We start from the raw sequence: 72,089 nt of genomic DNA on the forward strand, positions 1-72,089 counted from the left end.
TCCCCTATTGGGCCCCGCCCCTCAGGCCCCTTGGGGGTCAGAGTCACTATTTATGCAAAATCTGTTCCCCTTCCGCCAAGGATGTTTCTGACCAAATTTGGTCAAAATCCATTCATAACTTTATGACTAGTAGCGATTTAAAAGAATTGCCTCAATTTCTCCTATTGGGCCCCGTCTCCCAGGCCCCTTGGGGGTCAGAGTCACTATTTATGCAAAATCTGTTTCCCTTCCCCCAAGAATGTTTCTGACCAATTTGGGTTCAAATCCATTCATAACTTTATGACTAGAAGCGATTTGAAGGAATTACCTCTATTTCCCTATTAGGCCCCGCCCCTTTGGCCCCTTGGGGGTCAGAGTCACCATTTATGCAAAATCTATTCCCCTTCCCCTAATGATGTTTCTGACCAAATTGGGTTCAAATCCATTCATAACTTTATGACTAGTAGCGATTTAAAGGAGTTACCTCTATTTCCCCTATGGGGCCCCGTCCCTTTGGCCCCTTGGGGTCAGAGTCACCATTTATGCAAAATCTGTTCCCCTTCTCCAAAGGATGTTTCTGACTTAATTAGGTTCAAATCCTTTCATAACTTTATGACTAGTAGCGATTTAAAGGAATTACCTCTATTTCCCCTATTGGGGCCCCGCCCATTCGGCCCCTTGTGGGTCAGAGTCACCATTTATGCAAAATCTGTTCCCCTTCACCCAAGAATGTTTCTGACCGAATTTGGTTCAAATCCATTCATAACTTTATGACTAGTAGCGATTTAAAGGAATTACCTCTATTTCCCTATTAGGCCCCGCCCCTTTGGCGCCTTGGGGGTCAGAGTCACCATTTATGCAAAATCTGTTCCCCTTCCCCAAAGGATGTTTCTGACTAAATTGGGTTCAAATCCAATAATAACTTTTTGACTAGTAGCGATTTGAAGCAAATGTTGACGGACGACGGACGGACGACGGATGCTGCACCATGGCATAAGCTCACCTGGACCTTTGGTCCAGGTGAGCTAATAAACTGACCCAAACTTTCTTTCAAGGTCACATGGATCAAATCTGTTAAAACCATTAAACAATGACTTTTCACTGACCAAGAGGCAAAGGGTCATGCTATTGGGCTACCAACATGCTGGTATGAAGGGCTTGACTTGCTTTCAAGATCACATTGGGGGGCCGCAGTGACCGAGTGGTTAAGGTGTCCCAATACTTTATCACTAGCCCTCCACCTCTGGGTTGCGAGTTCAAAACCTACGTGGGGCAGTTGCTAGCTACTTACTGTAGGCCGGCGGTTTTTTTCCGGGTACTCCGGCTTTCCTCCACCTCCAAACCTGGCATGTCCTTAAGTGACCCTGGCTATTATATGTAATAGGTCGTTAAACAAAAACAAACCAAAAGATCATAATGGTCTTAATATGATTAAAACTTTAAACAACTTCTTCTAGATAGCCTTGCGTAATATTTGGTCAGTAACATTCTGGGATTAATCAATTTAACTTATATTCATGGTCAAGGGGGGTCATCAATTTGTAAAACTGGCCAGTTATATGCTAGGACGAAGGGCTACATAATCAGTTAAATTGATTAACCTCAACTTTTAATCAAGGTCACAGGGGTTTACCATGTTAAAATCTTTCAGGCTCTTTAAGAGGCTTATGGTGTTGATATTCAGTTCAAATGAATGCCTTTGTCCAAGGACACAGAGGTAAAACATGTTAATAGCAAAGGTGCTTAAGGCGATATTTGGTCAATAACATGCTAGAAGTGATACAGCCCATTGGGCCTCTTGTGCAAAAACTATGAAGCAACAGGAAAAATAGCTGTTTTGTTCCATGTGACCATGAATATGGGTCGAACATTGTAATTTCTTCTTTTTTCAAAACATCAATCTATATACTGGAAATGGAAAGCCACTTTGTCACAGATAACTTATTACTAAATAGTGTGACCCTTACACAAAAAAGGCTCAAAAGAAAAGGACAAATGCCTATCCTGATTGTTTCACTTTGTCCTTTAGACAGGTGAGCTAAATACCTTGGTTCTTTAGACAGGCGAGCTAAATACCTTGGTCCTTTAGACAGGTGAGCTAAATACCTTAGTCCTTTGGACAGGTGAGCTAAATACCTTAGTCCTTTGGACAGGTGAGCTAAATACCTTGGTCCTTTAGACAGGTGAGCTAAATACCTTGGTCCTTTAGACAGGTGAGCTAAATACCTTGGTCCTTTAGACAGGTGAGCTAAATACCTTGGTCCTTTGGACAGGTGAGCTAAATACCTTGGTCCTTTGGACAGGTGAGCTAAATACCTTGGTCCTTTGGACAGGTGAGCTAAATACCTTGGTCCTTTAGACAAGTGAGCTTAATACCTTGGTCCTTTGGACAGGTGAGCTAAATACCTTGGTCCTTTAGACAGGTGAGCTAAATACCTTGGTCCTTTGGACAGGTGAGCTAAATACCTTGGTCCTTTAGACAGGTGAGCTAAATACCTTGGCACTTTAGACAAGTGAGCTTAATACCCAGACCTAACCAGGTATAGTTAATCTATTCAGGGCATCAACAGAATCTTAAGATGAGACCAGCAAGAAAAAAAGAAAACATTTTGAAAACAAAAATGTTTATTTCCATCCATCATGCAACTTTGTACACAAAAGTGAAATACATATTCATCAAAAAGCACTTTTTATCGCGAAAATAAAAAATATCCCTTAAATGCTTGTTGCTTAATTTTCTACATGTAAAATTAAGTGTTTTACCCACAAGATAATTAATCTAGGTGGATCTTTTGTTTGAATTGAAAAAAATCTATGATTTAATATCAAGCTTCTTTACATCAAAATTCTACAAGGGACCACAACACAAGATACTCTGGATAGAATGGGATTAAATGTTTTCTCTAAAGGTGGTCATCACCTATGTAATTAAAGATCAGGAAAATATTTTATGCATAATTTATTTTTACCTCCAGATGTCCATTCCTTCTTTTTTGGACCTTATTGGACAGTTCCCAGCTTAAATAGCTATATATTCGTCATCGGAGTGAGTGACATGATAATATCAAAATATAGGCTACTTTGCAACTAGGTTTTAGTGAAAATTGTACAAGAATCGCAGGAAATATTCCAGTACAAATACTGCAAGGGTCACTTTCATTTCGATAACAGCTCAATCAAGGATGAAATGTTTAATTTAGTTATTCATTAAGTCCTTATTGAGATAACAACAACAAAACAACACCAAGTATGGTATCAAGTAGGATGCAGGCTTCTCGGTTTCTTTTCCATCTACATTGATGTAATTGCGCATTTTGTCGATAGTTACATGATATTTAAATAGAGATATAGACAATTGATTTGCATTTTGTTCTATTTAATCAGAATACTGTAATTTGCTTCGGCAGTGACCACCTTTAAGGTAGAGAAAAAGCTGTCCCACGCTGATATAGAGAATGTTGATGATAGACATGGCAATGTATTATCAAGTTCTTTTCTAGCCATAGCTTCAGTCTATTCCAGTAAAATATATCTCCTATGAGAGGAAGCCAAAAAAGAAGAAATTCAATGCGAGGCAGGTACTGGAGAAAATGTAGCTTTTTATATAGTACTGTTTGAATTACAGTGTATATATCACTTCTGTGGGTATCCCTGTAAGACAACCCTGGATTCCTACCATTCGGTGGATATTTTACTGAATAGCCTTATCAAACTTGAAAAGGAACATTTCTAGCACTTAGTACATGCATGGCCGATTACTCGGAGAGTGACTGACGGCGAGGCCCAGAAGAACAAATCCAGCTATGCAGATGTCTTACTGTCCTGGTCAGACAAATAATTGTAAATGTCAGCATTGTTTCATATAAAGCTAGGCTTATGGTAGAATGTTTATGGACAACTATCTACTTCATTTTCAAACACTAGGATATGTCGCCCAAATAGGGTAACAGGGATCATAAAAATATTAGATTTGGTAGATACTATTTTGTTTACTTACACATTTAACAGTCAATCAGAAATGCTTTTGGTAAGTGGTGAGCATGACTAAAATATACCTGGTAACATATCTAACTATCAAGACCTTGTTCTTAAAACACATCATTGGAAGAAATACTTTTAAATGCATACATGTCGCATCAAAGCATAATTAAATAAACACTTTCCTTAAAGCAAATCTGATTGGCTTTTCAACAGTGTTAGATATTGATGTATATCAACAGTCTTATGTTGGAACCCATATTGGGACGTGGATATGTCCTGTAGTGAGATGTAGATAAATTGATCTGACAAATCGGATACTGTATTCCCTGTATATCTCCATATCAAATGTAATCTGTCATTTTACACATCGTAAGTTCTATTCTACTACTTATACAAGTGTAACCATGAAGATGTAGTGGATAAAGACGATGGAATGGAGTCCCGGCAGGAGATTAATGTTGGAGGTAACACCTAATGTCATAACTGTCATCCAAGTTGGACTCTGGCAGCTGTTAGGTACTGTTGTAAGAAAGCCTGGGCTTGCTGCTCTAGGGCCGAGCTGATCAGAACAGGTACCTAAACAAGAAAAACAATAATTTATAGTGTTGTAAGAAAGCCTGGGCTCTCTCCTCAAAGACTGAGCTGATCAAACTGGTATTAAACAAGTTTTTTTTCCCTTTCTACTTAACTAAACATTAAATTGTAACATGCATTTAGAAAAAGGCACTACATTTAATAACATCAGGATCAAATATAAATGAATATACCTTGCCGGGATGAGCAGCACATAGTTTGCCGAGTTGTTTAGCAAGGTGTAATTTAGCATCCGGAACGGCACCCAGTGGATCTCTCTCCTTCTTACCAGCAAAGGCCAGCTGTGAGTACGCTGTCTGGTAACCTGGCGACAGATCGAGGTAAACACATTTATACATACTGACACAGAGTGCCACATTTATACATACTGACACACAGCGCCACATTTATACATACCGACACAGAGCGCCATATTTATACATACTGACACAGAGCGCCACATTTATACATACTGACACAGAGCGCCACATTTATACATACTGACACAGAGTGCTACATTTATACATACTGATACAGAGTGCCACATTTATACATACTGACACAGAGTGCCACATTTATACATACTGACACAGAGTGCTACATTTATACATACTGACTGACACAGAGTGCCACATTTATACATACTGACACACAGCGCCACATTTATACATACCGACACAGAGTGCCACATTTATACATACTGACAGAGTGCCACATTTATACATACCAACACAGAGCGCCACATTTATACATACCGACACAGAGCGCCACATTTATACATACCGACACAGAGCGCCACATTTATACATACTGACACACAGCACCACATTTATACATACTGACACAGAGCGCCATATTTATACATACTGACACACAGCACCACATCTATACATACTGACACACAGCACCACATTTATACATACTGACACAGAGTGCCACATTTATACATACTGACACACAGCGCCACATTTATACATACCGACAGAGTGCCACATTTATACATACTGACACATAGCGTCACATTTATACATACTGACACAGAGTGCCACATTTATACATACTGAAACAGAGTGCCACATTTATACATACTGACTGACACAGAGTGCCACATTTATACATACTGACTGACAGAGTGCCACATTTATACATACTGACACAGAGCGCCATCTCTGGTCTTTATAACAGGATCACTTGAGTGTCCTGGCCATTTATGGAGGCTTTTTGTAGCAATAGTGTAAAAATAGGGAAGGAAATGGGAATCATAGGTTGCTTAAATCAGGAATTTGACCTCAAATCAGAACCCACCAAGTGGACAAGGAAAATAACGGATCAATTTTACACACGATGCATTATAATTTAAGTAAATGAACAAACAAAATTAAAGTTGAAACTACTAACTAAAAATTTTCATAAACAAAATATGTGAATATATGACTGACCAGGTGTGTCTTCAATCTCAATGAAATGCTCATCGTCAGGGACCGACTCGTCTTCTGGTAACTCAAACAGGCTGATCAAGGCCTGCAGTAGACGACCCCTGCAACATGAAATACAGTCATATAATACAAACAATTTTTTGATAAAAGGGTACAGTCATATAATATAAACGATTTTTTGATAAAAGTACCCTAACATTGATTATAGTGAAACAGGATTTAGAATCAATTTTAGCTTAGGAAATGATAATTATCATTTTGCCTAATAACTCTTCAGGTTTTGTCTGAATGCTATTCAAAACAACATTGAAATATCTGGGCTTGAAAAATAATGATACAAGGGAGTGTGTGGATAAATGTTAGGCTTCAGCATCTCAAACCAGTAAACATAGATGTGAGAGAAACGAGAAATACCTTTTCTAAATCTACGTCACCACAAAATACATAATATAGTGAAATGAAAAATTTCACTCACAGTACAATAACAAGCTAGTGGTTCCTTATATATATACCATACTATCCGTACAAAATAAAATTAAACATTTAATCACTTGGCATAATAACGACAGTATATGGTTGACATGTATAAGGTCAACCTGTGTAGATGATAATTATATATCCTTGACAATGTTATTCTTACTTTGAGTGACTACAGCTAGAATTGAGTTTGATATAGACTCTCACACCTGTAAATCTACAACTGTATTATAGACTCTCACACCAGTAAATCTACAACTGTATTATAGACCCTCACACCAGTAAATCTACAACTGTGTTATAGACTCTCACACCAGTAAATCTACAACTGTGTTATAGACTCTCACACCAGTAAATCTACAAATGTGTTATAGACTCTCACACCAGTAAATCTACAACTGTGTTATAGACTCTCACACCAGTAAATCTACAACTGTATTATAGACTCTCACACCAGTAAATCTACAACTGTGTTATAGACTCTCACACCAGTAAATCTACAACTGTGTTATAGACCCTCACACCAGTAAATCTACAACTGTGTTATAGACTCTCACACCAGTAAATCTACAACTGTGTTATAGACTCTCACACCAGTAAATCTACAACTGTGTTATAGACCCTCACACCAGTAAATCTACAACTGTGTTATAGACTCTCACACCAGTAAATCTACAACTGTGTTATAGACTCTCACACCAGTAAATCTACAACCGTATTATAGACCCTCACACCAGTAAATCTACAACTGTATTATAGACTCTCACACCAGTAAATCTACAACCATGTTATAGACTCTCACACCAGTAAATCTACAACTGTGTTATAGACCCTCACACCAGTAAATCTACAACTGTTATAGACTCTCACACCAGTAAATCTACAACTGTGTTATAGACCCTCACACCAGTAAATCTACAACTGTTATAGACTCTCACACCAGTAAATCTACAACTGTGTTATAGACCCTCACACCAGTAAATCTACAACTGTTATAGACTCTCACACTAGTAAATCTACAACTGTGTTATAGACTCTCACACCAGTAAATCTACAACTGTGTTATAGACCCTCACACCAGTAAATCTACAACTGTTATAGACTCTCACACCAGTAAATCTACAACTGTGTTATAGACCCTCACACCAGTAAATCTACAACTGTTATAGACTCTCACACCAGTAAATCTACAACTGTGTTATAGACTCTCACACCAGTAAATCTACAACAGTGTTATAGACTCTCACACCAGTAAATCTACAACTGTATTATAGACCCTCATACCAGTAAATCTACAACTGTATTATAGACTCTCACACCAGTAAATCTACAACTGTGTTATAGACCCTCACACCAGTAAATCTACAACTGTATTATAGACTCTCACACCAGTAAATCTACAACTGTTATAGACTCTCACACCAGTAAATCTACAACTGTGTTATAGACCCTCACACCAGTAAATCTACAACTGTTATAGACTCTCACACCAGTAAATCTACAACTGTGTTATAGACTCTCACACCAGTAAATCTACAACCGTGTTATAGACCCTCACACCAGTAAATCTACAACTGTGTTATAGACTCTCACACCAGTAAATCTACAACTGTGTTATAGACTCTCACACCAGTAAATCTACAACTGTATTATAGACTCTCACACCAGTAAATCTACAACCGTGTTATAGACTCTCACACCAGTAAATCTACAACTGTGTTATAGACCCTCACACCAGTAAATCTACAACTGTTATAGACTCTCACACCAGTAAATCTACAACTGTGTTATAGACCCTCACACCAGTAAATCTACAACTGTTATAGACTCTCACACCAGTAAATCTACAACTGTGTTATAGACTCTCACACCAGTAAATCTACAACAGTGTTATAGACTCTCACACCAGTAAATCTACAACTGTGTTATAGACCCTCACACCAGTAAATCTACAACTGTGTTATAGACTCTCACACCAGTAAATCTACAACTGTGTTATAGACCCTCACACCAGTAAATCTACAACTGTGTTATAGACTCACACCAGTAAATCTACAACTGTGTTATAGACCCTCACACCAGTAAATCTACAACTGTATTATAGACTCTCACACCAGTAAATCTACAACTGTGTTATAGACTCTCACACCAGTAAATCTACAATCATGTTATAGACTCTCACACCAGTAAATCTACAACTGTGTTATAGACCCTCACACCAGTAAATCTACAACTGTGTTATAGACTCTCACACCAGTAAATCTACAACTGTGTTATAGACTCTCACACCAGTAAATCTACAACTGTGTTATAGACCCTCACACCAGTAAATCTACAATCATGTTATAGACTCTCACACCAGTAAATCTACAACTGTGTTATAGACTCTCACACCAGTAAATCTACAACTGTGTTATAGACTCTCACACCAGTAAATCTACAACTGTGTTATAGACTCTCACACCAGTAAATCTACAACTGTGTTATAGACCCTCACACCAGTAAATCTACAACTGTGTTATAGACTCTCACACCAGTAAATCTACAATCATGTTATAGACTCTCACACCAGTAAATCTACAACTGTGTTATAGACCCTCACACCAGTAAATCTACAACTGTGTTATAGACTCTCACACCAGTAAATCTACAATCATGTTATAGACTCTCACACCAGTAAATCTACAACTGTGTTATAGACCCTCACACCAGTAAATCTACAACTGTGTTATAGACTCTCACACCAGTAAATCTACAACTGTATTATAGACTCTCACACCAGTAAATCTACAACTGTGTTATAGACTCTCACACCAGTAAATCTACAACTGTGTTATAGACTCTCACACCAGTAAATCTACAACTGTATTATAGACTCTCACACCAGTAAATCTACAACTGTATTATAGACTCTCACACCAGTAAATCTACAACTGTGTTATAGACCCTCACACCAGTAAATCTACAACTGTTATAGACTTTCACACCAGTAAATCTACAACTGTGTTATAGACTCTCACACCAGTAAATCTACAACAGTGTTATAGACTCTCACACCAGTAAATCTACAACTGTGTTATAGACTCTCACACCAGTAAATCTACAACTGTGTTATAGACCCTCACACCAGTAAATCTACAACTGTGTTATAGACTCTCACACCAGTAAATCTACAACTGTGTTATAGACTCTCACACCAGTAAATCTACAACTGTGTTATAGACCCTCACACCAGTGAAGATTATATATTTGGTATATATTGCTATACATCCCAGAGGAGTCTTCGTACCTTACTTTTATGACATTTATTGACCCTTATTTTATGCGAGTTTGAACTTTTTTGTGAAAATTCAAGATAGTACCCTTTCAACCATTTTGTTTATTCTGTTAGTCTCAAAATCTGACATGCGGAGCTAATCATCAACATGAGCTGATACACATGAAATTTAACAAATATCAATGCAGTTCTCTCTGAGCAATAATGATAACAATCTTCAGTAATCAAAATCCAAGATGGCTACCAGTTGGTAATTTTGTTTGAATCATTTTCCTCTTACCTTAACACTCTGACTCATACCTTCGTAGATAGTAACAAATTTAAACCATCAAAATCTAAGATGACTCTTGATTGCCAATTCATTTGAACCTATTTCATTTGGAAAGTCAAACAATAGTCAATTCATTTGAACCTATTTTATTTGGAGAGTCAATGTCAAAATTGAAATCTACACATAAAACTTCAGAAAGATCCCTGCAGCACTTTCTAAGAAATGATAAGCATTAAATGTTTAAAAATGAAGTGGTACAACTAGACCAAGGGAACCTTTATATGAAATTTGAGAAAGGACCTAATAGCACTTCTCAAAAAATCACGATAGCAGAAATTGTGTAAGGATGGATGCATGAACCACAGACTAGGGAAGGAGGATTCTGATGGCTATATTTACTAACCATAGTGACTCATAGGTCTGTATCATTGCAGGTGATTCTGTCAGCATGTTGGCCACTCCTACAGCACAGATTTTCCTCTCTGTATGTCCTGATACCTTCTGTAGATCCTGTAGGTATAGCCGTTCCACTACCATTCCAAACATTCTACAGATATAGATCAATAACAACCATTTACTACCATTCCAAACATTCTACAGATATAGATCAATAACAGCCATTTACTACCATTCCAAACATTCTACAGATATAGATCAATGACAAGCACGCTACAGAAACCAATAATTTGTCAAACACTTTACAGAAACAGGTGAATGGTCCAGCAATCATCTTTATAAACAGATTAATTTACCAAAAAAGATTGACTGTTACATAGCTATAATCAGGAGGGACTTACTTGGGTTGAATACTGTCTATTGTATCCACAAGATTCCCTGCTCCATACTTTACCGCAAACAAACCAAAGAAAACCAGTAAACCTAAAACACATTAATATTTGAAGATAAAGTAACCATTGGTCCACAAATGTCTAAAATAATCCTATGAAACATTAATATTTGAAGATAAGGTGCCCATTGCTTCACAAATGTCTAAAATAATCTTATGTCACATTAATATTTGAAGATAAAGTAATCATCCACCCAGACGTCTAAAATAAGGTGTTGGGAACATCTCTGACAACATTGAAATCAGTATGATTTCTTTATAACAGTTTACTTACTTTTGATGTATTTTGTTGTTTTTGAACTGGAAAGTCTTTGAAATATCAATACAAATATCTGTTTTGTGTATTGTGTGATGATCTCACTGTAAAGAAAACAATAAAATTTAAACAAAGTATCAAAATAGAAAACAAACAGTAGGAAGAAAATATATTTAATGTTTTTATCAGGTATTCTCTATTTCTGTGACATCTCTTCATGCAAATTATAAATGCTCTCCCTAATTCCATCTCATCTGCTGTACCAAGAGTTTGTTATCCCATCTTTATACATTTTTATGCCCACTCCTATGATCTCGCTTATTTGTTGTTTCCCTGATTATTTTACCTTTTTTACTCATCACAAAAGGTCCAAAGGGCCTTAATCCCACACATTGATAGTAAGGAATCTGGTAACGTACTGGAGGTAATGATACAAATAATACCACTCAATACTCTGGTTTTCCAGAAAAGTAGTATGCCTTGTAGCAAACCTACCCTCTGTGAATTTGAAGGTAATTTATTTAAAACAGAATCAGTAGCCCTCCATCCGAGGCACCTACTACCTTACAATGATGTCAAGGTTAATGTCAAGGTACCGGTAATTTATAGGAGAAAACTTAAGTTATAGTAGTAGGTACCAGCTGGTGAAATAGCCCCCCTCTGGGTCCTCTGGAACTTGAGCAAAATATCCTTACAGTTTTTAAAAAAATTGACCTATGTGACCTTGAGAATAGGTCAAGGGCATTCATATCAGTTAAATTTATTTTACTCTATCCCTGGAACCCCATGACCAAATACCAGTTCCCATTTTCTGGTAGCTTTCAAGAAGTACAAAGTTGACAAATTGTCACCATCACATAAGCTCACTATCATTTTATGCCACATAACCTAAACATTTATCTCGTTTTACCTCCTACAAGCACTACATCTTGATTTCGTACTAGATCGCCACTTGAAGTGTATACATTTACATTTGTGCCAGTGTCTCAGCTCAATATTATTGTCACGCACGCATATATGTTTACGTTTTATTTATAGTCTTATGTGTGTCATTATGTCACGTGGTGTGTATGTGAGTAAGCAAGAGTGTGAAAGACAGAGCGTTCAGGTGAGAACGAACATGGAATTGGTATTGTCCACTTGTCGGGTAGTTTTATACCCTTTTTCCAACAGGAATTTATGCATGTAGGAAGCCTAGACAGCAGACTGGGGTAAGTATTCTCTCTATCATCTATAATTTGTTTTGGAATGGTTATTTTAATGCCATATTTATTGTGTCCCTGTTACCGGTCAAGCCATCTATCTATTGATGCGGTCCAGTCATGCATAACTATTTGTTGTTATTGAAGACAGGTGTTTATATGCATGTAACGTTGAAATTATAAAGTATAACTAGGAATATTTATAGTATACTTATTATCAGACTATGTATATGTACGTTCATTGTTACAATTATGTCAATTTCATTTACTAACCGTAGTTTTGTTCGGGTAGAATTTGTATGGAAGCTCTGAGTTGTAATTATGTGTGTATGGGATAGCGTGGATGCAGGCAGGTGTAAAATCTACGGAAGCCCGTAGATAGCGTACGGCGTATAATTGTGTTATAATGTAAATTGTGGTTAAACAGTTATTTATGCAGATTTTGGACATGCATCTTAGATTATAATATGTTAGCAACATAATATAGGATGAATTGTTGTAAATATCAGTAACTATTTAGGAATAAATTGTCTATGTAGTAGTTAGGAAATCTTAAGACATTGATGTTGTGTATGGAAGAATGAGTATTAATTCAATATTATTGTACGTTTATAGCTTCACATGATGGGCAGGCAACGAGAACTGCTTCTGTAAGCCGGCAAGAAAAGACATGACACCTCATCTTTGTAAAGGCAGCACCAGGACCGACCAAACAGATTATCTAGTCTTCAGGGTCAAGGTCAGCTGTGTAAAGACAGCAGTCTACAGGCGGGCATGAAGAGTACGCCAGTTATCATTGGTGAAAGATAGCCTCGGATTGGAGGAACTTTGTATGACGTACCAGGCACAGACAGGTATCTGGGTACATACACTTTGCTCAGAAGCAAGGTTACCTTGAAGAGAATTGGAGTAAATTCTCAGGTTCTTGGAACCCTACCTATTTAGCGACAGGTACAGAGATACTGTACACGCTGTATGTTCGGCATTGGACAACACTGAGACGTGGTGCTCCCCAGTTGTGAAGAGACTTTAGTTATCTGTAGAACATTATCGTATGAAAGGTAGTGAGAGTGATCGTGAGTGTGAATACAACTAGGTATATATTAAGTTAGTGTGTGTAAATAAATTTGTATATATGTATTTTCTCTTTGTTCTGGTTTTTCCTGTGTCTATTTCCTGAATGCTTGACTGAGGCTCGTCCTGCGTTACAATTATTCTGAGATGAATCTAAGAGCAGATAGATAGTCAAAATCACATGATGTGCTTGTTATGCCATTTTGATAAATGTCAAGGAAATACTTCGATATGCGCTATAAATGAATCAAATGCAGCAAGGATTTTCATTATACCCAACTGCGTTACTATTGAGAACAATTGCATTACTATTGAGAACAATTGCATTACTATTGAGAACAATTGCATTACTATGACATCATTTTCCCATTATGTTGATCATCGACATGGCAAGGGTTTGCATTGTGTATCAGATTGGTTGTGAATTAATCACAGAAAGGAATTTGATTTAAAGATGCTATTTTTTCAAATAAACAGACAATGAAATGGGTGAAAATAAAAGAATGTTTTCATTCAAGAAAGACAGATTTAAACATAAGTAAAATTGTACAATAAATACAATCTAACAAGCGTTTAACTGTTAAATACTTACTGTGGCATGTGTTCTATAATACTATTGAGTAGGTAAAATCCTTCATGATCATTTGCTTTAGAGGCAATAAGTTTCTGGAAAATTCCTAGTAAGCCATTCTGTAAAAAATGTTAAGACAGCTTCAGTAGATGACAAAAACACATTTCTGTAGACTGTTTGAATACTAGATACTCTTACAGAGCAAATTCCTTTATGTTTTATCGATTGAATTCTAGATAGAGTACCCTAAACATATACAACATATATACAAACAAAAGGCAGTTTTAAACTCCTACACTGAAGATGTAGAAAGACTACATAATTATCATTTAACATGTGGTACTGTTCTGTTTGATACCTTTCTCTATGTATCCCTGTAACAGCCGGACTAACACTATATAACTATCATTTAACATGTTGTACGTTAGTTACCAGTTTCTCTGCCTCTATCTGTTTGTTGCCTTTCTCTATGTAAGCCTGTAACAGCCGGACTAACACTATATAACTATCATTTAACATGTTGTACGTTAGTTACCAGTTTCTCTGCCTCTATCTGTTTGTTGCCTTTCTCTATGTATCCCTGTAACAGCCGGACTAACACTATATAACTATTATTTAACATGTTGTACGTTAGTTACCAGTTTCTCTGCCTCTATCTGTTTGTTGCCTTTCTCTATGTATCCCTGTAACAGCCAGACTAACACTATATAACTATCATTTAACATGTTGTACGTTAGTTACCAGTTTCTCTGCCTCTATCTGTTTGTTGCCTTTCTCTATGTATCCCTGTAACAGCCGGACTAGAGGAGGGATGTTGCCTGGTCTTTCCCACAAGGCTGGCACCAGAAGAAACGGGAACAGAGCCATGTAAGAGCTGGGAATCTCCTGATGGTAGTCCATTAACAGCGACAACATTTGGAATACATATGGTACAAATTCTGTAAACAGAAGAGCATAGAGGCCTTCTACTATCTAACACTGCATTGTGACACATAATTCCCATGCACTTAAATCTAAGTAATTATTCTTTTAAAAGCAAGAAGTTTGAATAATATACCACCACAAAAATATTTTACTATGAGTAAGACAAGTATGCCTTCATTTCCTTGCAAACATATGACATTATTTGATAAATTACTACAAATAGGTGAACGTGACCTTGACCTTGGCACCTTGCATGAGACATGACCACTACTAACATAAAACAGTTGGTAAAATAAGATTGTTCATGTGTGCAGATGTGTTGAACAAAAGCTTTTGTCATCCCTTCTCCCATACTAAGCATTGATTTTTTTGCACTCCACTGACCTTTGACTTGTAGGTCAAGGTCACATTGCAATTTACCAGTGGAGTGATAAAGGTATACATCAACTTTCATTAGAATATCTTTAACAGTTTAATTTCAAATTATTAGAAAACATGCTTCAGCAGTACACTGCACATTATCTTAAGTTGACGCAACTAAGCTTCATGTTTCATCAACTTATGTAGAAAGTTTTCCTGGACAGAAAATTGCTGAATAACTTGCGCCTGTTTGACCTTGAAGTCAAGGTTAAAGTAAAACAACTGCAATTAATGCACTAACATCAACTTTTACATGATGCAAATATGCTCCAAGTCTTATTTTTTAAAATCTTAGGTTTAAAAAGTTATTGCAAAACTTCTACTTATTTGACCTTTGTCCTTGAGGGAGTGAATGATAGTTACATACATACTTTGAACATCCAGTTGTAGGGAATGATAGAGTTACATATCTTGTACATCCTGTTGTAGGGAGTGATCGTGAATGATAATGTTACGTACCTTGTACATCCTGTTGTAGGGAGTGATCGTGAATGATAATGTTACGTACCTTGTACATCCTGTTGTAGGGAGTGATCGTGAATGATAATGTTACGTACCTTGTACATCCTGTTGTAGGGAGTGATCGTGAATGACAGAGTTACGTACCTTGAACATCCTGTTGTAGGATATCTGTGAAGGGAGTAAACAAAGCCTGCTCAAACTGGTAGATAGCTTCCGCACTATGTTTACACACGGACCTGATACTTATACACAGCGACTCAAACAAGTAATGGTTGAAGTGAGGCTTGCTGGGATTCTGTGAATGTTTAAAATCAATGATTAGTATTTTATTGTGTATAGAAGTCTTCATAAACATATAACTGAAATACTATGCTTGACACATCAACATTTTAACTGTCTATTTCAGTTGTCTATTAGACAAGAGCTAGATTAGGATATGATTTAATATTACACACATGAAGAATTTGAGGCATTATTTAATGAACCATAACATCAACAAAATTGAGTCAATATACAGTTTGTATGTATACCCATACTATTATATACATGTATAAGTCAGCACTGATGACTAATAAAACAAAGGTCAATGTTTGACATTCATAGCATTCCTGCACATAAAATTTCTCCCTGACAACATGTTTCCTCGGTTGACTGACCTTGCTAACTTGTATGAGTTTTTCTGTGAGAACTTTCATCAGCTGTGCCATAAATGGCAGTACATTTTCCTGCATCATAGACATTGTCCTCATGATAGCTGTAACAATAGGTCACAAATCTTAACTATTTCAATTGAATAATGTTAAGAAAAATTAAATATTTGGTATCAAATGCGTTATAATATTTACTTTTCATTACAATTCAAAAACACAACATATAGTTAAGAGAACTCCATGAATATTTTGATGTATTGGCAAGGTCTACACATGATTTTATCCTAAAATTAGGACTGAACTATTATTTAATCAAAACCCATTACTTACATCCCATGAAGGCATATGTGATCTTAGCTTCCTGAGAAACACAACTCAATGAGTTGGGATCATGCTGACTGAGCTATATAGCTTGAAAGGACTTCTGATAGTTATGACTGGGCTATCGGGGCCTTGAAAAGACTTCTGATAGTTATGACTGGGCTATCTGGGCCTTGAAAGGACTTCTGATAGTTATGACTGGGCTATCGGAGCCTTAAAAGGACTTCTAATCGCTACGACTGGGCTATCGGAGCCTTGAAAGGACTTCTAATCGCTACGACTGGGCTATCGGGGCCTTGAAAGGACTTCTAATCGTTACAACTGGGATATTGGAGCTTTGAAAGAACTTCTGATAGTTTCAACTGGGCAATCAGGGTCCTGAAAGGACTTTCAATAGTTTGATTGGGCTATTGTGCCTTGAAAGCACCTGATAGTTTCAACTGGGCAATCAGGGCCCTGAAAGGACTTCTAATAGTACTGCTGAGCTATTGCAGCCCTGAAAGGACTTCTGATAGTTCTGCTCAGCTATTACAGCCCTAAAAGGACTTCTGATAGTTCTGCTGACCTATTAGGGCCCTTACCTTTCATTATGTATTCATTTTCTGTTGACCCAGGGTGATTCAACGCCTCTAACAAATTATTAACCATATCACCAGCAAAGCCCTGGATATCTGCATAAGTAACACTGTTCAAAAAAAAAAAGAATTTTTTACAAATAATTAATGGCAAGCAAAGATTTGAAGTGATGACATTTTTCTTTTCGGGAATAGGCTACTTTATTCTTCAATCATCTTATGCAATGAAACTTTGTATTACTTCAGGTTTATAAGCCCACTGGTGACAAATATAATTTTGGTTTTCCTTACTAAATATTTAAATAGCTAAACCCTCCAGAAATCACAATTATATATAAGGTAATTTTCATCACAAACAGAGAAGGAAGGAAATTTTTGGGTAGATATCAAATACACAGAAAAGTGAACACTTACGCAGGTTTTCCAGTGTCCTGACTCCGCACCATAAAAATCCTCTCTATAGTGTGAGCAGCGTAGGTGTGCACCACCAGACTGGTGGCCTTGAGGAAGCGTACCAGGTGGGGCAGACTTGCCGTTAATGATTCACGGGATAACTGTAAACAAAATGTGTCATCATCCTTCAAATTCCTACTAAACAATGTATTCACATCAGTTCTATCCCATTTATTAGCCTGTTTACAGAAATCATCTATGGTCTCACACAAATCTAAATTTCATAATCATATGCATTAATGACTTGCATTCTCATCTTGTAATACTTTAAGGTTTGTTTAAAGTTCTTTTTTATTCTGATGATAAGTTTAGAAGTAGAACATACTGTAGTGTTAGTTTGTTAATTTTATATTCTGATAAGTAGTTTGTAGGTTGAAATCTACCATACTGTAATTTTGTTAACATAAATTTTCTATTCCGATCAACCCTAACAGGAAGCAGACAGATTTTTCAAACAGAAACTACCAAAACAAGTGATTTATTTGAAGCCATAACATATAATAAGACATATTATCTTTCTACCCACTTCGTATAGAATTTGTTTAATTTGCCCATAAGACATATATTCTAGAATAGCCCTCAATCAAACCACTACTCACCTGATTTCTGAACACCATTAGGTACTTTATTGCATCTGCCTTGAGAATGGGACTGACATTAACTGAAAAGTACCAAAACATCATCAGATATTAATATGTAATCCTGCATCATGAGCAAAACATGATAAGATATTCTAAGGTACACTCAAATTTAACATTACATGAAACTTTACACTATCATCATTTAGTAGCAACATTTCATCAGTCCAAATCAGACTTTCCACCATACCACTCTCAAGTCACTCCCTGGACACTCCCAATTCACTCATAGACACTACCTAACCACTCTCCAGACACTCTTAAGTCACTCCCTAGACACTCTCATGTCAATCCCCAGACACTTTTGGTTTGTTTGGTTTGTTTTTGTTTAACGTCCTATTAACAGCCAGGGTCATTTAAGGACGTGCCAGGTTTTGGAGGTGGAGGAAAGCCGGAGTACCCGGAGAAAAACCACCGGCCTACGGTCAGTACCTGGCAACTGCCCCACATAGGTTTCGAACTCGCAACCCAGAGGTGGAGGGCTAGTGATAAAGTGTCGGGACACCTTAACCACTCGGCCACCGCGGCCCCCCAGACACTCTCATGTCACTCCCTAGACACTTCCCAGACACTCCCATGTCACTCCTAAGACAATTCCCAGACACTCCCTAGACACCTCCCATGACACTCCCTAGACACCTCCTATGACACTCCCTAGACACCTCCCATGACACTCCCTAGACACCTCCCACAACACTCCCTAGACACCTCCTATGACACTCCCTAGACACCTCCCATGACACTCCCTAGACACCTCCTATGACACTCCCTAGACACCTCCTATGACACTCCCTAGACACCTCCTATGACACTCCCTAGACACCTCCCACAACACTCCCTAGACACCTCCTATGACACTCCCTAGACACCTCCCATGACACTCCCTAGACACCTCCTATGACACTCCCTAGACACCTCCCATGACACTCCCTAGACACCTCCTATGACACTCCCTAGACACCTCCTATGACACTCCCTAGACACCTCCCATGACACTCCCTAGACACCTCCCACAACACTCCCTAGACACCTCCTATGACACTCCCTAGACACCTCCCATGACACTCCCTAGACACCTCCTATGACACTCCCTAGACACCTCCTATGACACTCCCTAGACACCTCCCATGACACTCCCTAGACACCTCCTATGACACTCCCTAGACACCTCCCACAACACTCCCTAGACACCTCCTATGACACTCCCTAGACACCTCCTATGACACTCCCTAGACACCTCCCATGACACTCCCTAGACACCTCCCACAACACTCCCTAGACACCTCCGACAACACTCCCTAGACACCTCCCACAACACTCCCTAGACACCTCCTATGACACTCCCTAGACACCTCCCACAACACTCCCTAGACACCTCCTATGACACTCCCTAGACACCTCCCATGACACTCCCTAGACACCTCCTATGACACTCCCTAGACACCTCCCATGACACTCCCTAGACACCTCCCACAACACTCCCTAGACACCTCCGACAACACTCGCATGACACCTCCCATGACACTCCCTAGACATCTCCCACAACACTCCCTAGACACCTCCTATGACACTCCCTAGACACCTCCCATGACACTCCCTAGACACCTCCCACAACACTCCCTAGACACCTCCTATGACACTCCCTAGACACCTCCCATGACACTCCCTAGACACCTCCCACAACACTCCCTAGACACCTCCGACAACACTCGCATGACACCTCCCATGACACTCCCTAGACATCTCCCACAACACTCCCTAGACACCTCCCACAACACTCCCTAGACACCTTCTATGACACTCCCTAGACACCTCCCATGACACTCCCTAGACACCTCCCATGACACTCCCATGAAACTCCCATGACACCTCCCATGAAACTCCCTAGACACCTCCCATGACACTCCCTAGACACCTCCCATGACACTCCCTAGACACCTCCCACAACACTCCCATGACACTCCCTAGACACCTCCCATGACACTCCCTAGACACCTCCCACAACACTCCCATGACATTCCCATGACACTTCCATGACACTCCCTAGACACCTCCCAGACACTCCCAAGTCACTTCCATGTCACTCCCTAGACACTTTCAAGATACTCCCCATCACTGGATAGAGAGAATTTTTTGGTCCAAAACTGACACTCCCCCAGACACTCCAGTCAATGAACACTGGACAGAAAGATCTGGTCCAAAACCAGACACTCAGCAGCATCTTAACACTGGAAGATGAATGCTTATGGAACAGGAAATTATGAAAACAATTTAGGTTAAGTTTCTGTGATGTAGGTCTTACCATCACCGGCTTGTAGATCTGGTGCTATGTGAGACTGGAAAAAGTCGGTGATGTTTACCAAACTGCTCGTCTGGGTGATACCGTGCTACAAAGAGAATCTACATTAAAACACCTTATAACATGTACCAGGATTGGAGAACGTCTCTAGTACATCTACTAACAAGGGTACCATCATCGGTACAAATCTCGCCTCATACTGGAGAACATCACTAGTACATCTACTAACAAGGGTACCATCATCGGTACAAATCTCGCCTCATACTGGAGAACGTCACTAGTACATCTACTAACAAGGGTACCATCATCGGTACAAATCTCGCCTCATACTGGAGAACGACTCTAGTACATCTACTAACAAGGGTACCATCATCAGTACAAATCTCGCCTCATACTGGAGAACATCACTAGTACATCTACTAATAAGGGTACCATCATCGGTACAAATCTCGCCTCATACTGGAGAACGTCTCTAGTACATCTACTAACAAGGGTACCATCATTGGTACAAATATCGCCTCATACTGGAGAACGTCTCTAGTACATCTACTAACAAGGGTACCATCACCGGTACAAATCTCGCCTCATACTGGAGAACGTATCTAGTACATCTACTAACAAGGGTACCATCACCGGTACAAATCTCGCCTCATACTGGAGAACATCTCTAATACATCTACTAACAAGGGTACCATCACCGGTACAAATCTCACCTCATACTGGATATCACTATACGGTGTCTATACCTCACACTAGAACTATGAGGGGCAAGTTCACACACTGAAATATTATCTATATTTCAATATATCAATATCTTAACATAAATAATATTTCAATATATAAAGTTAAAATGTACAAAGTATATATCAGGTTTTGCATTATTATAAGCATTGACATTGTCTTTATTATGAAACATGATTGACAACAGAAAATAACACCTGGGTAGTTTACTCGCAGAGCAACCCTCAAACCAAAATTAAGAAAACTAGTACATATAATTATATTGAAGTTTACTGGTGTCTATCAATACCAAAAACTTAACATTTGATTTGACATTAACTTGCACCAACAACTTAATATTTGATTTGAAGTAAAATTGTAAGTCCAAAATGTTTAAAAAACAGACTTTTTTTCCTAAAACTTTTTCATTCTGACTCTGGGAAGTAATAGGTTATCTCCACAGCAACTCTTAAAACAAATATAAGAAACCTTTAGTACACTTATAAAGGAGTTCACTGATGTCTTTCAACACTTGCACCAAAAACTCAACATTTAGAAATCAACACTGACGTCGACACCAAAGCCAGAGTGACAACATATATAAGCTCTTCCTCTCTTCTAGAGGCGACTTAAAAAGCACTACAACTACAAAGTTTTGCTAATATTTGCTACTATTTAAAGTATACAAAATGAAAATAAGTTTCCAAAATAATTTTTTTATGACCATAACATACCTGAACATATCATAACTTGTTTTTACTTCATTTCTACATTTCGTGACGATAACTCATATAAATATGATTAGTCCTACCTTCTCTGTTTTTGCCTTGGCTGCCAAAGATGTTACCAGGTATAATGCCACGTCTTTAGATTTCCAGTTTCCTGTAGGATTTTTAGAATACTCCTGCAAATAACAATAGGCGCATGAGCCTTAACACTGACTAGAGTTCTGGAATATTTTGTATATTATTTCATATTAGTCAATTTGGCCCTTTTTGGCCAATGGGGTAAGTCAGGGGGGAAAGTCAGGCACAACAAATGCATGTACCATCAAAATGCCATCTCATACTGATAACTCTAACCGCAATTGTATTATTTCCAATGACATATGGTATTGCTTATAACGATATATATTTTTTCATGGTTTTTTTATTATTATTATTAAATTTGACATTACAGTACACTACACAATTAGACACCGATACACAGAGGATAAAAATTTTCCTAGAACTGGACATTTTAGTCAAAAGGTATAGCAGTTTTTCTGACACAGAAAATGACCAGAAGTTGATAATTAATGTTCCAGCTCATTAGAACTTTATCTAAGTTTGAAATAGTTTTCTGAAATAGTGGTCAGGATGGCAATTTTGTATTTCTAATACTAGCGACCCACCCACAAAAAAAGAACACTTGATCAGTGAAATATCTGTAACATTCCTAGGATATTGAAAAGAAATCCATCTGACAGTACATTAGCTTACCAAGGTTAGTTGAACATGTAAAATGTTAACAGACTCACTGTGAGAAGAGCTTGTATGTACTGGTAAAACTCTCTCTATGACAGGTGCCTGTATGCAATGAGAAGAACTTGTAACTCGTCTAGGTAAAATTAATGGTAAAATTGTAATAGGAGAATGGTAAATTACTCACCGTGAGAAGAGCCTGTATGTACTGGGAGAAATTCTGTATTACAACTCCCTCAAAGGATTTACTGAGTGCTTGTACTAAGTCACATGCTGACCGTCGTCTCGTGTCCACATCTTTATAACAACAAACAGAACTGATATAGTGTAATAGACTGGTGTAATTATGATGTCATAGCAATAATCAGAAAAGGTTTGTTGGTCCATTAACAAGATTTGGATCGTGTTTTCACTGATGGCTTGTTTTGCTTTTTTGCAAAACAGTTTGTTCATCTTAACAAGGATTGCCACCTCTCACATCCTCAGTGGGAGACTCACGATATTCAAAACTTTCTCCCACGAAGACCTCTCTCATGTGACATAGACAAAATGTCACGTAATTAAAAAATTCTCCCTCCATCTCACTTCAATTACTAATGTACTAGATTGGATGGCATCCATGCAGTGCCTACTATTGTCAATTATGTCTGGTCTTTATCAATCAGAACACTAGGGCTGTGGTTTGTTTATGTATACACAGCAGGTGTGAAGGTTATTAGTCCGACATATTAGTAGGCGGCTAGTGCGTAGTCAAGTCTGGTTCGGATCAGCCATGATTTACTCACATGAAAATGATATGAATGTGGAAACATCGTACTAACCAGTAACAAAACAACATTTGTACAGACCACTATCTTTGACTTGGTAATTTACTAGTAGTTAAAGAAGAGCCGGAAGCAGCTATAAAAAATCTGGATTTTTACATCAAGTTAAATTAAAGGGAGTTGATTAACAAATAATTGAAAAAAAAGTAAAATTTCCAGTAATATCAAATATGAATTATATGTAACTGCTTTGGGTCATTGTTCTAATAAGCATTTCTCAATCTGCTTGAATTTACACTGACTTATATTTTAAGATACTAATTTACTGATCATTAAAAATGAAAGACAATATAACTTTTTTGGTATCTAGATGTGTATTTAAATATATTTAATTCTTTATCCTGACTCATAAAAAAAATTGGGTACTAAAGCCTCTAGAATGCTGACAATGATTCTCTAGATATTGTAATGGTAACCTTGACCCAAAAACCCTGACAGCCATTGAGATAGTATGATCCTTATGATCCTAAATAAGAGTTTGAAAATGGATGAAATTCCCTCAAAGGAACCTACTAGACAGCTGAAAAGGATTTTCTAAATTAAAAAAGTAACGGTGAACTTGACCTTGACCCAACAACCTTGACACTTAAACTTGTCCGAGATATCATGGTCCTTTATAATGGATGAAGTTTAATCAAAATCCCAAAGAAATGAAGCCTCTAAAGCACATACAAACTTCTGTGTTTCACTGGAAGGGGATTATTAACCTGGCTAAAGACTATCAGCAGGATAACCTCCATTTTCCTTACATACCCTGGTACTGCAAAGTTCAGTGTTATGTGAGTAATACATTCATAAAACAGCTTAACACAATGTTACAGGACCAGTCTAATCTGCCTGTCTGTAAATAAAGTTTGTGCCATCACTTGTATTACTCACCAGAACCTTCTATGTCTCTCCTTATATATTCATCTGGATTATCTTCAAACAATTCTTCATCAGCATCTGTATAATTAGCATACAATATATCACAAACAATTTATCATCAGGGCCTAAAACATGAAGTTCAGAAATCTGTATCAATTTGTGTAAGAACAAGAGTGCCAACACTCACAGGAATTGTACTTTGCATGAGAAGCTAAACAACATACCTCTAAATTGCATGTTGGGAACAATCACTTTCTCACAGATGCTTGACAGAGTCGCGGGATCCTCAAATAAACTTTTGTATGATGGTCGCTCAGCAACAGAGGCCAGAAACTGGATAGCATTGCTTACTAACTATTAACAAAAAAAACAGCATTAAACCTTTGTGTGAAAACAGCATAATTCTTTGTGTGTACTGTTTGTTTGTTTGTTTGCTGGGTTTAATGCTCCTTAAAACAGCAATGGTCATTTTGAGGCAGGATCTCATTGTAGTAATTGGTGACTACCTCACTGAATAACATAATGGAGGGTATTTGCATGTCATCCACAGCTATTAAAGTGTCTTGCCCAAGGACACAGCTACGGCAGTACAGACCGGCTGTTCTTCAGAAACACAAACTATCAAGGGTAGGGAGTATCAAACAATGCACCTCGGATCGTCATCTGAGATTACAAGGCCAGCGCTCTAACCCACTGAGCTATTCCGGCCCCTGTACAGTGTGTTATAAATATAGTAACATTGATAATGTGGTATTAAACATTGACATTATAGAGAATCTCATGGGTATATAAAAACTGAAAATGATTACACACAAATGAAAAATTATTACACACAAGCAGAAAATTATTATATGCAATGTGCAGATTATCAGATACAAGCTGAAAATTATCAATTATCCCAAATTCCTAATCTCTATATATGTTGGAGATTTTTACCCAATTATCTAACTATATGCAATTAATACATATAACTTTGGTTAACGCACAGAAGTACAACTAAATTTTAAGAAATTGAAAGATGCTGAAGTTATTGTCAAAGTCTTTCTTCTGCTCCTAGATCATGACAAAACATTTTTTTCTGTATTCTTACCAGGTCATACTTGACTTGTTGACCAGTTGTGACCAGTAGATTCCAGATGGCTGTGACAAACTGGGGCAGGTGTTGTGAGAATTCTTCATCATACTTCTGGGCATAGAGAGCCACATTGTCACAGATCTGAGATTTCACCTGCTCCAGGAGGCCTGCCTCCTCTTCATCCTGTCCAATAGATACAGTCTCATCAACAATGAACTCAAATCAGTTACATCTTATCATGAAAACCAACAGACAAACCATTCTGTACTAAGTGATATAAATTACAACAAGTACTGAACTTTGTCATAGACGTTCAAGTATCAAAACACAAGATAAGTACAGAAAATTAGAATTATCAATTCATACTAATCAGTATTAAATATTGGTAGTGGAACACAATGTAGATAGGCGGTGTTACCTCAGTTTGAAGGATTTTGTTGTCAGCACTCAACAGTGTCAGGAAATGGGTCATCCAAATGGCCATGTTATCCTCAAAGTGTTCTGGTAAGTCCTGTGATTACAACAGTATTCTTGTCACTAGTCTTGTAGAAGTTAAAACAAGCTTCAGCAGTAACAATAATTTGGTCAACTTACAATTGGACATGCCAAACAATCTGAACAGAACAAAGAGAAATGTTCATGCATAGTGTAATTTTGGGAATTTGACTAATAGTCCTCAGAAAACGGACCTGTTACCTGTTCTTAGGTTTCCTAAACTTAGTTGAGCGAGGCACGAGATGAGTTTTACTATGGACAGTGTACAGATGGACAGACAAAAGGGCAGCCAATTCTAGTATACTCTATCAAACTTATAGTAAACTAGGTTCCATTGTCAGGAATAGCCGTAATACACATAATGAAGCTACGAGAGACTTCCTCAAATTTTCAAATGAAACAGATACGAGAGAGGATAGCTTTATCAAACATTCCTTACCTGAAAGTTGAGACTATAGAATATTTTACAGATTAGCACTATGGAGCTGAAGATAACTTTGAGAGCATTAGGGTCACTGGAGTGTGTCTTGGCCAATTCCATGGTGGCCTGAAATGAGAAATATAGTCATAATAACGAGTTTATCAACAAGATTATCAACAAGCATATATTGAAGTAAACATTTAAAAAGATCTACAATAAACTCTTTAATGCACAAAATGACATCAGAGCACCAAAAAATCACAGATCAAATGATCATGATGCATAATAATTATACAAAATAATACCTACCCTAGTGTTTTGGATCAAGTAATCCTAAAGACATATTTTTGGGCTAAAGTCTGATGTTCACTCATGCATTTCAAAACCTTATTTACTATTGGACATTTGTTCTTCGGACTTCAGTCTTACTTACATTGAAAAGTTCGGTAAAAGACTGCGCAAAATTTTCCAAAACAAACTTGATTTCTGTCCACAGTTGTTGCGATTTGAACTCGTGACGATATCTGTTAGGGAATAAATTGTTATTTCATCAAATAGAGAAAAGCACAGCATTCAAGGTAAATAGTATCAATATACTACGGTTATGTCCAGAGACAAAGCATAAATAAATATGAAATCTGACCTCTCATTTTTGACTGTTAATCAAAGTTTGAAAATTCACAGTAGTACTAGTGCACCGCTTTCAAAGCAGGTAAAAAAAGAGGTGAATTAAATATCTTACATTAAGAATGCTTCACAACAATAAAATTATTTTGAACTTTTCTCTTCAATATTAAACTGGCAATGACATTGTCTATCAACTCCTGGTCAAACAACAGTCTTCTAATGTCAGCTATAGGCTTACAAGGAAAATAAATAGCATCAATTTATAAATTCTTAAAATCATTGTATCAGGTTTACATCTAATGAAGGAACGATATGTGCCTTTTAAACAGAGAGTGTGCAGTTCGCAGAATTCCATTAATGACATGGAAGTCACCCGTCTGAAACTTAGTCACCATTTCTGTGATAAGGTCTGGCCATTTGGCTGGGAAGTCCTCACGGCCTATGATGCTGATAGCGTCACTTAACTGTAAAATAAAATTGTGTCATAAAAACCTGATCATCATTATGTACTTTGTAATGAAGATCTGTTGGTAGCCAGTTAGGGTTCATGTTCAGATGACCTTTCAACCAACCAATCAAAGCTCAACTGGCAAAACTTTGCCAAACTTTGCCAGAATGTGGTTTCCCTCTATAACCTCATGGTTGGTACTTATTGAATAGATAGTATCCCAGAAGTCCCAAATGCCAACCAAACTTGTATGTCTGAAACTCCATATTGTATGTCTGAAACTCCATATTGTATGTCTAACACTCCATATTGTGTGTCTAACACTCCATATTGTATGTCTAACACTCCATATTGTATGTCTAACACTCCATATTGTATGTCTAACACTCCATATTGTGTGTCTAACACTCCATATTGTATGTCTTACACCCCATATTGTATGTCTAACACTCCATATTGTATGTCTAACACTCCATATTGTGTGTCTAACACTCCATATTGTATGTCTAACACTCCATATTGTACGTCTAATACTCCATATTGTACGTCTAACATTCCATATTGTATGTCTAACACTCAATATTGTATGTCTAACACTCCATATCGTACATATAACATTCCATATTGTATGTCTAATACTCCATATTGTTAATACTCTATAATATTTATTGTACTTGCTCTGCATCTTCTTCTCACCTGCTTTTGAATTTGTTCAGGACTTTTCAGCATGAGACCAACAATTTGTTGTTTAATAGTTGTTCTATCTTGTGAGTGAATCTTATCTGTTCCATCATCCTGCAAAATTATAAACTCTAAAATGAATACACATACCAATCCTAGTACACACTATCAACAATGGTTATAGGTTTAAAATACCAGGTAATTTACAAACAGAAAAATAAGTTATATTTCTTGCAACATCTGTGAAAAACAAAATAAATCTTTAAAACACAGGTATGTCCTATCAGTTAATCAAGGTTTCACACTAGCGGTGGTCCTGTGGCCCTAGACTACCAAAATATTGGAAGGACCACATGGTGTAGTCTTGATCTGATATCGTATTGCTGGTAAGTTCCCATGTGCTATTTATTGATTTGTCATTATGCCGAGTGAGTCACTTTTCAATCAAAAACTAACTTTTTTTTTAACTAGATCAAGCTGAAAAACATTTATTTTTTATATTAGTTTATCAGTTAACACTAACACTTACTTAACACTATTTAATACCAAGTTTTAAAATGATTTTGTGAAATTCAACATATTCATTATAACTGGACTTTTTACTGAAACAAAAAATAACACATTTTATTGTTATTTCTCATATCTTGGAAGGACCACTTAAAATTGAGAAGGACCACATGCAAATAATGTCTGGTGGACCTGCTGGCCACCTGATAAAATAAGTTAACATCAAACACTGATAATGAGAGTACTGTAGGGTGGAAATAAATGCCAGTCCCATGCCAAAGTTAAACATGAGGTCCAGGGGCCTTAACTGTCACTTATGTGTTCTGTAGACTTTGTCAAAGGTGACCTAAAAAGTTTTCAGACAACCAACGATGAACAATGGACGATGAAGACGGCAGCTGACAATAGGTCACTTGAGCCTTTGGCTCAGGTGACCTAAAAATATGAATCTCGAAACAAAAATCAAAGTTTTTATCGAACACTGAAATAACCAAAACAAACACTTTTCAACAAGAGTACTGCCAAAGATACCGACATAGCGATACCTATATTGCATGCCACACAAAAATTAGTGGATGACGAATGTGGCACCACGGCTACAGCTGACTTGGGCCATGCAAACTCAAAATATTTACAAATTGCAGAATGGCGCCATATACCATATATTCCCATCAAATATTGACAGGCAGCCATATAAAAATGGAACCTAAATTAACTCTTACAAAAAGGCTACATTTACAACATATCAGACCTTTAATATGCTGAATATTTTTCAATTAATCCAGTATACAATACCTACAAATGAGTCTTTAATTTACCATCTATCCTAATAAAAGTATTCTGTTTTTCCTGTATACTTTCTGTACTCACCACACGCCAGTTTCTACGAGTATAGTTTTTGAAGGTGACTGCTGAGCTGACACGAATGTGCACCTCGACGTTATCTTTATCTAACAAGTGAAGCAGTAGTAAAGGGTAGTGCTGCTGAATCTCTACAGACTCCAGGAACTTCTCCGCTGTAAAATAGAGAATTAGCATTGCTGTAAATAATGTCCAGGAACTCTGGTAATCTCTATACTGTAAAATGGAGAACAGAATATGGCTGTAAGAACTCCAGATGTTTTTCTGAGGTAAAATAAAGATAAATGAAAAATTTAACTCTCGAAGTTTCTCCATGGTAAAATAAAGATAAACAGAAAAGTTGACGCCAGCCGGCTGGCCAAATCAACGACGGACGCCATGCTATGGCATATGCGCATGCCTATGCTACTTGCGCTTCGGGCAGGTGAGCTAAAAGTATTACTGACTCCAGGAATTTCTTTGTTGTAAAATAAATGATAACCTATAATTTAGAATAGAAGACAGTCTATAATTTAAAACAAACTCTAGAAACTTCTCCATATTTGTCTACAGAATCAAGAAATATATCTCTCCTGACAGATAGAGGAAAACATTCTTCTTTTGTTATTGAACACAAGTTTCTCAGTCAAAAATTGAAAAAATTGATTTGTAAAAGAGGTCATTATGTTAACAGAGCACATGATAAAATAAATCTATTTCAATTCCTCTGCTAAGGGTAAAACCTCAGCACAGCATTTTGCTATAACTCCATAATTCAGTACTTTAATCAGTTAACATTAATCAAAATCCATGCTTTCTTATATGATGTCTACATTTGTAATATTCAGGGATGAATTTGTATTTTCGGGGAAGAAACCCTTTTAGAATAAAAAATGGGGGAAAATATTGATGCGGAAAAATGTGTAAATATGGGAATTAAGACATTTTTTTTTTTTTTTTTTGATAAATAAATGCTACTTAAATATGATTTTTTGAATTTTTATTTTCTTTGATACTTGAATTTTTTTTCAATTGATTAGTTTACGACTTGGAGACAAACTATGCCCCAAAAAATTCTGTGCTTTCCAGAATGTTTTCTATTATATTGTCCATTCTTTTATTTTCATAAATGTAGTTTTAATAGTATCAATAATTAAAACAATGAAAAATAAATTTAAAAAGGGTCATTTCTGGGTTCTGTAACCTGATGTTGGTTCCTTCATTAGAATATAAACATGGCCAACAACATGCTTCATACAGATAACTATTGGGACACACAAACTTTTTGAAACAAAGATGTTGAATTGATAGTTTAGATTTTTCTGATTGCTACTTTGGCGGTTATTACCACTTGTGTAAAAATACTAAAAATAGTGATCTTTTTGCATGATCAATGCGACAGAATGGACCTAGATTGAATATCAACTTTTGCACCTTGTCGCCGCACTGATTGATCTGGGGACAGTGTTTGTTGTAGGTAGCCAGCCAAGGACTGCAGTGTAGATTCATTCAGCTCCATGGTTTCTGAAACAATCCATTCAGTAATAATTATTGATGAAGTTCAACTAGTAACATATATATATATAAATGTATGAAAAAAGGCAGATATGATAGGACCAAGTTAATATAAGATGATACATAATTATATCATAATGTATTTTCAAGCCTAGATACTGAAAAGCAATTGATGTCAAGGGGAACATCAGCATCTATACAGAGACATGTAAAAAACATTGGGTTGCATGATATTTTTACTGTTTATATCATTTGTAACAGACTGGTTCATAGTATTATACTGTATTGTTACAGCTGATTATGTCGAAATCATAGAAAAAGCTATTGTCATATGTATAAACATAAGTTCTGTTAGATAAAGACTTTCTTATTCTATAGACAAATAACTCTTATTACATGTCTAAACTTTTTTTCTAACGCACCCCCCCCCCCCCCCTTACTTATGTATACTTAAATAATAGAAGTCCTGAATCTAAAAAATTTGGCTGCTCTTGGTGGCTATCATAAACTTACTTTATTATAAAATGATTCCACAACATTCCCATTCCGACAGAGACTCACGCAAAAAGTTAGTTTTATTTCCTATGATGGAAAAGTTTTTGATGCTATTTGACAGATTTTCAACCAGTTTTTATGACTTTGTTTTTCAATTGATTTTCTTAAAATTCCTTACCCTAGTAAACAATAATTAGCTCCTTCACTTGAATTTTTTACATACATTTTTATGTTTAATTTTCCTGAAATAGATGAATATATGCATCGTAATAATAATACAAGTGTGATGTCTGTGCGATATCTTGATCTTTATACTATCTTAACAATACTGCTGCTAAAATGTAGTGTGAAACATCTCTTAAAATCATTTATTGACAATTAGGGATAATCAAACTTTATCAGAAGAAACAGCAAATTATTTTCTACAGGCTTGCGAAATTTAAAGAAAATCCAATGAAAAACAAAGTTATGAAAACTACTTAGAAACTGTCAGAATGCATGAAATACATATTGTGTGTCCCAATACTTCTTGGACGTCTCTCTCGTTTATCAACCTGTAATGCACCGGAAAGTACTGGGGGATTTTTTTTCTTACAAACGAGGCATATCATAAAATGCTGAGTGAAGCAGTGAAGCGACATGTATGTTGAATGTTTGATTAAAAAGCATCTGCGACACATATTTTTTTCCCAATTTTAAATAATTTCACCCTATGAGTAAAAAGGATACGTTGATAGTTAGCTAATTATCTCAACTCTGGGATGGTTAACATGTTATTAACTTTAACGTTAGGTGAGCTTTACACAATATTCATCTATTCGCCTACAATAAGACAAAATTACGCTACAGAAAAAAAATCTCTATCTCATTTGCAGTACCAAATCAGCAACGTGTATCCACCGGTTCAATTGTTGGACTTGTTTCCTTATTTTTCCTCAATAAAGAGTCCAAATTATCTTTCAAACAGTCCCTTTCACATGTTCAAATGGCGCCGAATTTAAGCTGTATCGTAAAAACCCGATGGGTTCCGAAATATGCAAAGGGGCGTAATACGTGGATGCAGTCCACTAAATATAGTCGGCCTGTGCTACACTAGATTACAAGAATCTTGTATTAATCAACCGTATCAGGGACGTACATATGTATGTCCCTGACTGTATCTAGAATGACATTCTAAGCGATCATCCCGACTTAGATCAAACCAGGGACGTATTTCCTAATGATATGTCATATAAAACAATACTCATGGTAGATCTATAAAATATTACAAACTTTGGAGAAAATGAAATACAGTCTCAATTTTAAATACAGTAACACGATTAAAAAAACAAAAACTTAATAGATATCTATGTTAGATATGTGAAAACGATATTGATAATTTGTAATTCGGCCCCTCTACACGTGTCGGACTGTACAAATTACACATTTGCTTGCCTACATTTTTCATTTTACTTCATTATTTCTTACATTTTCATTATTTTTTTTTTCCTGATTTTATTTTTCACTGTACAAAAGTAGGATAGGAGAGGTGGGTCTCATTTGGGGAAATAGAGGTAACTCTTTTAAATCTCTACAAGTCCACAATGGATTTTGAAAAAAATTGGTCTGGAGCTTTATTGGGCAAATGAGATCCGATGTTGTATATATGAGGAGTATGAATCACCTGGGACCCTATAGTGGAAATATAGAGGTAAACCCACTAGCCCTGAACGATTGATGATGGATTGTGATCAAAGTGCCATAATTATTCGGCAAAAGCTTTTCAGTGTTGTGAGGAGTATTTCCCAAGAGTCCGGAGAAGCGCGACTCAACAAGTAGTGGAAATATAGCCAAATCTTTGAAATCCTTCTTGTCAAGAATTGCAGGAATTGGTTCACATTTGGGTTAAACCATTGCTGAGAGAGACAGCTCTAAAGTGAAATATTTGTGATGTAACATTGTTACTGAAATATCCAGGTGAGCGATGGGCATCTTGTCTATTGTCTGAGAAATCTTTTTTTTCATCGGCATACACATTTTTTGGTATGGAGACAATGGCAGGAACAATAGATGGAAATGACATCAAAATGACGTTACAAAATGACTTTACAAATGCTCCCCGTGCAGAAAAAAAATCGATATTTTGAAAATGAAACAGCGGGAAATGATGCCAACATGATTAGCTGAAAGATGAGATAATCTTATACAAATCCGTTGAAAAATAAAATAAGGAAAATTATAACGCCTATAACAGTTTTTTTTTTTTTTTTTTTATCAAATACTACAATAAATAAAAGGCGATTAGGCCAAGCATCAAAATTCCTTTCTAGGAAACACAGGTACATAATTATATATCATGATGATTATGCATACTAAGTATCAAAGAGAACGGTCGAAAAATGTAGGAGATTCCGAACAAACAACGGACGGACGGACGGCGCCATATCATAATCCCGTCAAATTAAGGTTATTAGTTAGAGTACTCACTGTCAGGGTTAGTTTACTCATGTAGAACTAAGCGAGGGAACAGATGGTGAGTCTATTCGTTTATTGTTATATTCACTTCATATTACTTGTTTCGAAATTATGCCTAGTAGCGTGTTGGAACTGCCATTAAGAAAATTACTAAAAATAATAAAGAATGTAGTTAGTTTATCAAAGTAATTGGAACTCGATGCAATCTTGTATTTTTGTATTTTGTGCAACTTTTTACATCTAGTGACGCAAATATCGCAGTTTTTGTTTGTTTGTTGTTTTTTTGTCATTATAACTATTGTTTTATTTTCTACTATTAACAATTATGGTCATGCGTGTGGTGAATGTGTATGTGCTTTGATAGACTGCGTTATCTTCATCTCATTGTGATAGCGCGAGACTGATGTCGACTTTATAGAGCTACCTCACTGAAGCATATTGCTTACAACACCCACGTAGCAACCAACCGATCACATTCAATCTAATTAAAATTAGTATTGTAATTTCCGGTGTTTTGAAACTCATAAACTTATATCTATATAACCTATTTACGGTATAGGCTTCGGTGTCGCTATATCTTAGACCCATTTTCCTATTTTTAAGAAATCACCGTTTAATGAGTATTACAGATGCAGTCACTTTAATGAGTATTACAGATGCAGTCACTTTAATGAGTATTACAGATGTGGTCGCTTTAGTGAGTATCACAGATGTGGTCGCTTTAATCAGTATTACTGATGTAGTCGCTTTAATGAGTATTACAGATGTGGTCGCTTTAATGAGTATCACAGATGTAGTCGCTTTAATGAGTATCACAGATGTAATCGCTTTAATGAGTATTACAGATGTGGTCGCTTTAATGAATATTACAGATGTGGTCGCTTTAATGAGTGTTACTGATGTAGTCGCCTTAATGAATATCACAGGTGTGGTCGCTTTAATGAGTGTTACTGATGTAGTCGCCTTAATTAATGAGTATAAAATCATATACAGTGGAACCTCTATAAACCGAACGTGCATGGGACATGGCTATTTGGTCAGTTCACAGAGGGTTCGGTTTGGAGAAGTTGGTCGAAATAACTGGTCGAATTCCGGATATAATTGGTTGGACGATGTTTTATTAGATTGTAGTAAAAGAGTGTTAACACAAAATGAAACCATATAATTATTTAAGCCTCGCCAGCAAATAAGTGTTAGCATTTTGTTACTTGATATCGCTTCGTTATGCATCCGGAATCCAGACTGATGACAGTGGTACTGGTGGGGTCACATATAGGGACTAGTCATTGAGGTAAGTGGTCACGTGGCGGTATGTTTTTTGAGTATCTAAATACACTCCAAGTCCCTCAGCCTTACTTTTCCTGGAAGACAAGCCGATTACACGGTGAAAATCCCCCCGATCTTTCCCGAGAGATTTATTGAAGATTGAATGATCGGCCAGCTGATTGGTAAGTCAATTCAATTCATGTATTCCAATCAGATTTTTTTTACAGCATACATATGATATATATATATACATCAAGTGACATTGTGGAGAGTGATACACCCTTGGATATCGGAAGTTATTCATTAGAGATTCCTTATTATTAGACATTAAATGGTATACGGGAAAACTTACAGCTGTGAGATTACAGAATTACACCCTAAATTCTGAACAGCAGGCTATGTATAAATGCACATATATGGCACACACATGCATACATACATACAGGTACGAACATACACTGTTACTGTAATTTACTTTCATTATATAATTTTGTAAGGTAAAAACATTTGTTAAGTATTGAAAAAATATGACCTTTAGGGGATGACGTTATGGTTTCTTGACATTTCTGTTGAAAAATATCACATAATCTATCTTTAATTATATTAAATGAGGTGTTGTGGACTACATTTGACTCCCAGATATATCCAAGGCCAATATTATATAATTCTTGTTTAACATTCATTAACCACGTATCGCCATTCTCCAACATATCATTATAACATGTTTTTAAAATACAGTTGTTTGTGTGCTTCAATTTTATACAATATTTAAATACACGTATTTTAAATTTTCTAATAATACTTAAAGGGTATCGTCCCAATTCATTGTAGATAAAATTATTGCATGTAATTTTTTTAACATCTAATATTTTTTTACAAAAACTGACGTGTAATTTCTCGACATCGGGCGCTTGAGTATGTATTAAGATTCTATTTCCTAGAATTTTAACGGGCAGTGTGTACAGTACGACTTTGTTCGACTTGCATGTCGGACTTTTACAAGGGGAATCTTTATCGCCGATACTATATTCGCTCTTCGTTAATGATATGGAAAGTGCACTAATTAACTCTAATTGTCATAGCTACCAATTGCAACTTTTAAATTTATTTATTCTTATGTATGCTGATGATACAGTTTTATTCACTGAAGATGCTAATGATCTCCAAAATATGTTAGATTGTCTGCAAACCTATTCCGATAAATGGAATCTAACAGTTAACATAAATAAAACCAAAATTGTTGTTTTTAGAAAGAGCAAGCGTTTGACGCCTACCGAACATTGGACTTTTCAAGGGAAGGATATAGATGTAGTTGATACTTTTTGTTATTTGGGATTAGTTTTTAATTATAATGGAAGATTTACTGTCGCACACAATACATTAGCATCGCAGGGAAGGAAAGCTTATTATCTTCTCAAAAGTAGAATTAAAAATTATATGCTTAATGCCGAAACTAAATTATCACTATTCGATACATATGTGTCATGTATACTTAATTATTGTTGTGAAGTATGGGGACATCACCCAGCACCTAAGATTGAAGCTGTACATCTTTTATTCCTTAAAGGATTACTAAACGTGAAGAAAACAGTCAATAGCTCCATGGTGTATTTTGAGACTGGTAGATATAGTTTACATGTACAACGAAAAATAATGATCATGAAGTATTGGTTAAAGTTGTTAAAGACAAATAATTGTATATTGAAGTCATGCTATGTGGCACTGCTAGAGCTCAATATTAAAAAGCCTAATTGTAAATTAAACTGGGTCTATGAGATAAAAGATGATTTATGTAGACACTGCTTTAATTACGTTTGGATTGCTCAAAATGTTAACAATAAAAAACACTTTTTAGAATTGTATACGCAACGCTTGCATGACATATTTATACAAGATTTACATAGTTCCTTTAATAATTCTTCTAAGTGTCAAATTTATAAATATCTTGCGAATGACTTTGAACTTCAATATTACCTGACGAAATCTCTTAATTATAATACTAAACAGATTTTAAGTAAATATCGTATGCAGGCACACTCTCTTCATATTGAGTCCGGACGCTATAATGCAGTTCCGAGAGGTGAGCGAATTTGCACCTTGTGTAACAACAATGATATTGAAGACGAAATGCATTTTATGTTATTATGTCCTGCGTATGTAGAATTAAGAATTAAATTTTTAAAGAAGTACTATTACAAACATCCTAGTGTATTCAAGCTAATAGAATTATTTTCATATAAAAATATTAAAACATTACGTAATTTGGGTAAATATTTGGTGCATGCAACAGATCTAAGAAACAATCTAATGAATTTATGAACCTATGCGGTATCGTCTATAGTGCTATATTGTACTTCATTATTTTAATGATATTAATGGTAATGAGTATTAATATTAATTTTGTACATGTATAAGGAATTATCCTCCGCCATCTTGGGACATTCTATTATTATGATTCTTGTATTATGTATTGATATATACCTATATGTTATATGACATTTGGTAAATAAAAAACTTGAAACTTGAAACGAAGCTCACCGGTGGCAGCCTCCATTAACTGTCAGAAAGCTATTAGGATACAAACCATCAGTGCCAAATTAATGCATTTTATAAACAAACACGCAGTACATCTTTGTGTGAAGTTTGGATGTCGAACGATAAATCTAAATTATAAATCGGGAAATTAAAACATAAAATCCAAATATGTCCAACTCTCCATTGTATCATCACATCATAGCCCTCTACTGATTGTATATATACAAAAAGGAGGGACGTACATGTAGGATGTAGACTTGAATTAATATTGATTTCGAAGTTAAGTAAAACATGGTAACATATGAAAACAAAATACAGTATTATTTCCGCATGATTTTGTCAGAGCATTACTCCTATAGACCTCCATGGTATATACCAAAATAGAAAGGGATGGACTGACATTGAAAAAAAAATACTTCAGAAACTTAACAGTTTTGGGTTGTGATGCCAACGGAACAACCTTAGATCACGGTTACTCGTAACTTGTGAGCAAATTATATGTAATAATGAAGTAATATATTTACTCATCAAATCTTGACAAGGAAAGTTTAATAATTAGACTAATGGAGAAAATCCACAAAACTCTTCCGTGTGAAGTCGGTGAAATCTAATGTTGACATAAAATTTAGAATTGTTAAATTTACGTCATTAATAATAGGGTCTTGGGGAAACACTTCTACGAACACGATACCTTGACCATCGATTACAGGTATAATTCATGATATGGGCCTCGTGACCTGTAAATTAAGTCTATTACAGGTATAGATTCATGATATGGGCCTCGTGACCTGTAAATTAAGTCTATTACAGGTATAGATTCATGATATGGGCCTCGTGACCTGTAAATTAAGTCTATTTTATCAGTAAAACAATGCTCCTCCTGTAGTATACACGAACCTCATTGATGTGTAGTGAGGTCAGCTTTTACTAGGGTTGACACAATTATGTTCATTGTCTGTGTCAAAACAAGAAAAAAATATTAGTATACACCGTGATGTCCTATAGGACCGCAATATGAGCTATCAGGATAAATAACAAATTAGCTCTGTTAAAAGAATCGAGATGAAACGAGAGAAAAAAAAATCATGTTATCGTCCATATATATATAGTGTGGTGATGTTAGCGCTATCGGTGTCCTACTTAACTAAAGAGGACAGATCTATGTCTAAGACAGAGACTTCTACTATTGTAGTATACATATACTCATTAGCAAGTATAGTGGTACTATTGACCATGGCGGCTAACTTTAAATTTGGATCGACCTGAAAAATAACAACACTTGGTCAGGACCATCTCAAGATCATTGTAGCCAAGTTTGAGTTGAATGCCACTGGTGAAAGTTGAGTTTAAAATAAGTGCTTTTCAGGAAAACCATGGTTGCGCAATCATGTTACAAAATGGTTGCCGTTGCTGCCATGTAAAAGTTTTCAGCATTCCGAAAAATAACAACACTTTATTGGCTCCCCTTCCTTAATTTCCTCACCATTTTCCTGCTCAATGACACCAGTGGAACTGGGGAAGAAGTTTAAAATGTGTTTTCAAGATGACTGTCATGGTGGCCATCTTGGATTTAGGACTGACCCGAAAAATAATGACATTTAGTCAGCACCATCCCAGGATTATTTCTGGTAAGTAAGAGCTGAATCCCAACGGTGGAACTCGAGAAGAAGTTTGAAATAGGTATTGTTAGGAAAACCATGATTGTGCAATCATGTTACAAAATGGCCGCCGTGCCTGCAATGTCAAAGTTTTTACCAGACTGAAAATAACAACTCCTCGTTGGCTCCCCGTCCTTAACAACCTCATAGATTTCCAACTCAATGGCACCAGTGGAACTGGTGATAAAGTTTAATTTTTTTTTCAAGATGGCTCCTATGGCGGCCATCTTTGATTTCGTACTGACCGAAAAATATCAACACTTGGTCAGCATCATCTCAGGATACTTTCTTGTAAATTAGAGCTGAATCCCACTGGTGAAACTTGAACGTTTAAAAAGTGAAAAATTTACACTTGGCGGAAGGCGTACGACGGACCAAGCACGATGACTATGGGTGAAAAAAATGATCATGAAATACATTGATGTAACGTACACACTTCAAAATAATAATTCAAAGGTGACTTTTCTAAAGGCTGTAAAATCTACTGGTATATATAGGTATATATATATATATAATTGACATTGCATACAAATATATACGTGTTTTGTAATAACCATTACAGACGTGTTAATATCATCCGGGAACGCCAAATTAACATATATTCATTTAATTGAACATATCTTCAAATAATTGAAGATAGGTTCAATTCAATTAAAGATAGGTTCAATTCAATTAGAGATAGGTTTAATTCAATTGTACCTATCTTTAAAGCCACATACTCCCAAACAACATAAAATTCTAGTTTCACACATGTATGTAGATCATCCCGTTCATTAACAAAACGGAAATATGGCTCTTGAATTTGACATGAGAGTAGTGGTTAGAGATCACGTGGACGTCATACACACGTGTACAGAAAGGGAAATTCCTTGTGTGACTATAAATACCTCCCGCGGATTTCCGTTAGGCGCACTGCCTGAGGCTGCAAAATTAACCTATAACGTTACGTTAGGTCTAATATGTAACATTAAAACCGATCGATATGTCGCGTCATAACAACAGAGGAAGGGATGTCCCAGACACTGGATTGTTGAGAATATCCTATCATAATTTCGATTTCTCGTCCAATGAAGTGGAAGAAAAGATTCAGTGCGAGAGAGATGAACAAGTACGCGGTTCGGTGAATTCTCTCCGGCCACCAAACAATGACACAGAACCTGACAACACGACGGACGACGATTCGACCACGCTAAACATGGAGGAAGACGAGGATGACCCACGTGACGTCAGTGATGCGAAACTCCTACATCAGGACCAGAGTGACCTCGCTGACCTGGCTCGTCAAAACGGCGGAATCACTGGTCAAGTACGTGTGGTCAAAACGTGGCCACCTGTTTACACTAAGCTGGACTTAGCGTTCTCGATAATCTCTCTGGTTATGTTCGCCGTGGATCTGGGGACGGACATCGCGCTTGTGGTGAGGTACCACCTAACTCGTCAGTATGTCCTGAGAAATTTGACACTTGGCTTCATCTTGGTTCCAGCGGTTGTGTCTGGTGCCGTGTCGGTCGTGTGGAGCTACATCGACTACAGAAATCACGCATCTCATAACAGGAGTAAGCGGCCTATGGTCATCAGATGTTTATTTACATTTTTCCAACTAGGCAGAGTTTACAGGTGAGTTTTACTACAGGTATATAGAACTTATATAATTAGTGGTTGTCATTATCAGAAGCCTTGGCATTGAAATCAATGGTGATAACCAGATCTGATGTCAGGGCCAGAGGAAACTCGGACTACAATGGTGATTGACAACATTTCCATGGAAAAAATACCTGTAGATTTAATAATCTGTTATCAGCTTAGTCATGCCAAAAGTGAGTCGCAAAATTGAATTCTAGATAATCTTTAAAGGATCTGCTCTGGTGAAAAGTCAAAATTTTCTGATGACTAACTTTTTAAATGATATACCTCATTTTAAAGGGGAGAATACAGAGATATAAAAAATGAAAAGAAAATCAAATGTCAGTGTTTTTGTTTTGAGGTGTGGTGGATCAAAGATAAGAATTTGATATTATTATACCTTTCCTTATTTTACACTATATAAAAGGTAGACAATAGAAATGCTTTTTGAAACACATCCTCCAAAAATGCTATTTATCAGGTTAATAATTGAAAGTGCTATTTACCCGAAATGAGCGCATTCATATTTTCGTGGATTTTTTGGCTTTGTTCATTCTGATTTGACAATGCATTTGTCATATCCCTTTGGATGGTTTCTACCGCCATCTCTTGAATTAGGATAAAGTCCGAAAACTCTTTTGAAATCATAAGCGTTTTGATAAAATCGTTCGAGTGAATGATACAGGAACATTTCGGAAAATGGCTTCATCTACAAGATTATATAATCTGGATGAAGAAAATTGTTGAAAGATATTGGAGTTCCATTTCATAATATCTTCATCAATTTCTGTTTCCAGAAATAAATAGTCATTACAATATGAAATGTTTGCAATACCGTTTTAACATACTTTGGTAAGCATATCATGATTCTGGAACACTTTGTTTTAAATTTTTATATCTTCCAACATATGCACATGTTTATTATGTGAGGAAGCACAAGATATATCTTTTTCAACAAAATTTCATTAATGAAGTCATGGATAATTGATAGAAAAAGTTCAAAAACTATGTACAGTAAATGTTCAACATTGCCAACTCAATTCTGTTACACTAGTATATTTTCTACTATACATGTATAATTCTATACTCATTGTTACCTATAGGAGAAAACTACAAGTCTATGCCTGTTGTTCATTCCTTTTAATGAAATAAAAGTTGAAACTAATTAAAATTATTATTATGACATCCTAAAAATTGATCTTACACTAAATAAAAGAGGCCTTAGTGTGTCTTAAAAAGAAGAAGATATTTTTACAATTGAGATAAATACACCAAGATTGTACGGGGTCAAGGTCAAAGTCAAAACAAGTTCTTAAATGTTGAATTACAAGTCAGTGTAAATTTTATACAAGGAAAGGTAGCTATAGGAATAGATGTTCAATCTGGACTGTCTTAGTGTCTACGCTCCAGTTCAGATGGGCGTAATTCAGCTCATGATCGGACATAGAGGCTACTTCTCTGTTAATTATAATATTGTTACACTTGTATCAACCAAATATTCTGCAACACGACTTAATTTTGTTTATTAATATTAAACATTCTCAGCCAGCACCCCAGCCAGCGTCCCATTGTTGTTACAACTAGGTCTCTATTAAAAATCAAGGTCATTTATGGACATAATTATATGACTGTGTATACATAGTTGATGTTGTAGTTAAGTTTACAACATTTTTCTGAAAATTCAATTGAAATTTAGAATTTATTTCTTTTTACCATTACTGATAAATGCGATAATACCAGTAAACTTAGGTTCTTTATTTTTGTAATGAAACGGGAAATTAGCTCTTCTGAAAATATAATCAGGCTTTCAGAATTATACAAATGGACTTGGTGGGGCTGATCCCCCAGGTGCTAAGGGGTGGGGCCAAAATAAGCGACTTTTTTTCTGGAACTAAGCCATATCATTGATGTCACTCTTATTTGACTGGTAGCTAGGCTAGCATCTCTAGGTAGTATCTCTAGGTAGTATCCCTTGGTAGTATCCCTAGGTAGTATCCCTAGGTAGTATCCCTTGGTAGTATCCCTAGGTAGTATCCCTTGGTAGTATCCCTAGGTAGTATCCCTAGATAGTATCCCTTTGTAGTATCCCTTGGTAGTATCCCTAGGTAGTATCCCTTGGTAGTATCCCTAGGTAGTATCCCTTGGTAGTATCCCTTGGTAGTATCCCTTGGTAGTATCCCTTGGTAGCATCCCTAGGTAGTATCCCTAGGTAGTATCCCTAGATAGTATCCCTAGGTAGTATCCCTTGGTAGTATCCCTTGGTAGCATCTCTAGGTAGTATCCCTTGGTAGTATCCCTTGGTAGCATCTCTAGGTAGTATCCCTTGGTAGTATCCCTTGGTAGCATCTCTAGGTAGTATCCCTTGGTAGTATCCCTTGGTAGTATCCCTTGGTAGTATCCCTTGGTAGCATCTCTAGGTAGTATCCCTTGGTAGTATCCCTTGGTAGTATCCCTAGGTAGTATCCCTTGGTAGTATCCCTAGATAGTATCCCTAGGTAGTATCTCTAGGTAGTATCCCTTGGTAGCATCTCTAGGTAGTATCCCTTGGTAGCATCTCTAGGTAGTATCCCTTGGTGGTATCCCTAGGTAGCATCTCTAGGTAGTATCTCTAGGTAGTATCCCTAGGTAGTATCCCTTGGTAGTATCCCTTGGTAGTATCCCTAGATAGTATCCCTAGATAGTATCCCTTGGTAGTATCCCTTGGTAGCATCCCTTGGTAGCATCCATAGGTAGTATCCCTTGGCAGTATCCCTTGGTAGTATCCCTAGGTAGTATCCCTTGGTAGTATCCCTAGGTAGTATCCCTAGGTCCCTAGGTAGTATCCCTTGGTAGCATCCCTTGGTAGCATCCCTTGGTAGCATCCATAGGTAGTATCCCTTGGTAGTATCCCTTGGTAGTATCCCTAGATAGTTTCCCTAGGTAGTATCCCTAGGTAGTATCCCTAGGTCCCTAGGTAGTATCCCTTGGTAGTATCCCTTGGTAGCATCCCTTGGAATTTTGCCGCCAGGAACAGCTTTTTCCTATAAAACCCGGAGTTATGACCCTTTATGTAAGAAATGGTTACAAGTTTGTCCCGCTATGGATTTATTTTGTTTTCAATGGATTTTCTTGAAACTTTTTACACAGTTGAAGGACTGCACGCACTTGTGCCTCCAGTAAATGCTTTTTCTGAAAAAACGCTTTTTACATAGTTATGCCCCTTTATTTGAAAAATGGTTATAATTTTGTCCAGTTATGCATTTCCTCAGTTTTCACAAAATTGGTGTATAGTTAAAAGACCATATGGTGTTGTGATTTTTCCCAAGTAGTCCTTTTAAACAAATTATGCCACTTTAGCCCTTTTTAAGAGAGTTATGCCCCTTTTTCATACAAAATGTGTCATAATTTTGTCCGGCTATGCATTCACTTAGTTTTTGATGGATTTTCTTATACAGAGTTGAAGGATGGCATGAAGTTTTGTCTCCAGTAACGGCTTCTTCCGAAAAAAAACCTTTTTACAGAGTTATGCCCCTTTATGTAAAAAATGGTTACTAGATTGTCCGGCTATGCATTTGCTTTGTTTTCAATGGATTTTACTATAATTTGGTATGTAGTTAGAGGACCCTATGAGGCTTAGCTCTATGCAAAGATTTTGCCGAATAACCAGTTCTAATAGAGTTATGCCCCTTTTTCTTTAAAAACGAGTAAAATTTTGTTCGGCTATGCATTCACTTAGTTCTTACCTAAACATAGCGGGGGGTATACTTGTCATCCCCTAGGTGACAGCTCTAGTTTAGCTTGTTCTCTTCTGGATTGACTTAGCAATTGATCTGGTAGCACAACTATATGGTGGTGAATAGTGATTGTACAAATAGTGGGATTAATGCAGGTGGAGGCCAAGGGGCAGGGCCCAATATGGTAATATAGCAAATGAAATCCTTCTTTATGTATACGAAGGGTAGTATGGTAGGAATAACAGTATTTGATCAATATATGGCATGAAGCATTGGTTAAAGGGGCACTCCCTTGTTCGGACATCTGAAATGTGCACATTTTCAATTGATAAAATCTATGCCCTAATGAGGATTATATGAGTTTAGCTACCAGTAATGAAAGTAATGCCCAAATGAACAGACAAATGGCATTTCCTACACAAATACCGTCTGCCTTTGTGGTAATTAGTGATATTTCGGGTTGAGAACTTTTTATGATTTGATACTTGAAGTACTTTGGTTTCCCTTGAGAGTAAAACTGCCTTCTTAATTTAAAGATTATGATTTTTACTACTTTGCAAAAATTCACATTTCCAATTAAGTTTCATTTTGTCGATATACACTGTATTCAAACGAAGGAATGGCCCTGTAAAGGTGAACCAGTATATACAGTTTCATTTCATATAATTGTATAATAATTTTTTCTGCCCCTCCTTTAAAATGTTTAAAGCATATTTGATCAAATTTGGTCTGCAACCTCCTTGAGCAACATGAACTGAATAGGTTTAACTTAAAAGTCTAATCCTCGCTAATGCAGAGATGCTGAACCCAATAAAGGAAGTCAAAATTGGTTGATACAGAGTGCTTTTCAGCTTGATTTATATTGATCTTCTTTTGAACCAGTAAGCTTAATGTTAGTGAAAGGAATGTGTTGACTTCAATTCATATGGTACTTGGTGGCAGATCCCAATCTGGGAAAAGGATTTCTAATTAACCAAATAAAGGAGTGTGTTCTATCATGATTACTGAAATATCCAGGTGAGCTATACAGATCCTCTGGGCCTCTTGTTTCCTTTAGATTACTTTTTAAGTATTATCTCTTTTTTTTTTAAATTGATCATCACCAGAAAGAAGTTAACCCTTAATTTAGATTGGTAGAAAATTTCTTTGTTTAAAGGGCGGTAATTTCAAATCTGCTAGAGGGCCAGAGCTAACAACTATATAGGGTTCGTCGAGTGTAACGATAGGGTTTGTGGAGTGTAACAATAGGGTTTGTGGAGTGTAACAATAGGGTTTGTGGAGTGTAACGATAGGGTTTGTGGAGTGTAACAATAGGGTTTGTGGAGTGTAACGATAGGGTTTGTGGAGTGTAACAATAGGGTTTGTGGAGTGTAACAATAGGGTTTGTGGAGTGTAACGATAGGGTTTGTGGAGTGTAACGATAGGGTTTGTGGAGTGTAACGATAGGGTTTGTGGAGTGTAACGATAGGGTTTGTGGAGTGTAACGATAGGGTTTGTGGAGTGTAACAATAGGGTTTGTGGAGTGTAACGATAGGGTTTGTGGAGTGTAACGATAGGGTTTGTGGAGTGTAACGATAGGGTTTGTGGAGTGTAACGATAGGGTTTGTGGAGTGTAACAATAGGGTTTGTGGAGTGTAACAATAGGGTTTGTCGAGTGTAACGATAGGGTTTGTGGAGTGTAACGATAGGGTTCGTGGAGTGTGACGATAGGGTTCGTCGAGTGTAACGATAGGGTTTGTGGAGTGTAACAATAGGGTTTGTGGAGTGTAACAATAGGGTTCGTCGAGTGTAACGATAGGGTTTGTGGAGTGTAACGATAGGGTTTGTGGAGTGTAACGATAGGGTTTGTGGAGTGTAATGATAGGGTTCGTGGAGTGTAACAATAGGGTTTGTGGAGTGTAACGATAGGGTTCGTGGAGTGTAACGATAGGGTTTGTGGAGGGTAACGATAGGGTTTGTGGAGTGTAACAATAGGGTTTGTGGAGTGTAACAATAGGGTTCGTCGAGTGTAACGATAGGGTTTGTGGAGTGTAACGATAGGGTTTGTGGAGTGTAACGATAGGGTTTGTGGAGTGTAACAATAGGGTTTGTGGAGTGTAACAATAGGGTTTGTAGAGTGTAATAGGGTTTGTGGAGTGTAACGATAGGGTTCGTGGAGTGTAACGATAGGGTTCGTGGAGTGTAACGATAGGGTTTGTGGAGTGTAACAATAGGGTTCGTGGAGTGTAACGATAGGGTTCGTGGAGTGTGTCGATAGGGTTCGTGGAGTGTGACGATAGGGTTCGTGGAGTGTAACGATAGGGTTTGTGGAGTGTAACGATAGGGTTCGTGGAGTGTAACAATAGGGTTCGTGGAGTGTAATGCAATCATAAGCCTTGATTATTGAAGATGGACATATATGACCTCTGACCTTTGTTCCTTTTAAGATTCCTTTTAAATGACTTTGAAAGCTATTGTTAACATTAAAATATTGTTCTTGTGGTCATTTGGACAAGTGAAATTGGGAGTCAGTACTCCCGGCCAATATAAAATTAGACAGAATAGTGATAGCCTATTGGGGATTCCAGACTGAAAGGTCACTGCACTGGATTATGGATTTTGTGCAAAGTATCGTGTACCTATAATTTCTGCTGTGATTTAATTGCAGTTTCAATGCTTCGTTATAATTATTTCTTTTTCAAATGGAAACTGATACATAATAGATATAAAGAATGTATCATGCAGCACATTTCTGAATATGCTGTTTATTTAATCTTTAATTTTCTGATTATTTTCCCTTATTTAGTATTTGTTGGGCTTGTAGGTTTTTAGTTTGGGCTAGTGGACGTTTGGTGTGTATATTAATTAGTTCATTGGCTCAAGAGGTCGGGTGATGTAGCTTTGTTGAGTTTTCGTTATTTAACTAGTCAGTATATATCTCATACTATCCTTGTTACATTATTTTAAGAACTACAAGTAATTTTCTGTCAGCTTTGTTTCAGTACTGACTTCTTTGCTGGACACTGATTAGATAACCTAAAGCTTCTTGTTTTAATTCAGGATGCTGGAGTTTATCTATCGTATATACTGCACATGGAAAGAACAAGATGAAGAGAAAAGGAAGGATATTTCTCACAAAGCCATCGAGCAGAAGAGGGATGCAGCCATATTGAGTCTGGTGGATGGTTTTCTAGAGTCAACATTTCAACTATTACTACAACTCTTCCTTGTAATCCGTAGTATTGTGAGCCTGGATGAACTCCGAGGTAATTTCCCTGATTTTCATTTGTTTACCTTGCTAGTACTAAAAATGTCCCTAAATCAATTCCTTGGTTTCTCTGGTATTAAGTTTATAATACTGGCCCCCGTGATATATAACTTTAGTTTGTCTCTTCGAAGAAGAGTGAGAGCTTATATTTTCAAATGTTAAGTTTTTGGTGCAAGGCATAGTAATTTATGGTAATATGGTTCCTGTGGGGGTTACACTCTCCCCTGCCAGAGTTAAACTAAAAGATTTTCTGGGGGAATAAACAGATGTTTGAAATTTTTTGGACTTTTGCGTTAAGTTTTTGATGCAAGTGTTGAAAGGTATGAATACATTACTTTATAATTGTACTAGAGTGCTGATATTTGGTGAAAGAGTCCCTCTGGAGTTACACTATCCCTTCTTGGAGTGAAACTGAAAAAACAAACAATGTGAAAATGCTCACATTATTAGACAATTTATACCGGTCAACATTTTTCAAGGGAGACAACTCTCATTAGAATAATATTTTATACAAAAAAATTGAAGAAATGGGTCCAAAAGCAATTACATTTGTATTTAATATACTTATTCAATCTACAACAGCATAGCTTGTCTCCCGAATGTTTGTCAATAAATAATTTACATGTATAAATATATATATAAATTGGTATGGTTTTGAAAATTGCATAAATACACAAAACACAATCTGATCAAGTAACCAATATAAATATTATTAATGCAATTTTCGAAGCAATACCAATTAATACATTTTAATAATCTAGTGACAAACATTTGCGAGACGAGCTATGCTGTTCTCCAACAGCTCTTGTTTTAGGTATTGGTTGCTGTGGTGTGTAGTTTATATATACTGGTCCCTGTAGTAGTTAGTTTATGATACTGGTTCCCATGTTATGTAGTTTATATATACTGGTCCCTGTGGTATGAAGTTTATATATACTGGTTCCTGTGGTGTTTAGTTTATATATACTGGTCCCCATGGTATGTAGTTTATATATACTGGCCCCTGTGGTATGTAGTTTATATATACTGGTTCCTGTGGTATGTAGTTTATATATACTGGTCCCTGTGGTGTATAGTTTATATATACTGGCCCCTGTGGTATGCAGTTTATATATACTGATCCCTGTGGTATGTAGTTTATATATACTGGTCCCTGTCGTGTTTAGTTTATATATACTGGCCCCTGTGGTATATAGTTTATATATACTGGCCCCTGTGGTATGTAGTTTATATATACTGGCCCCTGTGGTGTGTAGCTTATATATACTGGTCCCTGTGGTGTGTAGTTTATATATACTGGTCCCTGTGGTGTGTAGTTTATATATACTGGTCCCTGTGGTGTGTAGTTTATATATACTGGTCCCTGTGGTATGTAGTTTATATATACTGGTCCCTGTGGTGTGTAGTTTATATATACTGGTCACTGTGGTATGTAGTTTATATATACTGGTCCCTGTGGTGTATAGTTTATATATACTAGTCCCTGTGGTATGTAGTTTATATTTACTGGTCCCTGTGGTATGTAGTTTATATATACTGGTCCCTGTGGTATGTAGTTTATATATACTAGTCCCTGTGGTGTTTAGTTTATATATACTGGTCCCTGTGGTGTATAGTTTATATATACTGGCCCCTGTGGTATGTAGTTTATATATACTGGTCCCTGTGGTGTGTAGTTTATATATACTGGTCCCTGTGGTATGTAGTTTATATATACTGGTCCCTGTGGTGTATAGTTTATGATACTTACCCCTGTAGTATTAAGATTATAAGCACCAGTCTGTGTGGTCTAAGATGTTTTTCTATAATGTTTACAATATATACATATTTTGTGATATTTTCAGTGTTAGCATTGCTGTCTTCCTGGGTCTCCACTGCGCTAACAGTGACGTCCTACTACCGCACTGTCAGACGTGCCGTGTCTGACCGACGTAATATCCGGTACGGGCCGTCGGCCATCTACATGGCCTGTCGACTGTTTGAGCTTGGTCCACGCTTCCTGTTGCTGGGACTATGTGTCTCATACTTCCATAATATTCTCATAGGAGGTGTAGCTTTACATGTTATCCTAGCATTCATCATGTATATCGCCATCAACCCACGACTCACTGGCGTCTGTGAGGGACAGATCTGTCGTGCAGCTTTCCTGCTGTTGGTCAGCTTCATCAGTGTGTTTTGTTTCATAAATCTGAAAGATGGAAAGACATTGTGGACAATGTTGCTATATTATGGGATGTTCTATTTGGAGAACTTTATTATGATGGCTGTAGTGGTGTACCTTACCAAGGCAGGGATTGTTGTCTACTCCCCCTGGTATAACACTGCCTTCTCTGTCATACCAGGTCTCCTTCTACATATGCTATGTCTGGTAGCATACTACAAGTTCTTTCATCCCCAGAAAGCAATGGGCAAGGATCTGTCTCGACCAGGAAAATACTGTAAAACAGAAGAGCAACAAGGATCCTTGGAGAACAATATCTCTCACTCTCATGCACAAAGTCAGGGAGAAGACACCGCTGAACAGAAACATCTTGATTCTTCTCTGGAGGAAATAACCAGAAATCAGTATAAATCATCTTCAGAAGAGTTGTATAGAAATAACTTCAGTGAGGATGACCTCTCATCAAAAACCTTTCAGAAATCCTTCCCACAGCTAGTTCATCAACAAAGTCTTACTTCCTCACCAGAAATGTGTGAAGACAAATCTTCTTCAGAAGAAATGTGTAAAGACAAATCTTCACAGGAGATGTGTAAAGACAAATCTTCTTCAGAAGAAATGTGTAAAGACTAATCTTCTTCACAGGAGATGTGTAAAGACAAATCTTCTTCACAGGAGATGTGTAAAGACAAATCTTCTTCAAAAGAAATGTGTAAAGACTAATCTTCTTCACAGGAGATGTGTAAAGACAAATCTGCTTCATAAGAAATATGTAAAGACGAATCTTCAGAAGAAGAAATGTGTAAAGACGAATCTTCACAGGAGATGTGTAAAGACAAATCTTCTTCACAGGAGATGTGTAAAGAGAAATCTTCACAGGAGATGTGTAAAGACAAATCTTCACAGGAAATGTGTAAAGACAAATCTTCAGAAGAAGAAATGTGTAAAGACGAATCTGCTTCATAAGAAATGTGTAAAGACAAATTATCTTCACAGGAAATGTGTAAAGACAAGTTATCTTCACAAAAAAAAATGAATCTTTTTACATACTTTCCTGTTGCAATATTTGTGAGTGTTTGTTTTGTTAAAATGTAAACGACACAGTGGTAATGTACAGTCAGTATATTTAGGATAAAACAAACTTCTATTTCCAGCTTTTTTCCATGAGGTGGTCAGTTGTTCTGTACCCTCTATCATACTTAACCCTGCCAGTCACTACTTATCTGACATAGTAAGGTGATTTCTTCCTTTCCTTCTACTACATGTACTTTGATGATAAACACTGCAATCACATATTCTTATTCCATTCTCTCATATACATATTGTAAATAAATAAATATGTATGAGTACATGTTATTTAGATCGATGTGTATATTTGATATTCAGATATATGTACAGTAAATACTTATAATAAGAGAAATTTTGTGTGGATGTGTATATATATTTGACATTTAGATATATAAAAGACAGCATTATTTTTAAGTTTGAGAAATCCTTTTCTGAGGGTTACCATTAAAGATACTAATCCTTCACTAGTTCCCTGTCAGTATTAAGGAACAAAGCTCCCATTCTTACTGGTATATTTTTAGCCAAACCATCATCAGATGGTGAACTATTCAATTTTCTTCCATTATCTGTAAACAATCTTTGTAATTGTTAGTTGTAAGAAAACACCAAATTATTGTATTCAAATTTCATATGTAGGTTTCCCTTGGTCCCTAGTTGTGCGTGTTTATATTAATTTGGAGACAGATCAGAATACAAAACAGCCTTGAGGCAACTTTTTACTTTTTGAATTGTGACAGCTATAAATATTAAATTGTTACAACTATTTCTCAGCAAATAACTAATGGATCTATATCAAATAGTTACGTATGTTAAAAGTTGAGACTGATCAGAAAACAAAAGTGGTTGGCATGCCGCTATTTTAAATTTTGACAGTTGAAGTTTAATTTGTTACTGCTATTTCTCAGGAAGTGCATAATAGATCTTTAATATGTCGGTTCCTTTTGGTCCCTAGTTATGTATAAAGCCAATGGCTGGTGGACATCCATCTTGGATTTTGACATTTGATGTCACTGTTCCTCCAAAAGGTCCAGCTTAAATTTCTATCATTACACAAGTAGGATTAACTTGGTCCCTGGTTGTTCATAAACAAAATTACTAACAAGTGACCATCTTGGATTTAACAGTTAAAGTTTGTTATTTCTATTCTTCTTTGATCTTTAAAGCTGTGACAATGTAGGTGTACATATTTATTGTACATTGTTCTTTGTTTCAATTAAGTGTTGGCTGAAATTTATTATCACTATTTCTCAGAAAGGCCTTGATAGATCATTCTCTAATTTCATATTTAAGTTCCTCTTGTTTTTAAATGATTAGGAGGAAAAGGAGAAAGATGAATTAAGTAGAAAAAGATAAGTTTTACATAGATCAATTAAAGATCATACAGTGCTGGGTGCCAAGATCCCTGTAGGATCTCTTTGTTTATAACTTTTTGAAGCAAAATTGATGAAATAAAATTGAAACTTCCCTGGCTTACGGTCAAGTTGAAAATTTAATTTTTGTTACTAGTAACTATTTGCATAAATGTTGACTGTTCTTCCATGGGGCATGAGAGGTGGGGCCAAAATTGGGCATAGAGTTAAGTCCTTTAAATTTTATAGTCATAAATTAAAAGGGTGTAATGGATTTTGACTAAATGTGATCAGAAGAATCACATAGAGCATGAGGGGTTGGGCCCTAATGGAGAAATAAAGTGAAATCCTTTAAATTGCTACTTGTCCTGAATGACTAAATATATTTTTTTATCAAATCTGGTATGGAGTATGATTAGGTAAAAGAAACGTGTTGTTGTATAAATGGAGGATGTGGCTCTCCTGGGGTCAATAGAGGTAAATCCACAAATTGGATTTTGGTCAAATTTGGCCCGATAAATTATTGGGGTATTCGTTTGTGCAGTTTGGTAGGTTTGGCTAAAATTTGCTTCATTGGGTAAAGGAGGCTGAATTTTGTTTGAATTGAAGGATTGGCTCCCTAGCTAGGGTCACTTCAACAAGGCTCTATAGGGGATATAGAGAATTTGTTTGAAGTCTCTCTTATTCCTCTTTATGGTTGTTTAAAGGATTTTGATCCAAAGTCTATTCTCCAACTCATTGAGGCAGAGGGATGGGCCCCATATAGGAAGTAAAAATTGGTTATTAAAGTTGAGTGCTTTTCAACTGTTTTGCACCTTTGTAATCAGAAAAGTAAATGTCAGTTAAAGAAAAGTTTTTAACTTACAGTGAGGAAGATCCCTAAATGGGAAAATTTTGTAACGTATGTATCACTTTTAGTTTTTACTGATGATCACCGAAATATCCAGGTGAGAATTTAACATGCTAAGTTGCATCTGATTGACATATTTATTTACATGTGATTAACATGCTGATTTACATGTAATTGACATGCTATTTTGCAGGTGATTCACATGCTAATTTACATGTAATTGACATGCTATTTTGCAGGTGATTCACATGCTAATTTACATGATTAACATACGACATACAAATCTACAGTTGTTCATTTGAAAGTAAACGATATTGTAGAATGCAGCTGCAATGTAACTGTCCAATGAAGTATATTACAAATGTATTGTTATTGAAATTTTCCTCTGCATGTTTAGAGAAAAGTGTCCTACACACAACTAAATGCTTTTAGAGAAAAAATCAGAACCTCAAGTGGATATTGTATATTATTGTACATACTGAGTTATGAGCCATTTGCACACAGGAAATTGTCTGTTTCTGGACTTGTTTTCGCTACACATCCTACATCAATTTGTTACTTGTTATGTGGCTTTATCGTATGAGATTACAGATTGAGTTTGAACATGAAGTCAAAATTCTATTTTTGTTTGAGTTATGTCCCTTTGTGCAAAGGTACATAGTTTTCAACCTTTTGCCACCACTTGCCACATGAAATTCAAACTTAGTATGTATCTTATTCACAATGAATTACAAATCAAGTTATAACCCTGTATTACTGTTCTGTGTTTTACTGGAATTATGGCCCTTTAAACATAGGAAATTTTTATGATTAATTGCTGCCATATAGCTGTTTGTCACATTATTATGTAACTTATTGCATGGCTTTTTCATGAATGAGAATTACAGTTCAATCCTTGTGTCAAATTCCATGTATTGCTGGATTTATGCCAAGCACAATAGTATAAATCATGATATACCTCCCACATATGACCTCGTATGATGCGTGGATATCAAACTCCATCTATGATGCTTTTTATGTGACCATGAAATTTTCAAAATCACACCATTTCTATTAAGTGGGCATAGGTGACACATCCACTTTGTGGCGTTCTAATCTTAGATAAAAAATGTCCACACTATACATCTAAAATACCAATATTGAGATTCTTTACACTGGCATTTCAATTAAATTGTTCAGAATGGTCCATTTATATTCATGTATATTATTGTGGTATTTTAATTTTATATTGACTATGTTTGTTTTCATGTTATTGTTTTAAATAAATATTCTGGATATAAATATTGAGTTCATGTTGAATAAATACACCCTCCTTCCATCCACATTCTCACGACATACATACTACACACCCTCCTCCCATCCACATTCTCACGACATACATACTACGCACTCCTCCCATCCACATTCTCATGACACACATACTACACACTCCTCCCATCAAAATTCTCATGACACACATACTACACACTCCTCCCATCCACATTCTCATGACATACATACTACACACTCCTCCCATCCACATTCTCACGACACACATACTACACACCCTCCACCTATCCACATTCTCACGACACACATACTTCACACCCTCCACCTATCCACATTCTCACGACACACATACTACACACCCTCCACCTATCCACATTCTCACGACACACATACTACACACTCCTCCCATCCACATTCTCACGACACACATACTACACACTCCTCCCATCAACATTCTCACGACACACATACTTCACACCCTCCACCTATCCACATTCTTACGACACACATACTACACACTCCTCCCATCAACATTCTCACGACACACATACTACACACCCTCCACCTATCCACATTCTCATGACACACATACTACACACCCTCCACCTATCCACATTCTCATGATACACATACTACACACTCCTCCCATCAACATTCTCACGACACACATACTACACACCCTCCACCTATCCACATTCTCATGACACACATACTACACACCCTCCACCTATCCACACACTCACGACACACATACTACACACTCCTCCCATCCACATTCTCACGACACACATGCTACACACTCCTCCCATCCACATTCTCACGACACACATACTACACACACTCCACCTATCCACATTCTCATGACACACATACTACACACCCTCCACCTATCCACATTCTCATGATACACATACTACACACTCCTTCCATCCACATTCTCACGACACACATACTACACACCCTCCACTTATCCACATTCTCACGACACACATACTACACACCCTCCACCTATCCACATTCTCACGACATACATACTACACACTCCTCCCATCCACATTCTCACGACACACATACTACACACCCTCCACCTATCCACATTCTCACGACACACATACTACACACCCTCCACCTATCCACATTCTCACGACACACATACTACACACCCTCCCCCTATCCACATTCTCACAACATAGATACTACACACCCTCCACCTATCCACATTCTCACGACATACATACTACACACTCCTCCCATCCACATTCTCACGACACACATACTACACACACTCCACCTATCCACATTCTCACGACACACATACTACACACCCTCCACCTATCCACATTCTCACAACATAGATACTACACACCCTCCACCTATCCACATTCTCACGACATACATACTACACACCCTCCCCTATCTACATTCTCACGACACACATACTACACACCCTCCACCTATCCACATTCTCACGACACACATACTACACACCCTCCACCTTTCCACATTCTCACGACACACATACTACACACCCTCCACCTATCCACATTCTCACAACATAGATACTACACACTCCTCCCATCCACATTCTCACAACATACATACTACACACACTCCACCTATCCACATTCTCACTACACACATACTACACACCCTCCACCTATCCACATTCTCACGACATACATACTACACACCCTCCCATCCACATTCTCACAACATAGATACTACACACCCTCCCCCTATCCACATTCTCACAACATAGATACTACACACCCTCCCCTATCCACATTCTCACGACACACATACTACACACCCTCCCATCCACATTCTCACGACACACATACTTCACACCCTCCACCTATCTACATTCTCACGACATACATACTACACACCCTCCACCTATCCACATTCTCACGACACACATACTACACACACTCCTCCCATCCACATTCTCACGACACACATACTACACACTCCTCCCATCCACATTCTCACGACACACATACTACACACCCTCCACCTATCCACATTCTCACGACACACATACTACACACTCCTCCCATCCACATTCTCACGACACACATACTACACACCCTCCACCTATCCACATTCTCACGACACATACTACACACTCCTCCCATCCACATTCTCACAACATAGATACTACACACCCTCCACCTATCGACATTCTCACGACATACATACTACACAACCTCCACCTATCCACATTCTCACAACATAGATACTACACACCCTCCACCTATCCACATTCTCACGACATACATACTACACACCCTCCACCTATCCACATTCTCACAACATAGATACTACACACCCTCCACCTATCCACATTATCACAACATAGATACTACACACCCTCCACCTATCCACATTCTCACGACACACATACTACACACCCTCCCCCTATCCACATTCTCACAACATAGATACTACACACCCTCCACCTATCCACATTCTCACGACATACATACTACACACTCCTCCCATCCACATTCTCACGACACACATACTACACACACTCCACCTATCCACATTCTCACGACACACATACTACACACCCTCCACCTATCCACATTCTCACAACATAGATACTACACACCCTCCACCTATCCACATTCTCACGACATACATACTACACACCCTCCCCTATCTACATTCTCACGACACACATACTACACACCCTCCACCTATCCACATTCTCACGACACACATACTACACACCCTCCACCTTTCCACATTCTCACGACACACATACTACACACCCTCCACCTATCCACATTCTCACAACATAGATACTACACACCCTCCTCCCATCCACATTCTCACAACATAGATACTACACACTCCTCCCATCCACATTCTCACAACATACATACTACACACACTCCACCTATCCACATTCTCACTACACACATACTACACACCCTCCACCTATCCACATTCTCACGACATACATACTACACACCCTCCCATCCACATTCTCACAACATAGATACTACACACCCTCCCCCTATCCACATTCTCACAACATAGATACTACACACCCTCCCCTATCCACATTCTCACGACACACATACTACACACCCTCCCATCCACATTCTCACGACACACATACTTCACCCCCTCCACCTATCTACATTCTCACGACATACATACTACACACCCTCCACCTATCCACATTCTCACGACACACATACTACACACACTCCTCCATCCACATTCTCACGACAACCATACTACACACTCCTCCCATCCACATTCTCACGACACACATACTACACACCCTCCACCTATCCACATTCTCACGACACACATACTACACACTCCTCCATCCACATTCTCACGACACACATACTACACACCCCTCCACCTATCCACTTTCTCACGACACTACTACACACTCCTCCCATCCCAATTCTCACACACTTGATCACACACCCTCACCTATCCACATTCTCAGCCTACATACTACACAACCTCCACCTAATCCACATTCTGCACAACATAGATACTAACACCCTCCACCTATCCACATTCTCACGACATACATACTAACTACACAACCCCACCTATCCACATCTCACAACCATAGATACTACACAACCCTCCACCTATCCCCATTCTCACAACAAGATACTCATCATCCCTCCACCTATCCCTTTTCCCCGACACCATACTCACCCCCCACCTACTACTTTTCCAACATAATACTACAAAAACCCCCCCACCTATCCCATTCTCACGACACCATACTACAACCCCCCCCTATCCCATTTTTCACTACACACATACTACACACTCCTCCCCCCACTTCTCACGACACACTACTAAACCCCCCTCCCCTATCCCATTTTCCCCACACCATACTACACCTCCTCCCTCCACTTCTCACACACACATCTAAACCCCCACTCCTCCCTCCCCATTCTCACGACCCCATCTCACACCCTCCACCCATCCCCTTCTCACGACCCACACACCCTTCTCCCTCCCTTTATCACACACATACTAAAACCTCTCCCCCACATTCTCACTACACCATACTACACACCCTCCCCTATCCACTTCTCACGACATACATCTACACAACCCCCCCCCATCCACATTTTCCCCGACAACAACAAACCACTCCTCCCATCCACATTCTCACGACACGCATACTACACACCCTCCCATCCACATTCTCACTACACACATACTACACACCCTCCACCTATCCACATTCTCACGACATACATACTACACACTCCTCCCATCCACATTCTCACGACATACATACTACACACTCCTCCCATCCACATTCTCACGACATACATACTACACACCCTCCACCTATCCACATTCTCACGACATACATACTACACACCCTCCACCTATCCACATTCTCATGACACACATACTACACACTCCTCCCATCCACATTCTCACGACATACATACTACACACTCCACCTATCCACATTCTCACGACACGCATACTACACACCCTCCACCTATCCACATTCTCATGATACACATACTACACACTCCTCCCATCCACATTCTCATGACATACATACTACGCACTCCTCCCATCCACATTCTCACGACACACATACTACACAACCTCCACCTATCCACATTCTCACAACATAGATACTACACACACTCCTCCCATCCACATTCTCATGACATACATACTACGCACTCCTCCCATCCACATTCTCAGACTACTTTCACCACTCCTCCCATCCACATTCCATGTCACATACTACACTCCTCCATCCCTTTCCCACGACACACATGCTTAAAAAAAACCCCCCATATTCAATTTAAAAAAATCAAAAACTCCTCCCCCCTCTCCCCCTTACCACCCCCCCTCCACCTACCACATTCTCACATACACATCCACACCCTCCACTTTTCCACATTCTCACGACACATACTCACAATCCCTCCCCTTATCCCATTCTCACGCCACATACACAAAAACCCCCCACCTTCCACATTTTCACACCACATACTCACACCCTCCACCTATCCCATTCTCACACACCATACACACCCCCTCCCCCTATCCACATTCCACAAAAATAACTACAACCCTCCCCCTATCCCCATTCTCACACATCAAAAACACCACTCCTCCCCCCTCCACTTCTCAGACACACATCTACCCACCCCCCCCTATCCACATTCTCACACACAATATACAACACCCTCCCCTATCCACATTCTCACAACATAGATCTACACACCCTCCACCTATCCACATTCTCACGACATACATACTACAACAACCCTCCCCTATCTACATTCTCACGACACACATACTACACACCCTCCACCTATCCACATTCTCACGACACACATACTACACACCCTCCACTTATCCACATTCTCACGACACACATACTACACACCCTCCACCTATCCACATTCTCACGAAAATAGATACTACACACTCCTCCCATCCACAATTCTCACAACATACATACTACACAACCTATCCACATTCTCACTACACACATACTACACACCCTCCACCTATCCACATTCTCACGACATACATACTACACACCCTCCCATCCACATTCTCACAACATAGATACTACACACCCTCCCCCTATCCACATTCTCACAACATAGATACTACACACCCTCCCCTATCCACATTCTCACGACACACATACTACACACCCTCCCATCCACATTCTCACGACACACATACTTCACACCCTCCACCTATCTCATTTCTCACACATCCTCACACCCCCACCTATCCACATTCTCACCCACTACACACACCTTTCCCCCCACCCCTTCTCAACACACATACTAAAACCCCCTCCCCTCCCATTTTCCCCGACCACTCTAAAAACCCTCCCCCTACCACATTTTCACGACAAATACTACACACTCCTCCCATCCACATTCTCACCACCATATACACACCCCCCCCCACCTATCCCCATTCTCACGACACATACTAAAAACACTCCTCCCATCCACATTCTCACACATAGATCTACACCCCCCACCTATCCCATTCTCACACTCTACTACACAAAACCCCCACCACCCCTTCCACACATGATACTACACACCCCCCCCTATCCACTTCTCACGCATAATCACAAAACCCTCCACCTACCCCATTCTCCAAATGTCTAAAAACCCTCCCCCCATCCCCATTTCCAAAAAAGATACTACCCACCCTCCACCTATCCCCTTCCCGACAACATACTACACACCCTCCCCCTATCCACATTCTCACAACATAGATACTACACACCCTCCACCTATCCACATTCTCACGACATACATACTACACACTCCTCCCATCCACATTCTCACGACACACATACTACACACCCTCCACCTATCCACATTCTCACGACACACATACTACACACCCTCCACCTATCCACATTCTCACAACATAGATACTACACACCCTCCACCTATCCACATTCTCACGACATACATACTACACACCCTCCCCTATCCACATTCTCACGACCAACATACTACACACCTCCACCTATCCACATTCTCACGACACACATACTACACACCCTCCACCTATCCACATTCTCACGACACACATACTACACACCCTCCACCTATCCACATTCTCACAACATAGATACTACACACACCCCCCTCCCATCCACATTCTCACAACATAGATACTACACACTCCTCCCATCCACATTCTCACAACATACATACTACACACACTCCACCTATCCACATTCTCACGACACACATACTACACACCCTCCACCTATCCACATTCTCACCATACATACTACCACCCCCCCATCCCATTCTCCAAAATATACCACCCACCCTCCCCTAAACCACATTCTCACAACTAATACTACACCCCTCCCCCTCCAATTTTTTCACGACACACTACTACACACCCTCCCTCCACATTCTCACGACACACATCTTCACACCCTCCACCCCTCTAATTCTCAGACACATCTACACACCCTCCCCTATCCACTTCTCACGACCACATACACCAAACCCTCCCTCCCCATTCTCACGACCCTACAAAAAAACCCCCCTCCTCCCATCCACTTCTCACACCACTCACACCCCCCCCTTCCACATTCTCCCCCACACCATACTACACACTCCTCCCCCCACATTCTCACGAACCATCTACACACCCTCCACCTATCCCCCATTCTCACGACACATACCCACCCTCCTCCCCTCCACTTTCCACAACATAGATTACCACCCTCCCCCCATCCACATTCTCCCAGACATACATACTACAAACTCCACCTATCCACATCTCACAAAAATAATACTACACCCCTCCACCTATCCCATTCCACGACATACAAAAAAACAAACCCCCACCTATCCCCATTCTACAACATAGATACCACACCCCCCACCATTTCCAAATTCTCACCATAAATACAAAAACCCTCCCCCTATCCACATTCTCCGACACCCACACCACCCTCCACCTATTACATTCTCACAACATAATTACCACCCTCCCCCCCTACCACATTCTCACGACACCATACTACACACCCCCACCTACCCATTCTCCTACCACATACTAAAAAACCCCTCCTCCCCTCCCATTCTCACACACACATACCCCCCACCCTCCACCCACCACTTCTCACGACACACTAAAAACCCCCCCTCCCCTCCACATTTCTCACGACACAATACACACACTCCTCCCCTCCCATCTCACGACACCATACTAAAAACCCCTCCACCCCTCCACATTCTCACGACACACATACTACAAAAGCACTCCTCCCATCCACATTCTCACGACACACATACTACACACTCCTCCCATCCACATTCTCACTACACACATACTACACACCCTCCACCTATCCACATTCTCACGACATACATACTACACACTCCTCCCATCCACATTCTCACGACATACATACTACACACTCCTCCCATCCACATTCTCACGACACGCATACTACACACCCTCCCATCCACATTCTCACTACACACATACTACACACCCTCCACCTATCCACATTCTCACGACATACATACTACACACTCCTCCCATCCACATTCTCACGACATACATACTACACACTCCTCCCATCCACATTCTCACGACATACATACTACACACCCTCCACCTATCCACATTCTCACGACATACATACTACACACCCTCCACCTATCCACATTCTCATGACACACATACTACACACTCCTCCCATCCACATTCTCACGACATACATACTACACACATCCACCTATCCACATTCTCACGACACGCATACTACACACCCTCCACCTATCCACATTCTCTTTACACATACACACACTCCCCCCCCTCCCATTCTCATACATACTACTTCCACTCCTCCCCCCCCTTTTTCCCACACCATCTAACCCTCCACCTATCCACATTCTCCAACATAAAACTACCACACTCCTCCCATCCACATTCTCATGACATACATACTACGCACTCCTCCCATCCACATTCTCATGACATACATACTACACACTCCTCCCATCCACATTCTCATGATACACATACTACACACTCCTCCCATCCCATTCCACGCACACTGCTACACAAAAACCCCCCACCCATCCAATTTTCACGACAAAACAACTCCACTCCTCCCCCCAATTCTCACACCACATGCTACCCCCTCCCCTATCCACATTCCACGAAACCATACTACCACCCCCCTTTCCCCCCCCCCCCCCCCCCCACTTATCCACATTCTCCGACACAATACACACCCCCACCTATCCACATTCTCACGACAAACTACTAAAACACCCTCCCCTATCCACATTCTCACGACATACATACTACACACTCCTCCCATCCACATTCTCACGACACACATACTACACACCCTCCACCTATCCACATTCTCACGACACACATACTACACACCCTCCACCTATCCACATTCTCACGACACACATACTACACACCCTCCACCTATCCACATTCTCACGACACACATACTACACACCCTCCACCTATCCACATTCTCACGACACACTACTACACACCCTCCACCTATCCACATTCTCATGACACACATACTACACACCCTCCACCTATCCACATTCTCACGACATACATACTACACACTCCTCCCATCCACATTCTCACGACACACATACTACACACCCTCCACCTATCCACATTCTCACGACACACATACTACACACCCTCCACCTATCCACATTCTCACGACACACATACTACACACCCTCCACCTATCCACATTCTCACGACACACATACTACACACCCTCCACCTATCCACATTCTCACGACATACATACTACACACCCTCACCTATCCACATTCTCACGACACACATACTACACACCCTCCACCTATCCACATTCTCACGACACACATACTACACACCCTCCACATATCCACATTCTCACGACACACATACTACACACCCTCCACCTATCCACATTCTCACGACACATACTACACACCCTCCACCTATCCAGAGCCTTGAGGATGACCCCCCCACCCTGGAAGGCCTGTCAATGTTGCAACCCCAAAAATGATCAATGAAGTTCATGATATTGTTATGACTGACCAGACGAGTCACAGAAAGATATACACATAGCCAGTAAAGTTGGCATTTCACAGGAAAGACATTCCATTCTGACCGAAGATCTTGCAATAAGAAAGCTTCTGGCCCGATGGGTACCAAGACTTCTGACAGTTGATCAGAAGCACACCAGGTGCACATTATCGCGTGCTAATCTTGACATTTTTTAGGAAGATCCTGCCAACTTTCTTTAGAGATTTGTCACTATGGATGAAATATGGGTCCATCATTTTACTCCAGAGGCCAAACAACAATCCAAACAATAGAAGCACCCTGACTCTCTCCCACCAAAGAAGGCAAAGACTGTTCCATCAGCCGGGAAGGTTTTCTTGGATGCAGATGGTATTCTGCTGATAGATTATCTTAAAAGGGACAAACGATCATTGGCACATACTATGCTTCACTTCTGAGGCAGTTACGGAAAATATTAAACTTAAGCTCTGCGGAAAGCTCACTAATTAGTCCATCAGGACAATGCTCCTGTTTACAAGTCTGCCATGGCCATGGCTGTCATTCACAATTGTGGCTATAAATTGATTGAGCATTCGCCTTATTCACCTCATCTCGCTCCATCAGACGGTTTCATCTATTTCCAAAACTGAAAACAGATGTTTCAGGCACCCACTTTCAGTCCGATGATGATGTCATGCATGCAGTAGATGACTTTCTGAACAGCCAAGAAAAGGAGTTCTATAAAAGTAGCATTTAGGCCCTTAAACACCGCTGGCTACAGTGTATAGATACTGAAGGGGATTATATTGAAAAATAATACAATATGTCCGGCAAAATTAAAATTCTTCAACATTAGGCTCACAACATAATATCAATCAGCCGCCGTACCTTACACCCTCTACCTATCCACACACTCATTACACACATGCTGAAATTCTCCATTGTTCTAAGGGGGAAAGGGTGTGTGTTATAAGATGAAATTAGAACCTTTTTGAAATCAATATAATCAAATACAAAGTCAAAAATATTTTTGTTTGAGGAATCGGTATTGTTGTCAGAGCCATGCAATATAATGTTTAAAAGGAGATCAGGCATAAGATTTACAATGAGATCTGGATTTACATTTCTCCATTCGTCCACATCAACACCACAAACACATACAATAAACCTCCACCTATCCACAATCACATCACGCACACATAACACACAGAAATTTCGACAGTGTCACGTGTACCTTGGTACGCACACAGAGATGATGACAGTGTCAAGTGTACCTGGGTACGCACACAGAGATGACGACAGTGTCACGTGTACCTTGGTACGCACACAGAGATGACAGTGTCACGTGTACCTTGGTACGCACACAGAGATGACGACAGTGTCAAGTGTACCTGGGTACGCACACAGAGATGACGACTGTGTCACGTGTACTTGGGTACGCACATAGAGATGGCGACAGTGTCACATGTACCTGGTTACACACACAGAAATTACGACATTGTCACGTGTACCTGAGTACACATACAGATGACGACAGTGTCACTTGTACCTGGGTACACACACAGAAATTACGCCAGTGTCACGTGTATCTGAGTACACATACAGATGACGACTGTGTCGAGTGTACATGGGTACACACACAGAGATGACGACAGTGTCACGTGTACCTGGATACGCACATAGAGATGGCGACAGTGTCACATGTACCTGGTTACACACACAGAAATTACGACAGTGTCACGTGTACCTGAGTACACATACAGATGACGACAGTGTCACGTGTACCTCGGTACGCACACAGAAATTACGCCAGTGTCACGTGTGCCTTGGTACACACACAGTAATTACGACAGTATCACTTGTACCTGGGTACATACACAGACATTACGACAGTGTCACGTGTACCTAGGTACACACACAGAAATTACGACATTGTCACATGTACATGGGTATACACACAGAAGTTACTGTCACATGTACCTGGGTACGCACACAAAAATCACGACAGTGTCACGTGTACCTGGGTACACACACAGAAATTACGACAGTGTCACATATACCTGGGCACACACACACAGATGACGACAGTGTCACATGTACATGGGTATACACACAGAAATTACTGTCACATGTACCTGGGTACGCACACAGAAATCACGACAGTGTCACGTATACCTGGTTACACACACAGAAATTGCGACCGTGTCACGTGTACCTAGGTACAGGTACGTACACAGAAATTACGCCAGTGTCACGTGTACCTTGGTACGCACATAGAGATGGCGACAGTGTCACATGTAACTGGGTACACACACAGAAATTACGACAATGTCACGTGTACCTGGTCGGACAGAAATAGAAATAATTCCTTACCTATTGTACTGTGTTTATAATTTTTCTATGTACCGTCACGCTGCAGTAGTTATGTGTGTACACATTTTGTACCTGTGTGATAATATACAGGTAAGATGTTATACCACCTCTGATTAGGAGTCAGTCCTACATCGGTCAAATGTTTGTCAGTATAACTGTGATGTACTATATAACGGAAGATCTGTCGCGATTCCGGGATGTAGTTTGAACAACATATTTGACGTCAACTTAAACGTGGTTTAGAATCTTGTAAGTAGAAGGGATTATCTACCCTACTTTTGATTTGTATTGATTTAACATATCTGACCTATTTAATGATCATAGTACTGGATAGGTCTATGCTATCTACACCGTTCCTGTACATTCCCGACGAGTCGCCGGTAATATTAGGGTCACAACCCCGCTTATTGCAATGAAATTTCCTATACGTGTTCACAAATATTTGGTGTTACAAGTTGGCGTTTCAAACCTTCTTGGTTCAGCTGTAGAGTTTCTATATATATGAGTTTTCACAGCGATCTTGTAAAAGAGACAATTCCCCTACACAGATATACGCGTTATCATTGATATGTGATTCAACATGTAACTGTAATCAGAGTAGTATCTGTAATTACTAGTACAGGAAGTAATATTTGATATTTGGTCTATTGTAAGAATGACGTACTATGGCATGTATAAAGTCACATTGTAGTGAATGGACAAAATGTTTGGAACATACATAGAATAGCTTGCCTTCAAACATGTTTAGTGTTCTTAATTCGGTTGAGTTGGCGGAGTTTAATCCTATTATATGTGTAAAGAATATCACAAAAGAATCTGATCCCAATATGGGAAATGCTGTAATACAAATGTACAATCAAAATGGTGTAATGATAAAAAAAATGCAATACTGTACAAAATATTGACACTGGTGTTCTAAATTAACTTAACCACTATGTTAATGCTTGCCAAGTTTTCTCTAAAAACGGGTATAATTAAATGTGTTCGACAAATCGATTAATCTATTAAAATCCAGTGTTGTTAATGCCCTTGGCGGCACACGAGTGCATGATGAAAGCAAAGGACACACAAACCTTGCTTTGGTCATATTTTTTCGTGAAATATTAAAAAGTTCTCGCACGTCTACAACCGTAGACGTGCGAGAACTTTTTAATATTTCACGAAAAAATATGATTTACGTAAAACTGATACGATATCTCAAGTAAAAGGTTTCGCAGGACTCTTAATTAACACATGGATAATCATAAAAGGAAGTTCCAAAATATATTACGTCAAATGCAGAGTAAAAAGCCAAACGCTTTTTGGAAACTAATCAATAATCTGCATCAGGAAACTGTAAATAAAGAATGTTTTCATGTATTGGTCTGAACACTTCATATAACTATTTAAAAGCCGTAAACAGCACCTATTATGCTGAGCTGTGTGACTTCTTAAACACAATGATTTGCTCGATACACCATTAACTGGAAAAAAAAACTTATTCTGCTGTCATTCTGGGGTACGACAACGGGAAATTTGTCTCCTCTTTTGTCTGCCATTTTTCTGAATTTCCTTGAAAGAAAAAATGAATGCAACGCACTGTAATGTTATTTCTGATAATAAAGTGTTCTGAGAAACATTTAAAGATTTATTCCTGTTATATACAGATGATACTGTCATTTTTGCAGAAAATGCCACGAAAATGCAGGAACTTTGTCGGTTTTTCAAGAATATACAATGGACATTATCAGTAAACACATCGGAACATCGAAAACCAAAGTCGTTATCTTTGGCCCGAAGTTTCGTAGATAACCGTCAATTCTATTTGATAAAGCTATTGAGATTTCTGATTGCTATGAATACCTTTGACTGGTTTTTTTCTGATAAATTGTTCTTTTTCATTGGCTAAGAAATGTATTGAGCTTGAGATACCAAAGCAATATTTTGATTAAAATCAAGGATTCGCGATTAAAATTTCCCAATTGACTGCCGGATCAAACTATTTTATCAGACAAACTTGTATCTATATTGGTATATGGCTGTGAAAAATAGGGTTATGAGAGCTGTTTATTCTATTATTGAAAAAGTGCACACGGAGTTTCTCCGTAGTATCGTAAATGTTAAACGGAGTATGTCAGTATTACATGGGGAAATGGGACGTTTCCCTCTAATTGTTTCACCTAAAGTCTAAAAGTCACATTCGAAAGGTATATCATGCTGGTAGTCAGTAACTTCCAACTGAAACCGGAAAATGGGAAAACTTTCCTAGGGAAGAACATGTTTACATTTTATTACTGCAATTTTAACCCGCCAAAATTTAACTTTCAGTTTTTATGACCAAATCGCCAAATTTTATGACCGCTAAAATTTCCCGCTATACGGTAATACATTTATTTTATGTTTAAGGATATCGAACAACAACAAGATGTCTTTTGACCAAGTAGACGGCGCTATACTGTCGAGAAACGAACCTAACAACGATGAGACAAACAGTCAAATCGGAAATGACGAAAATAAGGAATCCACCAAATGCAAACGCATGTTAAACAAAATTTCAAAGAATTTCTGGGGACTTCCGGTTTTGAGACGTGTTCCCGAGTCAGATCACGATCGCGCATTTGATTGTCTGATTGCTGTAGTCTCTCTCTGTCTGTGCCTCGGAGAAGTTGTGTTGGAAGGGATGTTACTCTATGAGTACCACATGAATGGTCAACACCTCCAGTTTTCTCTTACTCTAGGTGTTATCGTCATAACTGGCATTGTTGTTGGCATATTCACGACATCATGGGCTTGCATCGCTCTAAAGCAGCGCCGTGACCTTGCGGAGGAGAGAGAACCGTCGTTAAACGATACGGCGGGTATTGACAACAGTTCACGAATGACGAGCCCGTCTTCCAATAAAGTACTTTGGTCATGTAGGATTTCTTCCTCATTTCTCCAGTTTGGCCGAGCTTTCAGGTAAGTACTTTGTTCTTCTGACGATTGCTCTCGGATAATGTTTTCTTTTATCAGAGTAGCTTCGCCCATATATGCGCATGGAAACCATATTTGGATAAGCATCCTCGCAAGAGTTCTCCGGGAAGTATCATGGTGGATTATCGAGAAAACTCCGTATAGTATAATATTGAAATGTGCGAATTAAAGATTTCCAGAAGCGAGGATAGGCTAATAAATAGCTCAATTCGATTAGGCGTGTTAATTATACCAACTAGTATTGCAGTGTTACTCACCATCCGTCATTTGTAGTACAGTGTATTTTCGAAGTTTATTTTTTACACTAACGTCAATGCAAGGTAATCGTAGCTTTGACGATGACCATGAGTCAGAAATCGTCCGTCCGTCGTCCGAGCTACGTTACCGTAGCTAATAAACACGAAATGTTTAAACAACTTTTACTTTCAGGCTAGCAGAGTATATTTACAACATGCATCAAGGATGGAAAAGTAAAAGAAAAGACGAGGGGAGAATAAAGAGGGCGGAAGTGGAACTTCGGGACGCTTCTATTTTAGGACTGATTGAGGGATACCTGGAAACTTCTCTAAAACTACTGTTACAATTGTACCTGAGGTTTGACACTGACTTTGTGACTAGGACTAGAGGTACGGTGAAGTAATGAACATGTCATTGTTTATATTCTCAGTAAAATATACGTTGATAAGACGATGAACAGTCATTCTTCAAATTCGTTAAGTCAAAAAGGGACAGGATGTAGAGTTCAAGAACTTATGTAAATAAGTACCCACTTTAAATTTCTATCTTAACGCTAGGCTAGGAAGACTTATGGAACAGGACAAAATATGTCCCAGATGTATCAAAAGGGGTCCTCGATGGGATAAATTCGTTATATGATTTGCTAATGACCTATTATGGAACCACAGAGGGCCAGTGAAATGCATAGGAGGTTCAGCCTTCGGCCTTAACCCTTATAAGGATATGTCGGACTTTGCTGGCGCCACATAAGGTCATAATGACATAATGACACAGTGTCGGCGCAACATAAGTACATGTCGGACTGTTTTGGCGCCATATAAGGACATATCAGACAGTGTCGGCGCAACATAAGGACGTGTCGGACGCTGCGCGGCACCCAATCATATTAATGCCCAAACAGCTATAAGTATGGTGTCCAAGTGGCAATCCCTAGGGGTCGTTGTTGGGTGGCTCGTGAGTCACACTAACACACCTGTTTTTTTGTAAAACGAATTAACAAAGCCTCTTTTTCTTATTTGATAACTTTGACCATCTTAAGATTGATTTATCGGTATAGTTAAAGCTGTTTGTCTCGTTTTTTTCCCGTCTCGGTTACTGTGTCACGCGCCATTTTTCTGAATATCGTCGGTGGACACGAAAAATTGACGGTGTGTGTTCTTAGAATATAAAGTTTATAGATATTCCTATGTTGTTTTGTTTAATGTGATGAAACTCAAATGTGCTATATGATTTTAATATATTGTGGAAATCAAGCAGTAAATATCATCAAATGATCATGCATGATTATGCAATTTCTCAGTGAGGATGCTTGGAGTCGTATTTGAAGAATTGTGTCAATCAATCAATATTCGTTGTTTCATTTTCAGATTTGTTCCTTGTGGTCGCCTTGGCATCTATATCGGCATCTGTAACATCATGTTATATGACGAACCGGAAGTTGAATCACGGGCGTCAGTCAGCAACTTCTCGAGCATACGCAGCGTATGTATTGATGCGGCTGTTTGAACTTGGACCCCGTCTTATTTTGCTGGTTCTCTGTATTAAGTTCGTTAGATGGTGGACGCTGGTAGGAGTCGGCCTACATCTCGTGCTGATGATCGCGTTTAATACATGTTACGTGGATCCCGAGAACAATGATATGTGTTGTCGTCACGGTGGCAATTGTTTCTTCTCCCTCTTTGTAAGCTACGTGGAGATATACAGCTTCATCAACATGAACAAGGATGAGTCCAAACGTACGGCGGTGATATATTACATTATATTTTATTTGGAAAACGCATTGATGATGTCACTAGTGCTCGGCCTGACGTCTAGCGGAAGCGTCCCTTGCATGACATCCTGCAAGTTTGCGTTTTCTGCGATTCCTGGTTTTGTGTTTCATGTTTTACTTCTGTCTCTATACTACAACTGTCTCCACTCGACACGAAACAGGGGAGACGTCTGACTGTCTCATACATTCTCACAGGGACGGAGAACCAAATAAATACCTTACATATGTGCCAAACCACACAGTATGAGCCGGTACTTACATTTGTACATGTACCGTCTATTAACTCAATCCAACACGGGAGTCAGAACGGCAGCTAG

General features: G+C 38.3%; 3 protein-coding genes across 4 annotated transcripts in view; 2 read left to right on the top strand and 1 right to left on the bottom strand.

Moving 5' to 3' along the window:
• Nucleotides 1-2,586: 2,586 nt before the first annotated feature.
• On the bottom strand, nt 2,587-32,661 carry LOC117325370 (exportin-2-like). Of its 2 annotated transcripts, XM_033881535.1 has the most exons (27): nt 32,543-32,661; nt 31,089-31,178; nt 29,685-29,830; nt 28,323-28,421; nt 27,497-27,642; nt 26,985-27,075; nt 26,570-26,677; nt 26,054-26,146; nt 25,651-25,818; nt 24,785-24,914; nt 24,573-24,638; nt 23,057-23,166; nt 22,218-22,310; nt 20,690-20,774; nt 18,349-18,410; nt 17,711-17,850; nt 17,303-17,406; nt 16,407-16,504; nt 15,895-16,045; nt 14,686-14,882; nt 13,966-14,063; nt 11,116-11,201; nt 10,792-10,873; nt 10,398-10,541; nt 5,973-6,070; nt 4,728-4,858; nt 2,587-4,536 (listed from the first exon to the last, which is right to left on the bottom strand). In XM_033881535.1, exons 2-27 carry the CDS (start codon nt 31,171-31,173, stop codon nt 4,447-4,449), a joined length of 2,901 nt encoding a protein of 966 aa, XP_033737426.1. In that variant the 5' UTR covers nt 31,174-31,178; nt 32,543-32,661; the 3' UTR covers nt 2,587-4,446. The 2 variants fall into 2 exon arrangements, with proteins under 2 accessions (XP_033737426.1, XP_033737427.1); XM_033881536.1 differs by lacking the exons at nt 2,587-4,536; nt 4,728-4,858; nt 5,973-6,070 and having other exon boundaries at nt 10,398-10,635.
• A 7,846-nt stretch (nt 32,662-40,507) lies between these two features.
• On the top strand, nt 40,508-52,565 carry LOC117325371 (XK-related protein 6-like). Its single transcript, XM_033881537.1, has 3 exons — nt 40,508-41,194; nt 47,953-48,158; nt 50,005-52,565. Exons 1-3 carry the CDS (start codon nt 40,560-40,562, stop codon nt 50,949-50,951), a joined length of 1,788 nt encoding a protein of 595 aa, XP_033737428.1. The 5' UTR covers nt 40,508-40,559; the 3' UTR covers nt 50,952-52,565.
• Nucleotides 52,566-66,887: 14,322 nt separating this feature from the next.
• Nucleotides 66,888-72,089, top strand: part of LOC117325372 — a 5,670-nt gene continuing 468 nt past the window's right edge. Inside the window, exons 1-4 of the mRNA XM_033881538.1 lie at nt 66,888-67,061; nt 69,198-69,749; nt 70,194-70,390; nt 71,369-72,089. The exon at nt 71,369-72,089 is cut by the window's right edge and continues 468 nt beyond it. Of these exons, the coding sequence (XP_033737429.1) occupies nt 69,217-69,749; nt 70,194-70,390; nt 71,369-71,946 (1,308 nt within the window). The 5' untranslated portion in view covers nt 66,888-67,061; nt 69,198-69,216 and the 3' untranslated portion in view covers nt 71,947-72,089. The remainder of the gene's footprint in view (nt 67,062-69,197; nt 69,750-70,193; nt 70,391-71,368) is intronic.

The sequence above is a fragment of the Pecten maximus genome, chromosome 4 (assembly GCF_902652985.1).
Source record: "Pecten maximus chromosome 4, xPecMax1.1, whole genome shotgun sequence".
In the NCBI taxonomy this organism is placed as follows: Eukaryota; Metazoa; Mollusca; class Bivalvia; order Pectinida; family Pectinidae; genus Pecten; species Pecten maximus.

Coding starts and splice junctions, on each gene's coding strand:
- LOC117325371 (XM_033881537.1), top strand. CDS start 40,560: ATGTCGCGTCATAACAACAGAGGAAGGGATGTCCCAGACACTGGATTG. Junction 41,195..47,952: donor CAACTAGGCAGAGTTTACAG/GTGAGTTTTACT, acceptor GTTTTAATTCAG/GATGCTGGAGTTTATCTATC. Junction 48,159..50,004: donor GAGCCTGGATGAACTCCGAG/GTAATTTCCCTG, acceptor TGATATTTTCAG/TGTTAGCATTGCTGTCTTCC.
- LOC117325370 (XM_033881535.1), bottom strand. CDS start 31,173: ATGGAGCTGAATGAATCTACACTGCAGTCCTTGGCTGGCTACCTACAA. Junction 17,407..17,710: donor CAGGACACTGGAAAACCTGC/GTAAGTGTTCAC, acceptor TTTTTTGAACAG/TGTTACTTATGCAGATATCC. Junction 16,046..16,406: donor AACTCATACAAGTTAGCAAG/GTCAGTCAACCG, acceptor AAACATTCACAG/AATCCCAGCAAGCCTCACTT.